The sequence below is a fragment of the Aegilops tauschii genome, chromosome 7, assembly GCF_002575655.3.
Source record: "Aegilops tauschii subsp. strangulata cultivar AL8/78 chromosome 7, Aet v6.0, whole genome shotgun sequence".
In the NCBI taxonomy this organism is placed as follows: domain Eukaryota; kingdom Viridiplantae; phylum Streptophyta; class Magnoliopsida; order Poales; family Poaceae; genus Aegilops; species Aegilops tauschii.
The window spans coordinates 7,351,301-7,423,389 of record NC_053041.3 but is presented as its reverse complement, the minus strand read 5'-3'; the positions used below and the strand labels follow the sequence as shown (position 1 = coordinate 7,423,389).

The window sequence follows — 72,089 nt, the reverse complement described above, 5'->3', positions numbered from 1 at the left end:
GATCTTGTGATCATCGACGACATCCGCAACATGCGACTCCAATATCATCTTCTCCTCCTCAATTTTTTTATTTTTTCCTTCAAGTAATTGTTTTCTTCTTCAACTAAATTTAACCTCTCGACAATAGGGTCGGTTAGAATTTCCGGTTCAACCACCTCCTAGAGAAATAAAATCTATGTCACGTTAGTCGGTATATTTGTCATAAACAATAAATGAACCAAATAGTTATAAAAAGATAATATATACCACATCCGAATCATAGACAGGACGAGGGCCGACGGGGGCGGATACCAAAACCATCGCACTATGTAATAAGAAGGAATAATAAAAGTAACAAAATTAGACAAGTAACTATCTAAAGTAAGAATTTTTTCCTTTCAGAAAGAAGATAAGAACAAGAGGCTCACCACGGTGGTGTTGGCGACGAGATCGGCGCGGGCGATCGACGGCGGTGAAGACGGGGACGGGACGTGACGGACCGCTAAACCTAGACAAATCTCGGGGGAAATGGAGCTCGGAGGTCGAGTTTCGAGAGGAGAAAGATTAACTAGTGTGGCTCAGACATTTCATCGAACACCTCATGTGCATAGGAGGTGAGCTAGAGCACCCAAATGCGCTCCCCTCGCCGGCCAGAAAAAACAGAGCACTCTGGAGTGCTCTGCCGTGGCGATGGGGTATATATAGGGAACTCATTGGTCCCGGTTTGTGGCACCAACCGGGACTAAAGGCCTTTGGTCCCGGTTGGTACCACAAACCGGGACCAATGCACCCTTTAGTCCCGGTTGGTGGCACCAACCGGGACCAAAGGCCTTGTGCTGCCCCGCGTCAAAAGTTTAGTCCCACCTCGCTAGTTGAGAGAGCTCGAGAGTGGTTTATAAGCGCTGCTGCGCCCACCCTCTCGAACTCCTCTCAACTGCAGGCTTTTGGGCCTAACCGTTCTCTTTGCCTGTGGGGCCTACTGGGCCTTCTGCGGGCCTGAATCCTGGCCCATGGATGGGTTTCTAGTCGTATTCAGGCCGTGGTGGCCCAGTAGGTGGCATAATTTTTTTCCTCTATTTTTTTTTCTCTTTTGCTTTATTTGTTTTGTTTTGTTTCTACTTACAACAAAAAACTTATTTATTTTATTTCTAATTACTTATGTATTTTACTTTAATTATTTTATTTTTATTTATTTTACTGCTGCTATTTTTATTTATTTTACTGCTGCTACTTTTACTTAATTTATTAAGGTTTATTTATTTTAGTTACTATAGTTTATTTTATTTTATTTTATTAAGGTTTATTTATTTTATAAATATAAAAAATGAACATAGATGCGCTTATAGAGGAAATTCAACCTAAATTCATAATAAATTTCTATGAAATTTACTGTGAATTTAGGTCAAATTCCGTGTATAAGGGCATCTATTTCACTTTAAGAGGAGCTCAACAAGGCAGAGAGGGGCGGGCTTATAAACTGGTGTGAGCGCCCTTCGGTTGGCGATGTGGGACTAAACACTGGCCGCAACTAGGACCAGCCCTTTAGTCCCGGTTTGTGATAGGAACCGGGACTAAAGGGTGGTGGGCCAAGAGCGTGGCCCATTGGTCCCGGTTTGTCCCACCAACCGGGACCAAAGGGTCCGGACGAACCGGGACCAATGCCCCCACGAGGCCCGGCAGGCCCCTGGCCGCACGAACCGGGACCAATGCTCACATTAGTCCCAGTTCGTGATTGAACCGGGACTAATGTGAATATTGCCCTGTGACCAAAGCCCAGTTTTCTACTAGTGTTTCTCAAGAACCCAACCAGGCAAAAGATGATCGCGATCTACCTGGTACCGCAGAGAAACCCAATTGCAACAGGCGTCGTCTGGCGTTCAGTTCTCAGGAGACGCCTCCAGCTGCCGCCTTCACCGAGCCTCCGATAGCCGAGGTGCGAAATATTATCAGCCCCAACACACTCAAGAAGGCGGTCTCTGAGCAGAACTCGATCCCATTACAGCAGATGAAGAAGAAGGGACGGAAAAGAAAGAATAACAAGGGTGGTGCGAGCCAGCCCGCACTGAGTACGATCCGTGCTCAGGACAGGCCACCTTCACCTAAGGATATCTCGAGAAGGGTGCATGTGGCGGGTAGGCCGATGCTACCGACTAATCTGCTCAATGCTGCAACCGTTGCTATGCGGAGTCTGCATGACAGTGTTCTTTATTTGGAGAAGCGGCGTCTCTCCGAGAATGATGTGGCATACTCGGTTTTCGTGGACAAGGTGCCAGAGGGCAAGGGCTTTGTGGATAGCGCCATCCGGGGTATGATCGTCCTGCGGTTTGATGACATCTTCGCTATGTTTAACCTTCATCCGCTGCACTACACCTTCATTCGGCTATTTTCGCTGAGTATGGAGATGCGGATCATTAGAGACAAGACCCCGGACATCGTGATAGTCGACCCCTTCTACATGTGTGCCAAGATCATGGGCAGCGCTGGGGACCGGCAAGTCGCGAGTTCATACCTCGAAGGCGTCATTCTGGAAAACCCAGATAAGGATAACTTCCTCGTGCCTTACTTTCCCGAGTAAGTCATCCCCTCACCGCCCTGTAACATATGATTTCTTATATTTCGATCATTCTTTTTTTTCTAACATTCCGTGTTTTGTGCAATGACACACATTGCACACTCATCCTCTTAAGCCCGAAATATTCCATGGCCACGTATTTTGACTCGGACCATCAGTTGAAGATAGACTACACAAATATCAAGAAAGTTCTTGATGATGCTCTCCCCGGCTACGCCAGATCTGGAGGCACCTTCAAGAGGCCAATTCGTAGGTACGGCAAGCACGTGTTCACCCACAATACGACGTTCCCCTGCGTCAAGCAGCCGCCTGGCGGTCAGAAGGATGCCTACTATGCCCTCCATCACATGCGGGCGATCGTACGGGACCATAATCACCTTCTGCTACCAAATAATCTCAAAGATTGGGCCACACGCTTGTCAGCAATCCAGGACGCGGACATCAGACAAGAATTCTTTCACATCCAGTCGGAGTTTGCGAAATCATCCATCAAGATGTCCTTCGTACCTCGGGGCAGTTCTACCTCAGATATCAACCGTCCAACAGTGAGATAGAAACAACGCTACAAATGCAGGCTGACAATGCCCATGATTTCATGACCATCACGAAAGACGGCGGCTTCATCCACGCTCCGGTCCCTGAGTCGAGTCGAAAGTAGTGATGCTATGTAGTTTTGAAATGTCGATTGGCTCATGTTATAATATTAAACTTTAATGAACTTGTATGTCTCTTTGGTTTGGACAGTCGTTCAACTTATATGTAATCGATGCTATTTATTAGTAGGACCATGAATCGTGCTATTAATGTGTTGCTTTTCTCTTCCGATCCTTTTGTTGCATACTTATATATTGCTTATGTATTGTCTGTGAATTGCTACTAACGTTTTGTTTGGCTAGTGCATAGAGATGCCGTCATATGTCGTGTACAAGGGTAAGGTTCCCGGAGTCTACGACGACTGGGAGGAGTGTCAGATACAGGTTCACCGTTTCAGCGGTAACAGTTACAAAGGGTACACCACTAAGGCGGAGGCGGAAGCTAGATACGCGCGCTATCTAGCGGGAGAGAGGAGGGAGCGTTGGAGGAACCGGATGAAGACCAGTTTCATCGCGATGATGCTCATCGTGATGACCGCAGCTCTCTTCTATGTGATAGTAGTTTAGATGATCGATATCGACTTGTAATGTGAAGACAAACTCGCTAGTCGCGGTCTCGAGACTTGTAATGTTCTAACTTTGTTCGGTATTTTAAATTCGGAGACTAATATGATGAATTGTATTCGGAGACTAATCTTCTATTGTATTCGATAAATCTGCTGTTTATATGTTGTGTTGTCTATATTCTATGCACTAATATGTTTTGTAACCTGTGCAAATATCAGAAAATAAAATAAAAATTCCTAATATTCATACTAGTGGCACACCACTCTGCACTTCAGTGGCGCACTGCAATAAGCACACTAGTGGCGCGTTTCCCACCAGTGCGCCATTAGTAACCCAGAGCACAAGGTAAATATGGCCCCCTGGGAGGCATAGTAATGGCGCACCATTTGAAATACTAATGACGCACTCCCAGGTGCGCCACTATTGTCTGGTATACTAATGGCACACCAGGGGTGCGCCATTAGTATTAATTACTAGTAGCATGATGCTAGTGGCGCACCAGTAGTGCGCCATTAATGGCCAAAATAGGTGCGCCACTAGCAAGCCTTTTCCTAGTAGTGAATAGATAGCCAAGTACTATCGCTTCTTTGTATGCATAATCTAATTGACAAATGATGTTACACTCATATTTTAATTTACTTGTACTCAGGAATAAAATGATCGAACAATCAATCAGAGAGAGTTGCATAGAGATTGAAGATGGAGACTATTTTACCTTAAGCTCAATACATGCATGTGTTTCACCGAACCATGCATGTCACGTACACAGGGGCCAATGGATTTGGCCTTGGCACCATGGACCAAGGATGGGAAACGTGGGCCATGGGACTTGGGCTGTGCCAAGTGCTTCTCCACGTCAAGAGTGGACTTCTAGCCAGGCCATGCATGTTCGCTAGTTACCTGGAAACCAACAGCTACGGCAGCAGCCGTCCATAATAAATACACAACATCTTTTAGGGTTTAGATTGGGGTTTTGTTTAGAGAAGTTTAGTTATTGCTATTTTTATTTGTCTTCGCTCGTAGCGGCTAGTGCGACCGTCAAGACATCTAACGGAACCCCAACTTGTGAGATTTATTCATTTAGCATATCCGCAATTTCAGATTGCTTGTCTATTATTTTCTTGCATGTTCTTCGATTTGCTTGCAGAATCCTTCGTGGATAGGTCGATCGCGCCGTTGGCTCGGTCGATAACGCCGTGGAGTTGGTTCAGCGATTGCCGTGGATATCAGTCGTGTACGGTTCTCCCTGTACGGTCGGTAGCCGGATCGTGAGGGTCAAGTCCCACCCAAAATCGTAGTTATCTCCCTCTCCTCGAAAGATCGGGTCCCCAGTTCACATCAAGTGGTATCAGTTTTCAGGTTCATCGGTAAGAGATTTACAGTTCAATTAGATTAGATTGTTTTCAGTCCTACAACCCACAAAAAAGCCACACAAAAAATAGATTAGTTCATCCGCTGCACCTATCTTTTTTAGCCTTTAGCAATTTGCATCTAGTGTTTGCTTTGTTGAATTTTTGGTTGCATTCATCCTACCATTAGTGCTGGTTTAGATTTGTTCGAGAGGAAATTATCTACTAGATTGATCTTTCTTTTTGTCCCCTGTAATTTTGCATCCGAGCTTATCAAAAAAAAAAAACGAGATTGCATCTGTTCTTAGCCGCAAGACAATTGGTTTTCTGGACGCTACGCACAGACGGCTTAACTTCCGTATTTGTTCATATACATCCGAGATTCTCGCAGGTTATTGCAACCTGCAAATCTGAGTTCTGTTCACACGTCTTTCCACGCCATACCTCACCCATCGTGTTTCGAGCAACGCCAGACACCAGGCCTCTTTGTCTGCCATCCCGTGTTGCTGTTTTGTCTGCCACCCATCACCGCTGCGTCTCCTTGTGAGTTGCCTGTACTAGTGCATGTTTGAGTATCCTTTAATTTCTACTCTCGTACTAGTACTAGTACGTGACCTGATCGTTTCTAGTTGCATCTGATTTGGCAGCCTCTTTCTCTCCTGTTTTATCTTTGTGTGTATACTTGTTGGCCGGCCTGGTTAAAAAAGAGAGAGAGAGAAAAAAAAGAAAAAGAAAAAGAAAAAAAAGAGCGAGAAGAAAAAAAAGTGAAGACACAAAAAAATCAGAGAAGAAAAAGTAAGAAAAAAAAGATCAGGCTGCTTAGCATCTTTTGGAATATCTCTTACTATTCGGAACGTTTGCTTTGTTCATATTCGTGATATCTGCTGCACATTTTTCTGCTCTCGGCTGCCATACACTGCCATTTATACCTCACTTATATCTAGCTATTTAGAGCTATCATATTTTCATCTGTTTTCACTCATTTGTTTCAGTATCTAGGCTTAGATTGTTTTCTCTCTTACTAGTCAACTGCCAGCACTAGTTAGGAGTTTGAGCAATTATTCAACTTGCATTGCTTTTTGCTAAATTGTACCACTAATATTGTGAGTTGAGAAGCCTTTGCCAAGCTACACTTTTTCTACCAATAAGTACAGGTTCCGGCTCTATTGATTCATGTTTATCGCTCCATCCAATCTTCATCTGTAGTTTGAAGCCAACACCAACGCGCCGATCATCACCTCTTGCATTTGTAAGAACAAGTAAGAATTTGATACTAAGTTTGAGTGTGAGCGAATTTTGTCCACCACATCCTGTTAGTTGATAGGGATTATACATTGTGTTTTTTTCTCTTTCGCTAACAATGGCACAGGATCAACCCACACTTGAGGGCCTCACCGCGGATGTGAAAGTCACCAGCGAGCGTCTTGCCCAACTTGAGGGTGCTCAGATTGCGGCCGAAGAGAGGCTCAAGGCCATAGAGGATGCACAGGGTGTTGCGAACACACAGCTAAAGGACATCTTGTCACGTCTGGACGAGTTGCGAACTGCACCCCCCGTCAACAACAACGTTGATCCTCGCAACTCCATGGGTGGCGCCGCTATTTCGCGAGCTCGGCATGTGCCCATGGGTCATCCACAACACCCAGCTACTGCCACAGATGCCGCCACCATAAACCAGCACCAACGCATTCCTCCCCGTGTCAACGACGAATATGGGGATAACTACGAGGATTATTCCGGTGACACCGAGGACGACCAAGCGGTCGACCACCACAATGACCGTGCTCATCAACAACTGCGTTTCAACCGTCCAGGTATGGCACGAGGTCCACCCAGGTATGACGTTCGAGATTATGACCACTCTAGTGCTAAAATTAAATTTACTATGCCTGCTTTCAATGGTAAATATAATCCAAATGTTTATCTTGATTGGGAACTTTCAGTTGAACAAAAATTTGCATGTCATGATATTCCTGAGAACCAAAGAGTTAGGGCAGCCACTAGTGAATTTACAAACTTTGCTTCCATGTGGTGGAGTGAATATTGTCGTATTAATGCAAATAATATACCTACTACTTGGGATGCTTTCAAACGAGCTATGCGGCAGCGTTATGTTCCTTCATATTATGCTCGTGATAAACTAAATGAATTGCAACGTTTAAAACAAGGTAGCAGTTCTGTAGAGGATTATTTTCAAGAATTGCAAACTGGATTAGTGCGATGTGGATTAGTTGAAACCGACGATGCTATGATGGCTATATTTTTAGTTGGTTTGAATCGTGATATTCAGGATATTTTGGACTATAAGGAGTACAATTCTATTACTCATTTGTTTCATTTTGCTTGTAAAGCTGAAAGGAAAGTACATGGACGATACAACAAGGTACGAGGTAACTTTCCTGTAGGTCGTCATTCATCATGGACACACTCTCCCACTATCCCACCCACCACCGAGGCACCACCACATATCTCGAACAATGGTGCACTCCCAACAAGTTCAAAATCAGCTCCACAATCCTCTGCGGCGTCGAGAGCAATTTCTCAAGCACCAACCACTTCGTCTGGATGCACAAGGGACATGAAGTGTCATATATGCAAAGGTGGCGGGCACTTGATGAAGGACTGCCCAAATAAACGTACATTCATTGTGCGGGAAGATGGTGAGTACTCTTCTGCTAGTGATTTGGATGAAGATACACGTGCTATGCTTGCCACTAATAATGCAGATGACACTAAGGAGCATGACACGGAGGAGATACATGTTAATGCTGCAATGGCAGATCAATACCCAAGCCTAGTCACCATGCGAGTACTTAGTGCCCGGGTTGGGCATACTGAGATGCCTCAACGCCATAATCTTTTTCAAACTAAGTTTGTTGTCAAAGGGCATTCCGTTCGTGTGATCATTGATGGTGGAAGCTGCAATAATTTGGCGAGTATAGAGATGGTCGAGAAACTCTGCCTCACCACTACGAGACACCCCCATCCATATAACATCCAATGGTTCAAAAATTATGGTAAGTTGAAGGTAACACGTCGTGTGAGAGTACCTTTTACACTTGGTTCATATCATGATCACGTTGACTGTGATGTCGTACCTATGCAAGCGTGTTCTTTATTGTTAGGTTGACCTTGGCAATTTGATAATAGTGTTACTCATCATGGTAGAACCAATTCGTATACTCTCGTGTTTGAAGGAAAAACCATTACCTTGCTTCCTATGTCCCCTGATGAAATAATTAATGATAGAAAAGCTAAATCAACGGATCATACTATGCATAGTATGCTTGCTATCAATTCTGAAATTTTTTCGTTGAGTGTCTCATCTTCTGAACTAGACATACTACATGTTCAGGAAGTTCATTTGTGTCCCTATAATTCATATATAGACTCAATGTGGGAGAAAATTTATCATGATATTCATAGTGCTGCTATTACAAATTTCTCACACCCACATGGGCAGCGGCGAATCTAGAAAGAAAATGGAGGGTGGGCTCAAAGTTTACGGCAAGAAAATTGAACACTCTTTTGAAGAACAAAAATTGGTTTTCGACTAATCCTTTTGTGCAAATAAACTGAAATTGTCCCATATCACTACTGGAAACATGTAGTATTTACTAGATTTTTTTGGATTTTTTGAAAAATAACAAATTAAAAAAAATTGGATTTGTTTAGCGAGATAGCCATTATCTTCAAATCCACTCATCCAAATAAGCTCAAACTTTCCCAAATTACTCTGGAAACATGTAATATTTGCTAGAATTTTTCTGTATTTTTTTAAAAATATAAAATTTTGAACCAAATTTTGATCTGTTGACTATAATAGCCATTATCTTCAAATCTATTCGTCAAAATAAGCTGAAACTTTGAATCTGTTGTCTATAAATGGCAACTGAGCTGTAAGGTGATGGCTACTGAACTACTCCCTCCGTTTCTAAATATAAGTCTTTTATAGAGATTCTAAAATATGGACTACATACGGAGGAAAATGAGCAATTTTACAGTCTAAAATACGTCTATATTCATCCGTATATAGTTCATATTCAAAATCTGTAGAATGACTTATATTTAGGAACGGAGGGAGTAAGAAATTAGACAGAACCGCAGAAATTAGGCAGAGCTTTTTCTTTAGCTACGTAATAAAACAACCTGTGCCGGTCGACCGGACCGCCTGGTCCTGGCCTGCTGGTGGCGACCTGCTCATGGCCTCGTGAGCGGTTAGTCACCGAATTTCCTTGGATGGGCTGGCTGCGTCAGTTTTCCTGCTGGGCCTAACAAATATGCTGAAGCCTAGTAGTAAAAATAAATTTAGCAAATCTGGAGGGTAGGCTCGAGCCTATCGAAGCCTCCCTGGTGGATTCGCCACTGCACATGGGCTAACACATTTGAAAGCGAGTATATGTGCTGCACCTATTTTTGGTTTTTTCTGTGATGCGTTTCAGGTACATAAAAGTCGAGGACGACTTTGTTTTCACGGAAGGGAGGATGATGTGCGCATCTGTAACGTGGCTATACATGCAACACCTACACTTGGACCTATGACTAAAGCGCGTGTGCGATGAATAGATAGCCAGGTACTATCACTTCTTTGTACGCATGATCTAACTGACAAGAATATGATGTTACACTCATATTTTAATTTACTTGTACTCAGGAATAAAATGATCGAACAATCAATCAGAGAGAGTTGCATAGAGATTGAAGATGGAGACTATTTTACCTTAAGCTCAATACATGCATGTGTTTCACCGAACCATGCATGTCACGTACACAGGGGCCAATGGATTTGGCCTTGGCACCATGGACCAAGGATGGGAATCGTGGGCCATGGGACTTGGGCTGCGCCAAGTGCTTCTCCACGTCAAGAGTGGACTTCTAGCCAGGCCATGCATGTTCGCTTGTTACAGCCGGACGCTGGACGACGTAATCTACATGGAAACCAACAGCTACGGCGGCAGCCGTCCATCATAAATACACAACATCTTTTAAGGTTTGGACTGGGGTTTTGTTTAGAGAAGTTTAGCTATTGCTACTTTTATTTGTCTTCGCTCGTAGCGGCTAGTGCGACCGTCAAGACATCTATCGAAACCCCAGCTTGTGAGATTTATTCATCTAGCATATCCGCAATTTCAGATTGCTTGGCTATTATTTTCTTGCATGTTCTTCGATTTGCTTGCAGAATCTTTCGTGGATAGGTCGATCGCGCCGTTGGCTCGGTCGATAACGCCGTGGAGTTGGTTCAGCGATTGCCGTGGATATCAGTCGTGTACGGTTCTCCCTGTACGGTTGGTAGCCGGATCGTGAGGGTCAAGTCTCACCCAAAATCGTAGTTATCTCCATCTCATCGAAAGATCGGGTCCCCAGTTCACATCACAACGCCTCGCACACACGCGCGTACGTGTATGAGAGAAACGCGCATCGCTCGGCCCCCGACCACCCACCGTAACTGGGAACTTGCCGAAATTTTCCTCGCCCTCGCTTCTACCACGGTTTTTTCCGTCATGGACAGTCTAAAGAATGTCATGCAGCTGCGTCTCTGACCCGCCCGCCCAGGACAAAAGCCCATTTTCTATCATGATTTTTCGTCATAAAAGTAGGAGCCCACCACATCTATGATGATACCGGGTTTTGTCACAATTATCGTCATAGAAGTGTCATAAGTATGTCAGAAAAAAATTCGTTTGGCCCAAAATGTCACGGATGTGTCTTTTTTTTTGTAGTTCATCAACGTTTCAATATCTCTGTAAAAAACTTGGCAGGCTCCCTAGAGGGGCACCGCCGGGCCCAATGAGTGCCTTTTCCTGGAACTGTCGTGGAGCGGGTAAACCTGCGACAATTCGAGAAATTCGCGAGTTCGCGATGAAGTTTACCCCTACCGTGCTATGTATCGTTGAAACACAAATAAGTGGCGCACGTGTAGAAGCACTAGCAGGAACTTTAGGTTTCGACAATTCTTTTGCTATTAGTAGTCAAGGTAGAAGTGGCGGCCTTGGTATGTTTTGGAATAATAATTGCAATGTTGAAATTTTGGGAGACTCAGTATACCACATAGATGCAAAAGTTACAGAAGCAGGACAGGACCCTTGGCGCATCACCTACGTATATGGGGAGGCCCAAACACACATGAGGTGCCAAACTTGGGACGTTCTAAAAGGAATCAGCACCATGAGTGACTTACCATGGCTTTGTTTTGGAGATTTCAATGAAGTGTTACGCCCGGAGGAGCATCAGGGAGTAGCGGACAGGAGTAATGCGCAGATACAAGCCTTTCGAGATGCAGTTGATGTGTGCATGCTGATGGACCTGGGGTACCAGGGTCGACCCTGGACCTTTCAGAAGAGAATTACAGGGGGGGCTACTGCAGGGTACGGCTCGATAGGGCTTTGGCGTCTTCTAGTTGGACAGCTAGATTTCCACTAGCCACACTATATCATCTAGATGGAGCAACGTCAGACCACGGGCCAATTCTGCTGAATTTCGATGGCACACAGCAAGACACAAGGAAGGGGAAGGTTTTTAGATCTGAGACTATGTGGGAGTCACACGAAGCATGAAGAGAGAAGATCACGAACAGCTGGAGCACTTTGGCCCCTAGCCACGGAGTAGGAGACTTCCGTGATAAGCTACTCAGAATAAGCAAGGATCTGTCCATATGGGGGAGAGACACGTTTGGTAGTGTGCGTAAGGAGATGAAACAAATTAAATCCAAGCTAGAACAGTTACGGGTTGACCCAGCCCGTACTGGGCCGATGCATGCAAAGTTGAAGCTAAATGAAAGGCTGGTGGAGCTCCTTCATAGAGAAGAACTCATGTGGCGTCAGAGATCTCGTGTTGAGTGGCTGTCAGCAGGAGATAGAAACACTAAATTCTTCCATATGCGTGCCAGCATGAGGCGCAAGAAGAACATGATTCATGCACTATCAAATTCCCTGGGTGTTGTAACAGAAGACCCGATTGAGTTGAGGTCGCTGGTTCAGGAGTTTTACAAATCATTATATGCATCTGAGGGGGTGAGCGACATTGAGGAAGTGCTACAGCATGTACCCTGGAAGGTTACGCAGGAGATGAACGACATCTTATGTGCACCTTATACTAGTGACGAGGTTAAAGGGCGTTGTTTCAAATGTTCCCAACAAAAGCTCCGGGACCCGACGGTTTTCCTGCTCACTTTTACCAAAGGTACTGGGATTTATGTGGAGAAGAGGTGACATCGGTGGTGATGCGTATCATCAGAGGGGAGGAGAGCCCTGAGGGTATTAATGATACGGTGTTGGTATTGATACCTAAGGTAACTAGTCCGACCCTTTTATCTCAGTTCGGGCCAATAAGTCTTTGCACTGTGTTATACAAAATTGCCTCGAAGGTTGTTGCTAACAGACTGAAGCTAATCTTACCCGATATTATATCTGACGAACAGTCAGCCTTTGTGCCTGGTAGATTGATCACAGATAACATTATTTGTGATTATTTGTGCATACGGGTGTTTGCATTTTATAAAAAGGAACAAGTCAAAGAATAACAGTCTTTGTGCCCTGAAGCTTGACATGATGAAGGCTTATGACAGGGTTGAGTGGGCATACCTTCAGGCGATTATGCTCAAGTTAGGTTTTTCTCCATCTTGGACTGAAATTGTTATGGGAATGGTCAAATCAGTGTCCTTCTCAGTTCTTTTCAATGGAGAAAAGCTGGAACAATTTAAACCATCCAGAGGTATTCAGCAGGGAGATCCCATTTCCCATTACTTATTCTTATTGGCAGCAGAGGGCCATTCGTGCCTTTAAAAATCCAGTTCTCAGTCAGCGGTACTTGGCGGCGTGAGGGTGGCCCCCACAGCTCCTGTGGTGAACCATCTTCTTTTTGCGGATGACAGCCTGTTGCTTTTTAAGTCTAGTGTGGAGGGAGCAAATGCGGTTTCAAACCTACTTCGTACTTATTGTGATGCATTTGGCCAAAGAATCAACAATGATAAGTCATCAATCTTCTTCAGTAAAGGATGCCCAGAGGCTTTAAGGCATCAGGTAAAAAACATTCTTCAAGTACAGAATGAATCATTGAGCGAGAAATATTTGGGAATGCCCACAAAGGTTGGGCATTCAAAAAATGGCACATTCCGTTATTTGAGGGATAGAGTGTGGGAGAAAGTGAAGGGTTGGATGCAGAAACTACTCTCAGCTGCAGGAAAGGAGGTGTTGATAAAATCAGTTGCACAGGCTATACCTGTCTTCTCTATGTCATGTTTTAGACTCCCTAGGGGACTTTGTGGAAGTGTGACTTTACTTATAAGACAATTCTGGTGGGGATCCAAAAGAGGGAAGAGGAAGCCTGCTTGGGTATCTTGGGACGTGATGACAAAACCAAAAAACATGGGTGGCCTGGGTTTTAAGGACCTGGAAGTTTTTAACCTGGCTCTTCTCTCAAGACAGGCTTGGAGGTGCCTGAACGAACCTAATTCCTTGAGCTCACGTATCTTAAAGGCGGCTTATTACCCAAATAGCTCTATCCTTGAGGCAGAACTGGGATCAAACCCTTCGCAGATTTGGAGGGCAATAGTTGATGGAAGAGACATACTGAAACTTGGTGCTATCATGAGAATTGGGGATGGTAAGTCGACCCGCATCTGGCAACATAACTGGATCCCTAGGGCGGGCATGATGCTACCGATTTCGTCATTGGTTCAGGACCCGCCACAACTAGTGTCCGACTTAATTGATCCTTCATCGGCATCTTGGAGAGAGGAGCTGGTCAGACAAGTGTTTGTTCCAGTCGACGCCGAGGCTATCTTGAGAATTCCCCTCTGTACCAAGCAAGTGCATGACTTCTGGGCGTGGTCTGAGAACCCTAGAGGCAGTTTTTCTGTTCGAACATCATACAATATGATCTGTCGGATTAAGAATGGAAGAGAGGCCTGGTTAGAGGAGGAAGAACATACATCTAATCTTCAGGGACAGATGAAAAGCTGGTCGGCATTATGGAAGATGAAACTGCCATCGAAGTTGAAAGTTTTCACCTGGAGGCTTGCTCAGTACTCACTACCCATAGGAGATCTTTTGCAGCATAGAAACATGTCAACTACTAATGTCTGTGGAGTTTGCGGTGCGCAAGATAGCTGGCGTCATTCTTTACTGGACTGCGCTCTATCCAGAAGCACCTGGGCATTGTCGAAGGAGGAGATGGTGCAACATATGGCCATGAATCGAAATGATAATGCAAAGGAGTGGTTATTCTCCATGTTTGAATCATTGCCCAATGATGAGCTTGTAACTATGATTGTCACTCTCTGGGCAATCTGGTCTGCACGGCGGAAAGTTATACATGAAGGAATTTTCCGAACTCCATTTACAACAAATTGCTTCATCTCGAGTTACTTGACGGAGCTGCAGTTCCTGGAAAAGCCGGAGAAAGTAGAGAGGAGTGCACCGGCTCCTAGATCGCCGTTGTCGATTCCTCCTCTAGAATATCACGTGAAGGTGAATGTTGATGCGGCGGTGGCGAGACATGGTGGTTTTGGGACAGCAGCGGCGATATGCCGGGATGGCAACGGGGTGTTTCAAGGGGCGTCGGCTATTCTGTTCAAAAACATTGATGACCCAGAAGTTTTGGAGACTTCGGCAATACGTGAGGGTTTGGCCCTCGCTGATGATCTCTACCTTCACAGAATTTCAGCTGCGTCCGACTGCAAGGTGGCCGTCGAAGCGATCAAGAAGGGAACGTCTGCACAATATGGGGCTGTGGTTCATGAAATCATAGATCGATCTAGAGTTTTTTCTTCTTGTTTGATTAATCACGAGTATAGGACCGCGAATGTCGAGGCTCACAAACTTGCAAAGCACGTGTTATCCCTGGGATTTGGTCGCCATGTCTGGTTAGGCCATCCAGGAAATTTGGATTTCATCCCTGTAAACCTTGTGACGGGTGAATAAAGCTTTGTGAGTTTGTCTACAAAGAAGCTCTCCTCCACGCCGCATCTTGGTAGCTCCACCGCCGAACCACCGCCGCTCACCCCACCCACCCTCCCGGCGTGCGCTCTGGCGAGTAGGACGGCGGTTGCCCCAGGCGCGGCGCGCACAGCGGTGAGATGGGGGCGGATGAACGAGGTGAAGCTCCTCCAACAGTTGGTCCATTACATCGTTCTTGCTGTGGAGGATTTCGGAGATTCCGACCTCGACCTGCAGGGATTGCAGGTATGCCGATACATCGCGTGAGCAATCCATGTTATCATCCGCGGAATCTCATGTTCTTTCGTGGCTTGCTTCAGATTAACCAGCAGTGTCGTTTCATTTAAGCGATTTCGGTATTTATTTTTATTTATGGAGGAAAATAGAGCACAGTACAAGGCTGTGGTTACATGTTTTGGTTACCGGAAACACCGAGTCGTTCTAGTTCATGGTCTTTACGGATGTGCAGTATCAGACAGTGGCATCAGAATTCAGGCATACAAGCGTGAGCCCCAGCCATGGTCTTGAAAGCCTGTCCGAACTCTAACTTTTGCATACCTGAGATGATTGGCAAGTTGGCATCGGCAGTCTGCTGCTTGGCGTCAGTTAGTAGCAAACATTCACAACTCCCAACACATACGCACAGTCAGTCGATCAAAAGCTTAACACTAAGCAGTTACAAGAGATGAAGCACCAATATTTATTTATGCCCATATCCGTCGACATAATTAAGCTCCTCAGTTATAGTCAGGTTTCGAACCCTCTGCTGCCCACGGTGTGCATCTTCTCGTCTCCGTCAGCGCAGAGGACAGAGGGCAGAGGCAGGGGAAGTGGCTGGATTTGGTGAGCAGGGAGCCCACGGTGTGCATCTTCTCGTCTCCGTCGACATAACGTCATTGCCTCCTTCATGCCGTGGAGGTTTTCCGAGATTCAGACCTGCAGGTACGTTGAATTCATCGAGTTAGGATCGCATGTTATCACTGAATTTGATGTGAGAAACGTTAGACACAAGGGATATTCATTATTTACCAGGGCAGGCATGTTTTTGCCGTCATCAAAAAATTGAGATGATGGTATCCACTTATGTGTGATTGAGGAGACCAAGTGGAAATACCACCTTCTCTGCATCGTCTTTCCAACTCCGGGCAGTAATCTATGCTTAAGTATTCGAGGGTTAGCAACCGCTCCAGGAGACCATGCGGGAATTCCTCCATTGCTGGACAATGCCAAATCTTCAATTCCCTAAGAGAAGTGAGGTCACACATCCCATTAGGCAGCTCTTTCAGGCGCCTGCAGCCATCCACACGGAGACTCCTCAACTTGGCTAGATTTCCAAGGTTCAAAGGCAGTGACACCATTCTGGGGCAGTATTCAATCACGAATTCCTCCAGAGACAGTGGAAGGGTCTCCTCCTCAGACGATGTAGTGTTTCCCTCCAGGTTGTCACAATTCTCGATATGCAGAATGCGGAGGCGATCCAAGCAGCGGAGCTCCTCTGCTGGCCAATGGACAAGATCGTTGCATCTTCTAATTGTCAGATCCTCCACGAACAGAAAGCATTTCCATACCATAAGTTGTGTTCTGGACCATCCGGAGCTTGTGACCAAGCTGTTGGCCCCTTCAAGATACAAATTCTTAAGTTTTTCAATAGGTCTTTGACCTAGTCTTTCCTGGGCTTCTAGAGGTAACATCATGAACTTAGTATCATGAGACCAAAACAAGAACTCAGTGAACCAAGAGCCCAAATGGATTCTCCTAAAAACGGAACTGACTGTAGTATTGTGAAATCCAATTATTTGCAACTTTCTAACAATGGGGGTCACTGGAATATTTGGAATTTGGGGCAATTTTCATTTTTTAGCTCTTCAAGCATTGGGAACGCTACCAAACTATCACCACACTCCCCCACAATATTTTCTGCCCATATCTCCAGGCTTGGTAAGGTAATCAATTCCATCCTCTTCAACCCAGGGAAAATTTTCAGAGCGGTATTGTGTTCTCCACCTTCCACATCAAGATTCTTACATAATGTTGTCAAGTTAACCATATTCGTTAAGGACAAAATCTCTAGAGATTCCGAGAGCCATACTACAGGTATACTCTTGCATCTTGGGCAGTCGGAAATTTTGAGTTCTCTCAAGCAGTTAAACATTTGAGGCTTTCTCATCCATTGTGATATTTCTAGGCCACCATATCCACGCATCTCCAACTTTTGGATCTTACGATGAGGTTCTAAACTTTGGAGCACTTCTTCCACATCTGTAGGCACATCATGCATTCCTTTGTCCCAAGAAAACAAAAACTCACTTAGATTGTGCTTCTGACTGAGATTCACTTCTTTTGAATCCTCCCCACTCTTTATTTTGCTCAAATTTAACAGTTCCAACCTATTTCTAAGGTGTTGCAAGTCCTTGAGTTGCTCTATTCCAAGGCTATCTCCAGTATCCACGACAAATGTTGTTAATATGTGAAGGTTGTTCATCAGACCAAAGTTTGGAGACATACTTCCGAGACGTACACAACCAGAAAGGTAAAGATGGATGAGCTTTCTAAATCTTGCCATGTCTTCTGGTAACTGCTGCAACTCCTTGCAATCTATGAGCCTCAGTGTTTGCAGGTTATACAACATACATACTGAATTTGGCAACCTAACGATGTTTGACCCAGATAGATCAAGATACCGTAAATGTTTTGCATTTATGGCCATGCAAATGACAATTGGAGAAGAGGAGCAATGCAACGCTCTTAACGATGTCGATACCTGTAGCAGCTCTTTAAAATACTTGTGTGATTTACTCAAAATATATTCATCCATCCATGATTTTGAAGGAACTAACATAGTGCGGAGGTATGTTCTGCCTTTGCATAATAGGCTGGTTTGTTCCAATTCAGCCTTTGACATTTGCATGTGACAAACACCTTTAAACAATGCTTTCTGATGAGTCAGTTCTTCTATACTTGCACATTCATCGCTGACATCTTTTGCTAGATCATGCATTAAGTCGTGCATTTTACATACTATTGTCTCATATTTTGTGTTATCCCCAAAGAGAACAATGACAGCTGATTTAACTACCACTTTATTATCTTGGAGGAAGGACCTCCAAACTAGCTCATCGAAAATTAATTCTCCTTTCTGTGTTAAATCCATTGTTCCCTCTTCCTGGATAAAGCCATTTGCCATCCATAGTTGGATCAACCTATCCTTTTCCATCTCATAATCCTTGAGGGAAACTGCACAGAATGCAAAACATTGCTTCATTTCAGATGGCAGGTGTTTGTAGCTTAACTTCAGTATGGGCATTATCTCATATTTTCCTCCATCATTATCCCCAATGTTACTCTCTTCGATGGCCTTCCATTCTTGTACCTTTTGCTTCGAACTTAGCAATCCGCCCATTGTCTTGAGAGCAAGAGGCAACCCCCCACATTTATTGACTATACGCCTTCCGATGGTGACTAACTCTGCTTGCTTGTCTGTACCATTGCTAAATGCTCTATTCGAAAAAAAAATCCCAAGAATCTTCTCCACTCAGGAATACGAGCTCATGGGGCTCGATGGTGCACATTACAGAGGCCACTTGCTTGCTTCGACATGTGACCACTATAACACTTCCTGGTCCACCAATAGAACATAATAGTGGCTTTAGGACATCATCCCACATCCTCTTGTTTTCATTCCACACATCATCAAGCACGAGCATAAACCTTTTTTGGCCAATGACTTCCTCAAGTTGCTTTTGTAATAGCTCGACGGTATCAGGCATGCCACATCTTTTATTTACAGCCAACTCAATGATGGATTTCAAAAGAGCAATGGCATCAAAGTTGTCGGACACGTAGTGCCACATCTTCAACTGGAAATGCTGCTGGACCTCTTGGTCATTGTACACCACCTTAGCAATTGTTGTCTTGCCAAGACCTCCCATCCCAAAGATGGGAAGAACTTGCACCTTCCGTTGATCATGCTGGTCCAGCAGCAGCTTCACTACCACCTCCTTATCATCTTCCCTTCCAAAAGATTTTTGTGGACTCATCTAGTTTTGAGTGCGTCTGCCGCCAAGAATGTTGTTGCTCCCCCTTTGGACAGAATTCTCCAGGCCAAGCTTGTTCATCTCCTCAACCAACTTATTGATCTTCTCGAGGACAGTCTTGAGTTTCTTGCTCATTTCAAAACAGAAGAGCAGCGGGCTGCTGTGGGTGATGTAGCTGAGCACCTTACGGGTAGTGGACTTGCCAATTGTAGACTGTCGGCGCAACGCCTCATACTGGAAGTCGTCGAGCACGTCGTTGGCCTCGTAGGCGATGAACTTGAGCTCGTTCATCCAGCTCTTCACATAGTTATTTGTCTCGCTCCTCTCCTCGGCGTTAGCCAGCTTGCACTCGATTGCTAGCAGATGGCGCTCCAGCGTTTGGCGGTCGTCATCGAGACCACACATGCGGGTCATCGTCTCAATGAGTGCGTCTGCCGCCTTGCCGGCCACGCCGCGCACTAGAGGGAGAAGCAGCGTCTCACCCATGATCTTGCAGATTGGAGGAATAAGAAACTGCAGCTTCCAAGATAGCTTAGCTTATATAGCTCTCAGGAAAAAAATAGAACATGTAGAACAACCGAAGAGCAAAACAAGTCTAGAGCATGCACCTCCTCAACAACACCAAGAATTTATCTTGCCCAAATTGGTGATAGAGCAACAATACTGCTGGTCGTTCCGTCGCCCCCTGTGCAGTTCCATGCAAGGCTGCTATGGGATAGAGAGGATGGAATGGAGATAATATCAAGGTGTGGTTGCTGGAGAGAGGATGGAAACAAATGGAGGTAATATCAAGGGATCCAAGAGCTGAGCTGTATATTTAGCTATTTACTGATAATATCAAGGAATCCAAGAGCTGAGCTTTATTTGCAACTATACATCACTATTATTGAATGCATCTATAATTTTCTTCATTAAGTTTGAGTTTATCCTGCAACTGGCAGATACAAACAATTGTATGTACTGTCATCACAGATGACTCCAACCAAATAATGTTCAATCCCCAGGGCCTGCATCATTTTCTAACGTGCAGATAGGACAATAAGGAAGAACATCTGCTGTGAAGAGTGAAGACTGGTTCAGCAGAAATAGGCAAGACATTGTTATCGATCTGCCACTTGTTCTATGGGCGTACTAGCTAGGTGGGAGGCGCGGCACACGGACCCGCTGTATACTGACTGATTCACCAATAGTTAGATGTTTCTGTTTGTCTCTGCAGTGAGTCCAAACCCACACTTCCATTTGACGCTTTTTTATAGTGAACGCTAGCTTGTGACAGACACACATATCAGTCCTGCCTGCCTGATTAGAAGAAGTGTTCACTGGAATACTAGCTATCATTGATTCCATGGAAGAGTTAATTTGGTGATGATTAGTTGTGGGAAACAGCTGAATAAATCTGCTTAGACTGTAGAGTGTTGTAGACTAGTACTGGTGATACAATGCTCCAACTCAAGGAAGGAGAACACACGAGGTCAGATTATTACTGCCATTGTTATGCGCATTGTAGGAATAGAAACAATCTTGTCAGCTCTATGCTATTGCCGTTGTGCCAAAGAAAAATTCTTGGCTTTAAGTTTATCTACCTGAGAAAAGAAAACTTGTTGTTACAGCTCAGACGGATAGATAGAGAGAAGATTCAGTACACTGCTTCCTTCATGCCGTCCGTGGAGGCTTTCAGAAATCCCGACCTGCAGGCAGGTACATGGAGCCATCGCGTGAGCAATCCATGTTATCATCCGCGGATTCTGATGTGCCGATCCATTTCTTTCGTGGCTTGCTTCAGATTAACCAGCAGTGTCGTTTAAGTGATTTCACTATTTATTTTTATTTATGCAGGAAAAACAGAGTGCACATGAAGCTCAGTTGATTTGCCTCCAGCAAGTTGATTATAAGGGTGGTACATACTATGCAAGATGAAAGTCCGACTCATTCATGGTCTCTAATGGATCTGCAGCATGAGACGGTGGCATCAGAATTCAGGCATACATGTGTGTTCCTCTGCCTTTGGTCATGGTCTTGGAAGCCTGTCCGAATTCCAACTTTTGCAAACCTGAAATCATTGGCAAGTTGGCATCGGCAATCTGCTAGGAACCAAAATTGGATGTGCTTGGCGTCAGTTAGCACCAACTGTTCAGAACTCCCACTTTAGCAGTTACAGGAAGTACGTAGTAGAGATGAAGCAACAATATATATTTACGCCCCAGCCGTCGGCGTAATTAAGCACCTTAGTTATAGTCAGGCTTCGAACCTCTGTTGGCGTTTGGTTCAATGGGCCTCTGCTGCCCACGGTGTGCATCTTCTCGTCTCCGTCAGCGCAGAGGGCAGAGGAGCAGAGGCACCTCATCACACATGCGCAGGTTCGGCTCGGCAAGATGCTCGCCGACGCATACATAACCACGCTCTGATGATGATCCAGTACGCAATCTATGTGTGTGCCTGCCTGATTAGAAGAAGTGTTCACTGGAATACTAGCTATCTTTGATTCCATGGAAGAGTTAATTTAGTGATGATTAGTTGTCGACAACAGAACAGATGAATAAATCTGCTCTAGTCTGTCTGTAGTAGTGGTATCAGGATAGTTCATGTTAGGCTCCCAAAGGCTCCAACTCAAGCAAGGAGCAGACACGAGCTCAGATTATTACTGCCATTGTTATGCGCATTGTATGAATTGGAACAATCTCATCACCGGTCTGATATTGCCGTTGTGCGGAAGAAAAATTCTTCGCTCTGTTAAGTTTCAACTACCTGACAAGAAGACTTGTTGTTACAGCACATACTGAATATCTACACAGAAAAATACAATGGTGCACACATAGGTTGGAGTCAGTCCGATGCAGCTCACAAGAAACTCCGTGGAGAAACACAAAAATAAAGAGCTTATTTGGAATGAATCCTCATGCTTTCTCGCAAAAAAAGAAGAAGGAAGAAGCCTCATGTTTGTAACTCACCCGTCTGTGTCCAGAAAGAAAAAAGAAAAAAGGGAAACGAAGAAATGAAATGTTTCGAAATGCTTGCAAGATGCCTAGCAATACAAGGCTATGACTTGCAAACGCATTGATATTAGCAGAATGGCAGGGAAATTGAGTATGCGGTAGAACATAACTAATATTTCCAGGAATATCATCAAGCTAAGCCGCACAACATAACTTACATGTGGTAGAAATATATTAGAGGGACACCTGCTTCTTCTGCTGTGCAGATTTTTATTTTAGAGAAGCTGTAACAGATTAAAGCAACGAACTTAGATGTGTATGACAATACTACTTCCAGAGGGCTTTGAAGTTTGAACCCACCCTCCTCTGCTGCACACGGGGGTTCAGATCTCCATCTCCATCTCCTCTGATTCTTCCTCTCTCTCATCTCCGTCAGCACAGCCAATCTCGCCCCCTTTCCTCAACGTCTCCGCAGTCGAAGTCCTGCCCCAGGCATGCGCTCTGGCGATGAGGAGGGCGGCTGCCTCAGGCCGCGGCGCGCGCAGCACCAACCTTCCTCTTCCCCCTCTGCGCCCTGCTGAGGAGGACGGCGGTTGGCCCTCCAGGTCGCGGCGTGCACAGAGCCGGCTCTATGATTTCGAAGGCCGCGGTGCGAACCCGACCAGTGGGCCCAATAGAGAGAAAAATCCAATTTGATATATGAAAATATAAAATTGCTATAAAATCATAAAACTAATATATTTTTACTAGAATCAAGCATATGTTATTTTCCCTGTCCTTGTTCCAAACCAAGTATCATGGAAGTTACAACGCAGAAAAAACATATTGAAATAGCATGCTAACCTCCAGTGATCAAGTGAAACGAGACTTTCGTGCATTTTTTGACGCAAAATCATCAATGAGAGTGTCAAGATCAACACTATCCAGCATATTCTTCTCAATGCAGCACATGGCCAATCCATTCAATCTTTCTTGAGACATCGTTGACCTCAAATAATTTTTCAATAGTTTCAATTTTGAGAAACTCCTTTCAGCTGATGCAACAGTCACAGGTACGGTCAAAAGGATACGGTAAGCAATTGAGACATTTAGATAACAATCCGCATCTCTAACAAACTCAAATATCTGATCCGCTGACATGAATGTGTTTGGCAATGTCATCTGCAGTACTTTTAGTTCAGAAACGAAATCATCTAGATCGACATCTGCTGACTTACCATGAGTGAATTTGTTGACAAAATTAGTGCAACATCTTCTTAGATCATTATCACCCAAGGACTTCAACTCTTTCGAGTTGAACAAGAAACCAAATATGCTCCCAAATGTCTTCAGTTCCTCAAATCTAGTAGTTAGGGAAGCAATTGCAACATCAATCCTCACTTGCTTGCGTTTCTTCATTCTGGTTATTTTCGTCATTGCCACTAATTTCATCAAACTGTCTTTTTCTAGTAATACGTCTCTTGACAAGAAACAAAGGTTGTACACCCATGTCAATTGCAATAGATCTCGCAATATCCAGACTAGTTGCAAAGCCGTCATTTCTGTACTTCTTAAAATATGAGATGGCACCTTCAATCTGTTTAAGAGTAACATCAATGCACACAAACTTAGACTGCAACTTCTTACTCACCATGTTTATAGTGAACAAAATGTCATGCCAAATGACCATGCCAAGTAAAAATTCAAATTTCTCAAGTGCGCTAGCCAAAGATTTTGCGTCGCTCTTAGTCTTGGCGTCATCGGTAGAAGTTCTCTTCAATTCCAGTAATGCTTTTCTTAACTCGGGTGCTTGATATCTGATAGCCTGAACACTCTTTATTCGACTCTCCCATCGAGTGTTACACAAAGACTTAACTGTCATTTTTGGAACATGATCAAGCAATAGCTGCCATCTTTTAGTAGAGCTTGAAAACAATATATAAATTCTTTGCACAACACCAAAGAAGGTAACAGCTTTACCGCAAGATTTTGCCATATCACTAAGAGTAAGGTTCAGGCTATGACAAGCGCATGGCATGAATAATGCTCTTGGATTAGTTTCAAGTAGTCTGCTCTGTACCCCTTGGTGTTTTCCCTTCATGTTCGAACCATTGTCATACCCTTGTCCACGAACATCTTTAACATCCAAACCAACAGATTTAAGTGAATCTATTAACACATTATAAAGTCCAAGTCCGGATGTATCATCCACCTTCAAGAACTCCAGAAAAAACTCCTCTATTTTTGTAGTAGTACTTGACATGTTTACGCACCTCACAATTAGAGTCATTTGTTCTTGATGGCTCACGTCAGGTGTACAGTCCAAGATGACAGAGAAATACCTTGCATCCTTAATTATCCTCAACAGAGAATATTTAACAGTGCGACCAAGAAGGGAAATTAACTCATTCTGAATATTATGGCCAAGATAATGATGATCGATTTCACTATTCTTAATGCGCCGAAGATGCTCTTGCATTACAGGATCAAATTCTGCCATCATTTCAATTACTCCCAAAAAAATTCCGTTGTTATCTTGATATAATTTCTCATTCGATCCTCGAAAAGCCAGACTATGTTTAGCAAGAAATTTCACAGCAGCAACAATTCTAATTAAAACAAGTCTCCATCGCTCCTTCTCCCTTGCAATCTCTTGTTGCATGTCTTTATCAATTGTTTCCTTCTTACTTAGCCTCAGCCTTACCTCATTCCAAGTATTCATGTTAGTGATATGCTCAACACTATTCTCATGCAATTTGAGCTTCTCACTAAGATGTCTCCAATCCTTCAATCCCTCGGATGCTAGCAGACTTTTGCTTTTTCCAGATTTAAACAATTTGCAACAAAAACAGTAGACTTTATTCATGTGTTTAGAGTACACTAACCACCTCCGATCACTGAACTCGCCATTCCTTAACTTTCTTGTGTAGTAATCATATGAAACATGCCTGCCACTAATTTCATCTTCGGGAAACACAAGATTGTATTCCCTTATAGGTCCTTTTTCAATGAGAATATCTCTTGATTTATTGTCAAGAATATTCCAAGTTCTAGGATCATATATATCAAAAGAAGAACCCTGCTCATCTGCATTTCCAAGATTCTCATGGTCACTAAAATTTTCCGTGTGCTGATCGGCATCATTTTCCGCAGCATTATTTTTCTCGACATGATTTTCCTCACCGGCATTCTTAGTATCATCAGGTTTTTCTTCACCATTTGTGATATATAATTGCTCTGAATTTGTAGCAGCACCAGTCCTCAAGACAAACATATCCATAGCGCCTTCCTGAGATTTAATCAACGTGTCTACTCTTTTCTTGTTGTTTCTTTTCTCACAGCCAGATAGATGTTTTTTAGGTAACATGATTATGCTGCAAGTGAGAAACACGAATACAGTATCAGAGATTGAAGACGTTATGTTTTTAGATGAGAAGTTTCAGAATTGAGACCACCGGAAAATATTCGCCTATAGATTAGGATTTATGAATAGATTGATCTGAGAATTATGACCATCTGAATGATGATCTTGATCAGTTGATCTCTTCCCCGAATTCTTGCCGATTTAATCCCCAAACTCAGCTCCAGGTTCGGTGCGGTGCGCTGGTGTCGGCGTCAGGCGGCGTGCTGCTGTGTCGATGCGTCTCCGTGCTCCTGTGTCAGTGCGTCTCCCTGGATTCCAGGCGAACGACAGGGCAACGTGCGTTGCCTGGGCTTGGTTGGGCAGGCCCTAGTGGTGGTTGCGTGCTGCTTGCTGGGTGGGCTCAGAGCTACCTGGGCTGGACATTAGTCATTCTTTTTTTCCACTAATCCGTAATATATAATATATATACTGCATATATACTATGGGCCCCTTTTTAGTCTGGGCCCGGGCCGTCGCACCTCTCGCACTGGTCCAAAGCCGGCCCTGGGCGTGCACAAGGGCAAGATGGGAGCGGATCGACCATTGTTTCCTTCATGCCGTGGAGGCTTTCAGAGATTCTTTCCTGCAGGTACGTCGAATTCATCGCGTTAGCATCCCATGTTATCAACGGATTCGATGTGACAACATTTATTTAGACACAAGGGAGATTGGTTATTTACCAGGGCGCTCATGCTTTTGCTGATTTATTTTGCAGCTATTCTGGATTTTCATGACGCCGTCATCAAAAAATAAGATGATGATATCCACTTACGTGGGACAGAGGAGACCAATTGAAAATACTCCCCGCCTTCTCTGCATCGTCTTAGCAACTCCGGGCAGTCATATATGGTTAAGTCTTCAAGGCTGGGTAACCGCTCCAGAAGACCATGTGGGAATTCCTCCATACCTGGACAATCCCAAACCTTCAATTGCCTAAGAGAAGTGAGCCCACACATCCCATCAGGCAGCGCTTTCAGGCGTGTGCAGTGGAACACAGAGAGACTTCTCAGCTTGGCAAGTTTTGCAATGTTCGAAGGCAGCGCTACCACACCGTGACAGCCTAAAATCGTCAACTCCTCCAGGCACAGTGGAAGGGTTTCCTCCTCGGACGATGAAGTATCTCTCTCTAGGTGGTGACAATATCTGATACACAGAGAGCGGAGGCAATACAAGCACCGGAGCTCCTGTGTTGGCCAGTAGAAGAGATCCCAGCATCCGCTAATCGTCAGACTTTCCACGAATTGAAAGCATTTCCAAACTGTAAGTTGTGACCTGGACAATCCGTAGCTTCTCACCAAGCTGTTGCAGCCTTCCAGATACAAATACTTAAGTTTTTCAAGAGGTCATTCACCATGGCTTTGATGGGCGTCTAGAGGCAACATGGGCATGTCTTCTCCATACCCAAGAGCTAAACTGATGAGAAATGGCCAAGAGCCCAAACAGATGCTCATCAAAAATAAATTGACTGCAGTACTATGAACCCCAACTATTTGTAACTCGCTGACAACAGGGATCACTGGAATACTTGCAAGTGTGGGGCAATTTCTGATCGTTAGCTCTTGAAGCATAGGGAACATTACCAAGTTATCAGCAGGCTCTCCCACACAATTTTCTGCCCACATCTCCAGTTTTGGTAACTCAAGCAACAACAACTTCTTCAACCTTGGGAAAATTTGCGGGGTTGTAATGCGCCCTCCAGCTTCCACACTAAGGTTAGTGCATAATGTTGTCAGGTTATCCAACTTTTGTAAGAACAAAACCTCTAGAGATTCTGAAAGCCATACTACGGGTATACTCTTGCATCTTGGGTAGTTGGAAATTTTGAGTTCTCTCAAGCAGTCAAACATCTGTGGCTTTCTCATCCATTGTGATATTTCTAGGCCACCATATCCACTTATCTCCAACTTCTGGATATTACTATGAGGTTCTAAACACTGAAGAACTTCTTCCACATTACATGCCATATCTTTAGGCCCATCATCTATTTCTTGGTCCCACAAGAACAACAACTCACTTACATTTTGCTTCTGAGTGAGATTGGCTACTTTTGCATTCTCCCCACTCTTTATCTTGTTCAAATTCAATAGTTCCAACCTATTGCTAAGGTGTTGCAAGTCTTTTAGCTGCTCTATTCCAAGGCCTTCTCCAGTATCCACCACAAATGTTGTTAATATTTGAAGGTTGTTCAGTACACCAAAGTTTGGAGCCATAGTTCTGAGACTATCACAACCAAAGAGATAAAGATTGATGAGCTTTCTCAGTCTTGCCATGTTCTCTGGTAACTGATGCAACATATAACAACCTATGAGCCTCAGTGTTTGCAAGTTATGATCACAGCTCCCGGCCCGCTCCCCCGCTCCCTAGGGTTTCCCTGCCGCCGCCGCCGGCTCCCCCGCGCGGAGCCGCCGCCGCGGCGGCCGGAGCCCACCAGAGCCGCCAGCCCCCTCCTCCACGCCCCCGTACCCCCGCGCCGCCTCCCCGAGCGAGGCGGCCGGGGGCCCTTCCTCCGCGCGCCTCCAGCCCCTCCCCGCGCCCATCCCTCCTCCCGCCGCCGTCAGCCCGCGCCGCCGGTCCTCGGCCGCGTGATGCTGGCGGCGGTGGGCTTGCCCTTCCCCGCACGCGGTCCTCCCCTGCTCGGGCGGTGATGGCCGGCGACGGTGCGCCTCGGCCGGTGGCGGTCTGGTGTCCTGGTGTGGAGGCCGGCGGTGCTCGCCGTGGTGGTGCCGCCTCTTGGCGGCGGGGTGGTCCGGTGGTGCTGGCCGGCCGGGGGCTTGTCCCCGGCCTAGATCTAGGCCCGTAGGGTCCCTTCTGGGTCCTTGCGGGTCGGCTCCGGCGCAACCGCGACACTCTTTGTATGGGGAGGCAGGGGAGCGGCTTGGACTAGGACAGCGACGATGACGACGTACCAGCTGCTGCGCGGAGGCGGGAGCTGTCCGGGCCTTTGAATGCCCGGCCGGGCCTGTGGGGCCACGGGCCCGGTAGGCTCCTGCCATGGCGTCCGGTCGGCTACCGTCGTGGACGGTGGAGGTGGGGCCCTCTCGTATGCCGATGGTGCTGTTGCCCTAGCCCCGGCTCCTCCTCTCCGTTGTGCAGACCATCTTCGCGGTGTCGTGGTGAGACAGCGTGGGAAGCTTCGTGTCCGTGTTGGCGCAGGGTGGTGGTCGGTCTGGTGGCGAGCTCCGGAGTGCCTGAGGTAGAGGCTGGGATCGGGAGAAATCTCTGTTGGCTTGGCCGACACCGACGTGGTGGCGCCTGAGGGTGCCGCCGGACCTTCCTGGAGGGCGTCGGGGCTACCCTTCCTGTCTCCTCGCCGTGTACCGGGGGAAACCCTTGGCAGCAGCGTCCTCATCGTCGCGTCCCTTCTTGAAGGTGTTGTTGGGTACCGGCACTTCGGAGTCTCGGAACTTGGTGGGCGATCTCCGGTGGACGCAGCGGTCACGAGGCTTCGTCGTTTTTGTCGATCTGCCGTTATCGGCATTTGTTTCTTTTCTTTTTTCTCTTTCCTTTCTTTTGGGCGTGTTTGTGCTGCTTCCGCCCCAGCCCCTATCGTCGGTTGTATCGGTTGGTTGCTTTGTAATACAAAGCGGGGGGAAACCCTTTTTCTCAATGTTTGCAAGTTATACAACACACATATTGAATCTGGCAAACTAAGGATGCTAGACCCAGAGAGGTCAAGGAATCGTAAATGTTTTGCATTTATGGACTTGCAAAGTGCAATTGAATAAGGGCGGAAATGCAGCGCTCTTAGTGATGCCGATATGTGTAGCAGTTCTTTAAAATCCTTGTGTGAGTTTGATGGAGCTAACAAAGTGCGGAGGCATGTTCTGCCTTTGCATAACCAATTGATTTGTTTCAATTCAGCCTTTGATATGTGCATGTGACAAACATCTTTTAACACTGCTTTCTGCTGAGTTAGTTCTTCTATACTTGCACATTTATCCGTGACACATTTTGCTAGATCATGCATTAAATCATGCATTTTACAGGAAAAACCTTTTATATGAAAATTTGTGCTCTTTTGCTTATCTTGGAGGAAGGATCTCCAAACCAACTCATCCAAAATTAATTCGCCTTTCTGTTTCAAATCTAGTGTTGCTGTTTGAATAAAGCCATTTACCATCCATAATTGGATCAACATTTCCTTCTCCATCTCGTGATCCTTGGGAAAAACTGCACAAAATGCAAAACATTGCTTCATTTCAGATGACAGGTGTTTGTAGCTCAACTTTAGTATGGGCATGACTTCATATTTGCCTCTATCGATATCCGCAATGCTACATTCTTCGATCGCCTTCCATTTATGTACTTGTTGCTTTGAACTCAGCAACCCACCCATTGTTTTGAGAGCAAGAGGCAACCCCCCACATTTATTGACAATACGCCTTCCTATGGTGACAAACTCTACTTGCTCTTGTACACCATTGCTAAATGCTTTTTTCGAAAACAATTCCCACGAATCTTTTTCATGCAAAAATGCTAGCTCATGGGGCTTAGCGGTGCACATTATAGAGGCCACTTGCTTGCTTCGACATGTGACCACTATAACACTTCCTGGTCCACTAATAGAACACAATAGTGGCTTCATTTCATCCTCCCACATCCTCTTGTTCTCATTCCATACATCATCAAGAACAAGTAAAAAATCTCTTCCGGCCAATGACTTCCTCAAGTTGCTTTCGCAACAGCTCGATTGTGTCAGGCATATCACATCTTTTATTTACAGCCAACTCAATGATGGATTTCAAAATAGCAATGGCATCAAAGTTCTCAGACACACAGTGCCACATCTTCAACTGGAAATGTTGCTGGAGCCGTTGGTCATTATACACCATCTTAGCAAGAGTCGTCTTGCCAAGACCTCTCATTCCAAAGATGGGCAGCACGTGCACCTTCTGTTGATCTTGCTGGTCCAGTAGCAACTTCACCACCATCTTCTTATCATTCTCTCTTCCAGAGATTTCGGTAGACTCATCTAATTTTGAGTGCGTTTGCCGCCATAGATGTTGCCGCTCCTCCCTGTGGATAGGATCCTCCAGACCAAACTTTTTCATCTCCTCGACCAACTTATTGATCTTCTTGAGGACAGTCTTTAGTTTCTTGCTCATTTCAAAACGGAAGAGCAGTGGGTTGTGGTGCGTGATGTAGCTGAGTACCTTGCATGTAGTGGACTTTCCAATCTTAGACTGGCGGCGCAGCGCCTCGTACTGGAAGTCGTCCAGCACGTCGCCGGCCTCATATGCGACGGACTTGAGCTCCTTCCTCCAGCTCTTGATATAGGTGTTTGTCTTGCTCCTCTCCTCGGCCCTTGCCAGCTTGTACTCGACGGCTAGCAGCTGGCGCTCCAGCGCTCGGCGGTCATTGTCGAGGCCACACATGCGGGTCACCGCCTCGACAAGTGTGTTTGCAGCCTTGCCGGCCACGCTGCGCACCAGAGGAAGAAGCAGCGATTCTGCCATGATCTTGGAGATTGGAGGAATTAAGAAACTGCAGCATGAGAAATAAAAGAAGAGAGGTTAAGCATTGACAGAAGATGAAGAACAACTGAAGAAGAGCAAAATAAGTCAAGAGTATGCACCTCCTGAATAACAACAAGAATCAATGTTTATCCAAATTGGTGAAAGAGCGACGATACTGTGCAGGTCCCTCCCACGGCAAGGCTGCTACGGGGTGGACAGATGATGAAAGCAAATGGAGATAATATCAAGGAATTAAAGAGCTGAGCTGCATATTGACTGATAATATCATGGAATCCAAGAGCTGAGCTGTATACTGACTGATAATATCAAGGAATCCAAGAGCTGAGCTTTATTTGCAACTATAGATCACTATTGTTGAATACTTCTATAATTTTCTTAATTATAAGCTTGAGTTTATCCTGCAACTTGCATATGCAAACCATTGTTTGTACCATCATCCCAGATGACTCCAACCAAATAATGTTCACCCCCCAGGCCTGCATCATTTTCTAACATGCAGATAGGACAATAAGGGAGAGATAAGAATGACAAGCATGCATCTGGTGTGAAGACTGGTTCAGCAGGAATAAGCAAGACATTTGTTTTCTATCTGTCACTTGTTCTATGACGTACTAGATGGGAGGCGCGACACACGGACCTGGTAATTGATCGGTTTCATATTTTTGTTTTGCTATATAACTTTTTTTTATGCTGGGTACTGCTCCAGGTCAAATTAAAAACCAGAGATCGCATAGCTAGAAAGAATTTCCATGGGGACAAATTGTACTACCTATGTTATGCCAAGAAAATTCTGAGGTGCTGATGTATCAGTTCTTTTCATGACGCAGCGGACCAAATGAAAACTCAATTCTCCACCTGAGATTTTTTTTTAGCACACTCACTTCTACCTCTAGAGTTGAGAGTACCAAACAAATATCAGTTTTAACGACGGCTCCAGTACCTCACATAATTAAACTATTGCTATTTTTTAGAGATTGTCTCAGCTGACTTGAATTCATCCTGTGCAAATAGCATGCAATTGTTTGCTGAACTCCGTAACCTTCTTCAGGGTTGTATAGGCATTCCTCTGCAACTGCACAATGAGGTATGGTGTTGAACAAATTTATGGTCATTGGGAAAAACAAATATAGTACGAATAATGGTGAGAAAAATCAGCTGCTACTACAAGATGATAAAGCTTAATTAGGTCTTAAAATGCACTTGTCATCATCACCATCCCATGCTTGCAGCATGGAAAGAACGATTTTGTTCAGTCAGCTAGTAGCATCTTTCTTTTTATGAATGTTGTCCAATATAATAAGCAGCTATTCAAGCAAGATTAGTTAGGTGAGCAGGGAAATTTAGAGCATAACATAACGTCATAACTCCGGCCGTGTCATAAAATAACCTCCAGGGCGGCGGCTTATGGTTAATCAAGAATATTTGGTTAATCAAGGGCTGTTGCATATGCATACGTCTAGGCTTATGGTTAATCAAGGGCTGTTGCTTATACAAATCAAGAATACATTGTTACTTGCCGAAAAAAGCTTTCGCCCCACTTACGCCGGTGTATTTAGAGCATTTGTGTGCTAATGGTTAAGTATATTTAATTCTACACATGGTTGACTTCTATTTATGCATGCTAGCTAAGATGGATGCACCTTTGGTCGGAAAATACGCTGGCGTCGTCACCAATGTCTTCGTAATCATCAGAAACGAATTGGCGTTGCATGCGAGGGCCGGTGCACCTTGTCTCGGTGCGAGGTTATACTATTCAGAATTTAATCGCCGCTGCCACAAGAGAAACCACACGAGACGGAGAAAGAGATGAAGCAGAAGCCTGAATTCTTCTCCGGGTCTCTTTCGAAGAGGAAAACCACCGCCAAACCTCGTCATGATCACCATTGTGTTGCTCTCAGATGAGCCAACGGTAGAAATAATGCGCCGCTCCTTGACATGTCCAGTCGATAATATATCTTTGCTGTCTGCTTTTTTTTTTGAAATGAAAGGTAGATCACGTTCTACCTTATAATTTAAAAACAGGCCGGAGCCGAAGACGCTGTCTGCAATTTATTTTAATAATCTATTTACCTGCACTTTTATACATGTAGTTCCATCTACAGCTAGTGCATTATTTGCTGCATCCATGCAATACCACGGACTAGAAGCTTTGTCGACCTTGCTTACAAGAAAATACATACAAGTTTCATCCAAATACTACAACACTTAGGCGACACGGGTAGGTTAGGTTTTTAAGTTTTTTTTTATTATTATTCCAACTATACAACTACAAAATCGGGAGCGACCCGCAATAATACAAGTTTCGCTGAAATACTACAACAGTTGCGCGACACGGGTAGGTTAGGTTAAGTTTTTTATTTTTATTCCAACTACAACTACAAAATCGGGAGCGACCCCTAATAGTTGGCTTTAGCAAACGGATCTAGGCCCATCCCAACCGTCCTCCTAGATCTAACGGCTCACAAGTTTCATGGTTGTTGATTGACCGAAGCGTCGTCTTTGCTTGTCCACAACAATCTTGGACTGTGTCACAAAAATCCATGTGATGTTGATGTTCTCAATGGGGTAACAGCCCCAAATTGTTCTATGATTTTTATGTGCACCTGTTTGCCATTTCATTTCTTTTCCCCCATTTGCTTGCCGGATTTCCTGTATTCATGTTCATGGTGGTTATGGTCGGATCGACCCAATACCCCCATTTGTTGGGACGGTACTACACTATAGCAGTAACTAATTAATTGATGCAAATGCACTTTACTACAAACCTGAGACCCCTACAGCTAGCTGCAGTGAACTACTGGATTGAAAATGCCCCTTGAGAGTTGAGTAGAGACTACATGTAGTGTATCCACTACAGGAATAGCACCGAAAGCCGAGTACCCAGAGTATTTCACTAAGGCCCGAAAAATAGTGCGACTCGGGCAGCAGAAACTCATGGATGTGCAGAAACAAATGGACGACTCGCCTCAAGCTACATTGTATGAGAGGGACGTACCATTAACAGCGGTGGTGAGCATGGACTGGGAAGAAGAAGAAGAGTGATTTAAAACTAAAATAACCCGACGATGTTGTTTATTGCGCATAAGGATCCTTTTTTTTGGGGGGGGGGGGGGGGGGGGGGGGGAATCTTCCGATCTATTCATCAACTGTCAAAGTAGTAAATGAACACCAGAACTAAAAAGTACATCCAGGTCCGTAGACCACCTAACGACAACTACAAACACTAGAGCGAGCCGAAGGCGTGCCGCCATCATCAGCGCTCCCTCACTGGAGCCATGTAAATATTGTTGTAGTAAATAGTCGGGAAGTCGTCGTGCCAAGGGCCTATAGGACCAGCTCACCGGTACCAACCATCGTCGATGAAGAGAAAGATAGATCGGAATGATCCAACCTATAGACACACTATCACTGACGAAATAAGACCCGATCCACTGGATCCACCAAAGTCAAACGCCAACCGAATCCTATGAGATTCGGCGGAGACAAACCTCCACACACACACCCTCCAACGATGCTAGAAGCACCGCTAGAACGGGGGCTACACGAGGAGAACCTTATTCCATCTCACTACACCATGACAAAAATTAAGGGGTCGCCTTATCTGCCGGCAAAACTAGCTAGTGGAGGCAAAAAAATCTGCCGGTAATGCCTGTTGCCGGCAAATACGAACTGCCCTTGAAAGTCCTGTCGGGAAATATAATTCCCGGCAGTTACAAGAAACCCCGGCAGTTCCTCTGACCTACATTGCTAAAACTTTTGCCGGTAGTTAGAACTATTCCCGGCAAATAGAATTTTCCCGGCAAACTGACAATACAGGGCAGATAGAAGAATTCCTGGCAGTGAATGTGCCCTTAATTATGTACACTGCCAACGCACAAATTACCATGGAATTCAACCTATCATTTCTCTCCACCCGATTTTATACCATAATCTAGAATACAATGTATATACGGAAAATCACACATGTCGACTAATTAAAGTTGCATCATAATATATATCTCAAAAATACATCATGTCTGCATGCATACATACATATGTATACATTTGTAGGTTCACGAGTCTAGTACTGCATCACAACATACATACAGGTTGACAAGTCCAGTACTACATCACAGCCAAAAGGACAACAATCCATCGTGTATACATACATACATTTGTAGGTTCATGTCTCTAGTATAATATCACCAAATATAACATCTAGTTTCAGTTAGAAACTGATACTATCCTAGAGTGCTACTTCATCAGATAGATATTAAAATCCAAAAACCGAGTTAGATTCTACCAATAGGTCATTTTAGCTCACAAAACATACATCTATAAACTTGTGGGGTGCGAAAGCAGACCTGAAAAAAGAAGCAAAACCAATTACCACATATCAGAAGTATTTAATAAAGCATAACCTGCTCACTAGACTCCATAGCTTCAACCAGATAGTAGATTACAGAACAAATACCAGATTATAAACAAACAATGCTCTTAGCACTTTAAAATGTGGCTTTTACATTTAACATGCATTTAATTGTTTGCGTGAATCAGATATAAGGCCTAGTCATCTCAAATGTAATTGCTTAATATTTATTTACTGGAATGAGAACACACACACCCATTACTAAAAGATGGTCCACTTAGTTGCACTAATTTAAAGAAATGAGCATTAAGCAATGGAGATGGAGAAAAGTGACACAGATTACCTTCTATGCATCTGGGAAAATGGAAAATGTGGCGAGGAAGTGGATTCTATGCAGGCAAAGAAATGCAAGATCACTCTGGACTACAGAAGATCTCAAACCATGCCACAGAAGTACTCAAATGATTCATCTATTGTATATACACTGATTTTCCAAATAAAGAAGCTTTGCATTGTTGAGGGTCCAAACCATAGTTCACGCAAATGCTAAGGAAGCACTCTCTTGACGGTGACCCCCGATCACATCCGCTTCCGCTCCCTGCAAGCACAAGAAGTTTATTTCCATTCCGTTTTGCACCATATCTCAACCATCAATCACAATGCATCTGGACAGCTTCGGACCCACCAAGGTTTTCTCTACAAAGATCATAGTGCCAAGTATAAGTCTGTTAGGAGAAAATGTGAATCTATGGCACATAGTATTCTGGTCAATTTGTTCACCCACATGTAAATTTTATGAGAAAAGGCTAGCTACGCAATGAAAGAAGCAAGACGCCTCAGTATCTCACAAACACACCAGGGCACAAAACGTGTTATTAAGTATAACTAAAGAACTGCATTTGATAGCAAAATCATTATGCTAGTTGACTCAAACTCAATTGACACGATGTCATCTAGCCACATCGGCATTTGCCAGTAGCAGCTTCTAATCAGAGCAAATTACTTGAGCGATCAATTACTGCACAACCAAGAAAAGTAGACCCACAAAAGCACATGTTCTGTCACTTCTATTGGCTCCCTGTATATGCAGAATTGCAAACAAAATATCTGAAGAACAACTAGAATGATTATTGTTTTTAAGGCAATGACGCCAAAATCAAAAGGGCTTTTTGCACTGCAGAAATTGTAAACATGACATTTAATTTGATTGATTAAGATATGGCTGCGGTGGGGATTTGATTTTAAAGGGAATGAGAGACTAAAACAGAGCATATTCAGTACTCCCTCCGTAAACTAATATAAGAGCGTTTAGAATACTAAAGTAGTGATCTAAACACTCTTATATTAGTTTATGGAGGGAGTATATAGTTATAATGCAGAAAAACTCTCACAATAAACTTTATCCGGACCATACATACAGTTACTATTCGCAAGAAGCAGAACAGAGGAACGAAAAGGAGTAGAGGGAGTAGCGTACAGAGTACAGATGCCATGGTGTAGTGTTTTTCAAGTGCTCAAGTATGCTTACCCAATCTCCATACTCCAATGATATTTGGCTCCCAGATGCCATGCTCCCCAACAGCAAGCAACCAATCAACACAACACCTCAACAACGTCACAAGGACCAGCGGCTCAACAATCCTGGCGGTGTCCTATGACGACGAGGCATGCAGGTGGGCGGTGGATGCTGGTTGCGAGGACGGGGTGGCCGGATCTGACTCAAGTAGGAGGAGGAGGGCACGCCGCGGCGGCTTGTCGGAGACGAGTGGTTGTTGTTGGCTGTGGAGGAAAGGGGCGTCGCCGGCTGGGGAGAGGCCGGAGCTCATGAAGGTAGGCACAGCAGGAGGGAGGAGAGGTGGGGGGCGACGGGTAGAGAAGGTAGGGCGACAACCAGGCGCTCTCCCACCAAATCCAGATCGGAGGAGAGGAGGAGCGACAAGAGAGAGGGGGCGGCGCGGTACTGGACGGAGGGGATGGGGGCGATGGCACTGGGCGGTGGCGTGGGTGGGGGATCCAAGGCGACGGCACTTGGCGGCGGCGGTGCGCGGCGATGGGGATCGATGTTGACTTGGTGAGTGCGGCGCTAAGGGAAGAGGTGGGGACTGGATGTGGGGAAAGAAATCAGGGCTGCGTGCGGCCGTGCGCTTCCAGTGACTTCTATCTTTTCGCTTCTCCGCGGCTGCCTCGCGTGCTTTTTTGGTCCGAATTTTTTAATCCCCGCCAACGTGCATACCGGCAGTGCATCCGCCCTCGTTTACTTTTCAGGGCAGGTGGACTGACCCTAAAGACGCCGGCGGATAGACTGCCCTTGTAAGTTCATTATTCCCGGCACATAGCACACCCTATAATTTTTTTCCCGGCATCTAAAGCTTTGCCGGCAGTATAGGTGGCCCAACTTCTTAACTTTTTCCCGGCAGTTGATTGCCCTTAAAGTTTTTCGTGGTGTAGTGTCTCCAGAGAGCCGTCCAGTCTCGTCTCGGACACAAACCTTAACAAAACTCATAAAAACATCTAAAAACGAAGCCCTCCAGTCGGCAAAGGCTAGGATCCATCACACCTTCATGGCTAGGCAATAGAGGATGAGGCGGACCGGCGGCGCAGCCGACGAGAGGAACAGAAATAAGAAGCACCAGTGGCCGACTAGGTAAAGGAGACAGACAGGTTGGCTGCGAGGGTTGAGGAAACGTGATCTACTGCGATGCGCGTAAGGATCCTAACCACATATATTCAACATGATTGAAGTTGAACCATTAGAATACGTATTCCCCATTGCAAAGAATGGTCATTTACCTAGTAGATACCAAATAAGGTTTGAGGTTTAAAATACCAGTTTACGAGAAATTAAATAAAGGAATTATTTACCAGGTGTATGACATAAAAGGAATTGTTTAACAGGCATTTTTTTTGATAAACAATTGTTTAACAGGCATACTGACATAAAAGGAACTGTTTACCAGGCGTACATAAATGAAAACTCTTTGAGGTTATTGAAAATAAAAATTTGCAAAAAATACCGCACAGGTTGGGGTGGATGTGCTCACTTTTTGGCATGCCTCCTAAACAGCCTGGTGCGCTTATGAATTCGGGTGGTTACATTAAGCTAAGCCATGTGGGACTAAAGATTACTCCCTCTGTCCCATAATGTAAGACGTTTTTTGACACTACACATCTTACATTATGGGACGGAGGGAGTACTTCTCTGTCGCTTGTTCCTTCGGTTCACGTGCGTGGGCTTGCTCTCTCTTGAAAAGCCAGAAGCCTTACCATGACATAATGGCCCATACGTCAGTCAAGGCCCACACCTTGTTTTCAGCAGGGCACAACGGGAGCTCCTATACGGCGCTGCAGGAAAAAAAGCATTGCTCTCTTCAAGCTTCGAACTCACCACCTCCTGTGTTAGCGTGCAGGTGCAGCCAACCACACGAGAGCTACTTGTTGTTTATGTTTAGTAACAGCGGTAGACACATAAATAGTAAGCCACAGCGCTATTTTATTGAACAGAACCATTCATCTATTGTACCACCTTTTTTTTTTTGAATTATTTGAAAAAAGATCGTGATTTTGAACAAACTTCTTCATTTTGGAAGAAAACGTTTATTGTTATTTTAAAAGTTCATCGATTTTGCAAAAAAGTTCATCAAATTTGAATATTGTTCACAAATTCTTAAAAGAAAAAAATTGAATTTTAAAAACGTCCATCGAATTTGAGAAAGGGGTTCATCAATTTTGATAAAAAGTTTAACGAGTTTTTTAAACGTTCATCAAATTTGAAAAAAGTTAATCACTTTTCAAAAAAAGTTCATCGGAATTGAAAAATTTCATAAAATTTGAAAACTGTTCATCAAATTTATAAAAGTGTTCATCGAAAACATTGATGAAAAACGTTAATGTATGGAAAACATTGATGAAAAACGTGAATGTATGGAAAAAATATAAAAAATTGGATAGTTGAAGAACATGCAAAAAAAAGTTGGCCAATGTAAAAAAGGTTCATGTATTCAAATAAGTTCACAAATTCAAAAACAAAAGTTCATGAAATGGAAAAAAAGTGTACAAATTTAGTAAAAAAAAGTTCACAACAAATGAAAGCGACCATGAGTTTGAAAAAAGTTCACAGATTTGAAAAAAGTTCATCAAATTTTAAGAAAGTTCATCGGATTAGAAAATAGAGTTCATCGGATTTTAAAATTCTTCATCAAATTTAAAAAAAGTTCACCGGATTTGGAAAAACTTCATCGAATTTCAAAAAAGTTCATCAACTTATCAAAAAAGTTCATCGGATTTAAAAAAGAGTTCATCGAATTTTTAAATTCTTAATCAAATTTGCAAAAAGTTCATCGAATTTGAAAAAAAAGTTACAACGGGTTTGATAAAAGTTCATCGAATTTGAACAAAAATCATCATTTGTTAAAATAGTTCACTAAAAAATAGAAATAAGTTCATTGGTTTTGAAAACAAAAACACCATCGATTTGAAAAAGGTTCATGCATTTAAGAAAAGAGAAAAAACCGAAACAAATAGATGAGGGAATAAACCAAGAAGAAGAAGAAAGAAAAAACAGAAAAGGAAAATGAAAAAAAAAAAGGAAAACGAGAAAAAGGAAAAAGAGAGAGGCAAGGAATGAAAGAAGTAAAGAGTTGTAGTTTGCCATATCCCACTTGCTGGCGCGGTGGTTGTGCGAACAAATCTGTTCCAGCGAGGTCTATGGTTCGATTCTCAGTCAGCGCAACGAATCTGATGAAGCTGTGATCCATCCATTCATCCATTCATCTGCTTTCTGTAGTAGTCGTGGTGGTAGTATGCTTCATCATGTCATGCTCTCAAAGATTTCAACTCAAGGAAGGAGCAAACACAAGATCAGACTGTTGTTGCCACTAATTGTTATGCAGATTATATGAATTGGATCCATCTAATCACCGTACGAGGTTGCTGTTGTGCGGAAGAAAATTTCTTTTTTCTTTGTGGGGGAATAAAAATTCTTTGCTTTGGAAATAATAAAAATCCAGGCTGAAACGAAGATTTTATTAAACACCACTCTAAGTATCTACACACACAAAAGAAGGTACAATTATAAAGGCCATGGAATCCATGCTTTCAGGTCTAATTATTCCCATGTTATCCAGCCTTGAAACAACCCATGTCCTCGTAGGAGCCCCACAAGGTGCAAAAAGCATGCAAAGGCACACTCCAATATTTATTTTTATCATTTAAAACATATAAAATGATTAATGATGCATGAATTAGATATGCTAAGTACTAAAGTTTTCCTAGAGAGGTAGTGCTGGACTGTTTACTTATGTAGGAAAAACACGTCAATCAATTCTATTTCTAAATTTTAGTAACGAAAACATCGACATGATAAAAACATATTCCTAAACTGCGAATTCAGAACCTAGGGATGAAAAAAAGGATTGAGCATATGACACTTCCATATATGTTCACTTCTCAAGCCACGTCAATATAAGCTCTTTTGTCATGCAAATACATTACTTAGCGAGAGTGCATTATAAATTTTGGTAATGGATTTCACATTACATAGATTGATGGCATCATATTTCTATCTCGATATTTTTGAAAATAACTTAGCAATCACACAACATTCTGATTTTAGAGTGAATGATCGTTCGGATGCAACCCACGTTGTAGGCAAGAAATCTTGCACATGAAGTTCAAGTCAAAGAAAATGTTATGCTTTCACTCACAAAATCATTTGATTTTGTGTCATGTGTCGTGTGAAAAGTTTAGCCTTGTAAGACCATTGTTGTACACATACATTGGAATCAGGAGTAATTCATAAGAAACTATTTTCCCAGAGTGAGTTTTTCTTCACAGAGGTATAAGTATCCAGCTATATTCTAACAAATGAACTGCAGGTCATTTGAACTTCCACTTAAATCAGTATCTTAAATTCCGAATATTTGTTGTTGTCGTGGGCTCGTGGCCGAGAGAACATCTTTGCAGTTCAAACAAAATCCCATCGGAAAGCTGGCACATTGTTTACTTCAATTTCCCAAGAACACTATCAAGCTAATCCGCATAGAGCAGTGCTATACAGACGACATTTCTCGGACGAATTTTGCACGATGTAGCAGATCGAACAGTCGATGAGGTGGACTAAAAGCCCAGCGGCCGGTGGAAGTTGCATCGGGCGAATTTTCTACAAGGAATCATCGTGTGTGTTGTAGTTTCGATCTGCATAACTAGCTTACGTTGTATAGATTCAAGCAATGAACTTGTTGTATGTGATACTGCTTCTGGCTTTTGAAAAATGAAAAGCTATCAATGTTGACTGGAAAGTAAATATATCGAAGGACTGGAAGTGTTTCTTATATATATTATAGTTAAGACATGCAGATAGAGTAGTCCTTTAAAAATACTTTCAAAAAGTTATTTCTTGGGCACATATTGCTAAACACCTTTTCTTATATATATTATAGTTAAGACTTGCAGATAGAGTAGTCTTTTAAAGCTGCTTCCTTCCTTCATGCTGCGTAGGCTTTCAGAAATCCCGAGCTGCAGGTACATCGCGTGAGCAATCCATGTTATCATCCGCCGAATCTCATGTGCCCAAAACCATTTCTTTCGTCGCTTCAGATTAAGAATTCAGGCGTGTTCCTCTGGAGCCCCAGCCATGATGATGGTCTTGAAATCCTGAGATCAACACTAAGCAAGTTGGCATCGGCAATGTGCTGCGAACCAGAATTGGAAGTGTTTGGAGCAGCAAAGCAGATGTTCAGAACTCCCCACACATGCACACTCAAAAGTCTAGCACTAGGCAGTAACATGAAGTGCTAGCAGAGATGAAGCAACCATATTAACTTCCAGGATATTATCAGCGGGTCCTAGTGGTGCAACAGAGTTGTGGGACGGAAGATAAACATTGTTCAACCATATTTGATCAAGCAAGGACCTCAGTTATAGTCAGGCTTGAACCCTCTGCTGGTGATGGGTCCAATGTGCCTCTGCTGCCCACGGCGTGCATCCTCTCGCCTCCATCAGCGCAGAGGGCAGAGGCAGGGGATGTGTCTGGATGTGATGAGGAAGGAGCAGAGGGCGGTGCGGCTGCCGAAGCTCAAGTACGTGGACGCCATGGGGCTCCCCTACCGCCAAAGACATCAAGCATCTCACCACGCAGGCACAGGTCCGGCTCGGCAAGATGCTCGCCGACGCATACATATCCACGCTCTCAGTACGCAATCAGTCAGTGTGTTGTGTGTATGCCTGCCTGATTATTACAGTACTTAGCGTTCACTGGACCACACTATCATTGATCCGGTTAGTAATATTACATCACAGACTTTGTTATTATCTACACAGAAATTACAATGCTGTACACATAGTGCTGGAGTCACTCCTGCCTTGTGTATGAAATACTAGTACATATTGTTTTTAGAAAAATGAAATACTAGTTGCAGAGGGCCTCGGCAAAGAGAGGAGAAGTAATGACATCCTCCGCTGCTGGTTGATCTGTCGGCCCACAGCGTGCGTCCTCTGCTTCTTCCTCTAGTCTCCGTCGTCGTCGGTGCAGGCAAATCTCGCCCCCTCTTCTCCACGCCTCCGCCGTCGACACGCCGCCCCCAGCGTGCGCTATTCCTGGCGACGAGGACGGCGGTTGCCTCAGGCCGCGGCGCCAACCTTCCTCTCCCCCCTCTGCGCCCTGCATGCCGAGGAGGACGGCAGCAAGATGGGGGCAGATCTACCATTGCCTGCTTCAGAGATTCCCACCTGCAGGTAAGTCGATTCATCGCATGTTATCACTGGATTTAATGCGGGAAAAGTTATTTAGACAGCAGCAAGATTGATTATTTACCAGCGCACTCAGCCGTATACCGATGTACTTCGCAGCTTTTCTGGATTTCACGACGCCTCCTCAAAAATCAATGTATTTATGTGGGACAGAGGTGAGCAAGTGGAAATACTCCCCATCTTCTCTGCATCGTCTTCCCAACTCCGGGCATTCAAATATGCTTATGTTTTCGAGGGCTGGCAACCTCTCAAGGAGACCGTGTGGGAATTTCTCCACAGCTGGACAGCCATGAATCTCCAAATCCCTAAGAGAAATGAGGCCACACATCCCATCAGGCAGCGCTTTCAGGCGTATGCAGTGACTCAAACCGAGCCTCCTCAGCTTGGCCAGATTTCCAAGGTTCGGAGGCAGTGTCACCACACTATGGCAGTCGTTAATCAACAGCTCCTCCAGGGACAGTGGAAGGGTTTCCTCCTCACATGATGAAGTCTTTCCCTCCAGGTTGTCACATTTTTTTATCCATAGAAAGCGGAGGCGATCCAAGCACCGTAGCTCCTCTGTTGGCCAGCGGACAAGATTGCTGCATCTGTGAATCGTCAGCTGTTCCACCAACGAAAAGCACTTCCAAACCATAAGCTGTGATCTGGACAATCCGGAGCTTGTGACCAAGCTGTTGGGGCCTTCCAGATACAAACGCTCAAGTTTTTCAAGAGGCATTTGACTTTGACTTTGCTGGGCTTCTAGAGGCAACATGGGTATGTCTTCTAGAGACCCAAGAGTTAAGCTGGCGAGAAATGGCCAGGAGCCCAAATGGATGCCCATGAAAACTAAGCCGACTGCAGTACTGTGAACCCCAACTATGCTCAAGTCGTTGATGATGGGGATCACTGGAATACTTGCAAGCTTGGGGCAATTTTTGATCTCTAGCTCTTCAAGCACCGGGAATGTTACCAGGTTATCACTAAGCTCTCCCACACTATTTTCTGCCCATATTTCTAGGCTTGGTAACCTAATTAACCTCATCTTCTTCAACCTTGGAAAAATTTGAAGAGGGGTAATGCATCCTCCGGCTTTGACATCAAGGTTATTACATAATGTGGTCAGGTTATCCATCTTCTGCAAGGACAAAATTTTCAGAGAGACCGAGAACCATATGACAGGTATACTCCTGCATCTTGGGCAGTCGAACATTTCGAGTTCTTCCAAACTTTTAAACATCTGAGACTCTCCTACACTATTTTCTGCCCATATCTCCAGGTTTAGTAACTTTATCAAACACAGCTTCTTCAACCTTGGGAAAATTTGCAGAGGGGTAATGCGTCCTCCACCTTCCACATCAAGGTTATTACATAATGTTGTCAGGTTATCCATGTTATATAAGGACAAAATCTCTAGAGAGAATGAGAGCCATATTACAGGTATACTCTTGCACCTTGGACAGTTGGACATTGCGAGTTCTCTCAAGGAGTCAAACATCTGAGGCTTTCTCATCCATTGTGATATTTGTAGGCCACCATATCCACGTATCTCGAACTTTTGGATATTACTATGAGGTTCTAAACACTGGAGCACTTCTTCCACACCATTAGGCTTATCATACCTTTCTTGGTCCCAAGAGAACAACAACTCACTTATATTTTTCTTCTGACTAAGATTGGCTTCTTTTGCATTCTCACCACTCTTTATCTTGCTCAAATTCAACAGTTCCAACCTATTGCTAAGGTGTTGTAATTCTTTGAGCTGCTCTATGCCAAGGCCATCTCCGGTATCCACTACAAATGTCGTTAATATGTGAAGGTTGTTCAATAGACCAAAGTTTGGAGACATACTTCTAAGACTACCACAACCAGAAAGATAAAGATGGGTGAGCTTTCTCAATCTTGCCATGTTTTCTGCTAACTGCTGCAACTTCTGGCAATCTATCAGCCTCAGTGTTTGCAGGTTATACAACATACATATTGAATCTGGCAACCTAACGATGTCAGACCCAGAGAGGTCAAGATACCGTAAATGTTTTCCATTTATGGCCTTGCAAATGACAATTGGAGAAGGGGAGCAATTCAATGCCCTTAGTGATGCCAATACCTGTTGCAACTCCTTAATATCCTTGTGTGATTTGCTCGGAAAATTATATTTATAATCCTTCCATGATTCTGAAGGAGCTAACAAAGTGCGGAGTTTTCTGCCTTTGCATAACCCATTGATTCGTTCGAATTCAGCCTTTGATGTTTTCATGTGACAAACACCTTTTAACAATGCTTTCTGCTGAGACAATTCTTCTATACTTGCACACTCATCCGTGACATTTTTTGCTAGATCATGCATTAGGTCATGCATTTTACATACAAATGTCTTATATTGTGTGTCACCATGATAGATTGCAGATTTGATCGCCACTTTCTTATCTTGGAGGAAGGACCTCCAAACCAACTCATCAAAAATGAATTCTCCTTTCTGTACTAAATCCATTATTCCCTCTTCTTGAATAAAACCATTTGCCATCCATAGTTGGATCAACCTATCCTTCTCCATCTCATAATCCTTGGGAAAGACTGCACAGAATGCAAAACATTGCTTCATTTCAGATGATAGGTATTTGTAGCTTAACTTCAGTATGGGCATGACCTCATATTTTCCTCCATCATTATCCCCGATGTTACTTTCTTCGATGGCCTTCCACTCCTGTACTTTTTGCTTTGAACTCAGCAATCCGCCCATTGTCTTGAGAGCAAGAGGCAACCCCCCACATTTATTCACAATACGCCTTCCGATGGTGACTAACTCTGGTTGCTCATCTACACCATTGCTAAATGCTCTGTTTGAAAACAATTCCCATGAGCCTTCTTCACTCAAAAATGCTAGCTCGTGTGGCTTGACAGTGCACATTATAGAGGCCACTTGTTTACTTCGACATGTAACCACTATAACACTTCCTGGTCCACCAACAGAACACAATAGTGGCTTCAACTCATCCTCCCATATCCTCTTATCTTCATTCCATACATCATCAAGAACAAGTAAAAACCTTTTCTGGCCAATGACTTCATCAAGTTTCTTCTGCAATAGTTCGATGCTGCCAAGCATGGCAGAACTTCCATTTGTGGCCAATTCAGCTATGGCTTTCACAAGGTCAATAATATCAAAATTTACTGACACACAGTGCCACATCTTCAACTGAAAATGTTCGTGGACCTCTCGTTCATTGTACACCATCTTAGCAAGAGTCGTCTTGCCAAGACCACCCATCCCAAAGATGGGCAACACCTGCACCTTTTGCTGATCTTGCAGGCCCAGCAGTTGCTTCACCACCACCGTCTTATCATCATCTCTTCCAAATATTTTGGTACAGTCATCCAGTTTTGAGTGTGTCTGCCGGCAAGGATTTTGTCGCTTCCCCCTATGGACAGAATTCTCCAGTCCAAACTTGTTCATCTCCTCAACCAACTTATTGATCTTCTCGAGGACGTTCTTGAGTTTCCTGCTCATTTCAAAACGGAAGAGCAACGGGCTTTGGCGCGTGATGTAGCCAAGTACCTTGTGGGTAGTGGACTTGCCAATCTTAGACTGGCGGCGCAGCGCCTCATACTGGAAGTCGTCAAGCACGTCGTCGGCCTCGTAGGCGACAGACTTGAGCTCCTTCATCCAGCTCTTGACATATCCGTTTGTCTCACTCATCTCCTCAGCATTCGCCAGCTTGCACTCAACGGCTAGCAGATGGCGCTCCAGCGTTCGGCGGTCGTCGTCGAGGCCACACATGCGGGTCACGGTCTCAACAAGTGCGTCTGCAGCCTTGCCGGCCACACCACGCACTAGAGGGAGAAGCAGCGACTCTGCCATGATCTTGCAGATTGGAGGAATAGGAAACTGCAGCATGTGAAAGAATAGAAGAGCAATTAAGCATGGACAGAACACCGAACAACCTTGTTATCTTTTTATGGAGCCAGGAAACATTGTGCTCCTAGATTCAAAGCATGGCTTACCACCTTGTAATCCTCCTATTTACTTTATTTCTTAGTTCCACAATTACTTAGCTTGCATAGCTCTTGTTCATGCTTTTTGATATATATACACATAAAATTTTCATGTTCTGTACAGCTAAAGAAACAGAAGATGAACAACTGATTGAACAGCAAAACAAGGTAATTAAGGATTGAGGAGGGCATTCACCTCAACAACGCCCAATTTGATCTTTGGTGAAAGAGGAACTATACTGCTGCTCGTTCGTTGCCACCCCTATGCAGGTCTCTCACGCATTGAGGCTACTTGGTATGGGTGGGATTGTGCGGTTGTTGGAGAGTGGACAATGGCAAATGGAGACAAGATCAAGGAATCCAAGAGCTGTATATGACTGGTACGTGTACCGTGTTCAATATTTCTATAATTTTCTGCAACTTGCATGTATAAACAATTGTCTGTACCATCATGACAGACAATGCGCGAAGAGATAAGAATAACATGCATCCAACTGCTGCGAAGACTGGTTCAGCATGGATGGGCAAGACATTGTTTTCTATCTATCATTTGCTATATAACTTAATTTTGTTCACACTTAATTTTTCTTCTTTTATTGGCTACTGCTCCAGGACAAATTGAAAACCAGAAATCTCATAAGTAGGTAGAATTTCTGTGTGGAATGTATTACCTGCATCAATTCTTTCAGGCCCAAACAAAAACTCGGTTCTCTACCTGTGATTTTTGTTTAGCGCATCTTCTTCTTCTAGTGTTTACATCACCAAAAAAAATTGGTTCTAATAACGGTTGCTGGGGCACGTAAGTAAACTAAAATTATGAAGGGAAGCTGGAGTGTAAGATAAATCATCAGCAGGGCAAATATATCTACAGGAAACAAATATCAGTTTCCAACCAGATTTGTCCCATCCTCACTTTCAGATGCACAATGAGGTATGATATAGATCAAGTGAACTCTGTAAGGTTCTTTGTGGTTCTGTCGGCATTTCTCTCCAGCTGCACAATGAGGTATGGTATAGATCAATTTTACGGTCATCAGAGTTCTATATGTGTCTTCATAATGTGTCACATCTTCATAGGTGAGTCGGTCTGAACGTTAGGCCGTGGAGTCAAGATACACATGAAGGAGTTACATAAAATAGGCATATAGCACAAGAACAACTGGAAATTGCTCCGGAGTTGGGACTTTGTGAGAAAGGCGCAGGAAGCTTCCTAGAAACATTATGCCATTGTAATTTGGTTACATTTTCTACGATGATGGCGATGTATATTCTAAATCCAATCCCTTCCAACCTGCTACCTCGTCTCTTAGCTACACATCCTGCCAACTTTTCAATTAGATTTAACTGATCGATAAGCTCCCCTCATCAACCACCCTCTGCCGGCCTGCACGGAAGAAGACATACTTGCTTAGCACCGAGTCCTGCCATCTTCAGCTCGTCAACCTAATTGATGACCTAACTCTCATCAACCACTCCATTTTGTGTAGTTAAAGTAGGATGACGGGACCATTATGGGTCAGTATTAAGGATGGACACGATCAGGTCAGATCCGTTCCCTGACCGAGCTGTCCTTTAGGCCCTCCACTTAGTAGGCCAAAAGAGGTGCCAAATTCACTTTTTCGTAGTTTGGCACCGGATCCCTCCATTGCCCCGGCCGTTGCTCAGCCGGTGCCATAAATGTTTTGATGGGAGCCGGAGCAAGTAGCTTCTCCGATGCGCAGTCGGTGCCAAATGAAGAAAGCAGTAAACAATTAGCTCATGGCTCACTACAGAGAGCGAACCAGGCTAAAGAAACTCACGTGAACAGGGCATCTAGGTCCCGCTTTTTATCAGGTTACGAAGAAAATATTGTGAGATTGGTGCCAAATAAAATCCTCAGGGCATCGCTGCCCAGCCGGTTATATTTTAATGCATTTGGGCATCAACTTTATAGTGGTAGGCCTTAGACCGCCAGGAGCGAGCCGGCCTGGGACCGGACCAACGACTTTCCTAGCCCGGATTGGCTAGGCTCGGGTGAGGGAGTCCTGGACTAGGGGGTCCTTTGGTGTCCGGGCTATTTGACGTGGGCTGGACTGATGGGCCGTGAAGATACAAGGCGCAAGACCTTCCCCCGTGTCCGGGTAGGACTCTCCTATGCGTGGACGGCAAGATTGGTGTCCGGATATGTAATTTCCTTCCTCTACGAACCGACTATGTGCAACCCTAGACCCCTCCGGTGTGTATATAAACCGGAGGGTTTAGTCCGTAGAGGCTATCAGAATTCACATATGCTAGACAGCTAGGTTTAGCCATTACGATCTCGAGGTAGATCAACTCTTGTAACCCCTATACTCATCAAAGACAATCAAGTAGAAAGTAGGGTTCTACCTCCATTAAGAGGGCCCGAACCTGGGTAAACATCGTGTTTCCTCTGTCCCTTGTTGCCTTCGATCCTCAGACGCACAGTTCGGGACCCCCCTACCCGTGATCGGCCGGTTTTGACACCGACATTGGTGCTTTCATTGAGAGTTCAACTGTGTCGTCGGCCGAAGGCTCGATGGCTCGTTTGATCATCGACAATGATGCTGTGTCCGGGGAAACCTTCCTCCCTGGACAACTTTTCGTGTTTGGCGGCTTCGCTCTGCGTGCCAATTCAACTGGCCGCCTTGAACAGATAGACAGCTATGCTCATGGTCACCAGATCAGGTTCAGAAGCCTGAACAATATCGCTGATATCCGAGGAGACTTGATCTTCAACGGGTTCTCGGCCTCGACCGCCATTCCTCACCTACATGAAGGAGGCCTGTCGAATCCACCACCAGGCTCCGTTCAAAGATCAACTATCGTTCCTGCCCTGGCCTTAGAACCAGAGCGGACCACCCTGTCCGAAGACGGGAGTATGAACCATACCGGACCCTCTCCTACTACGGAGCCCCCTGCCGGAGACCCAGAGGCGACCATATTATCGGCGGGCCTGGAATAAAACAGGGTTCTCCCTATCGTTAGGAAGCCGAACTCACCTCTAGATGTTAACTCCGAACCCTGAGGTCTGCATCCATTGGGCACGGCCGCGCGGTGTTCACCAGGCCCAGCTCCGCAGATCCTCAACCACCCGTCCAGTTTTCACTTCTAAGCGAAGCGCTGGACTTAATGCGATCTCTCGCCATCACAGAAGCATCGCTTCCGAACTATGCCCCGCCTGAACTAGGAGCTGAGTGCGGGGAATTTTGCATCCCACCCACCATCCACTTGGTAGCCACTGTCGAAGACTTAACCGACATGCTAGACTACGCCTCCGAAGACATCGACGGTATGAACGACGATGCGGGAGCCGACCCAGGCCAAAACCTGCCTATCACCAATCGTTGGACGGCCACCTCTACATACGACGTGTATATGGTGGATACACCCAAAAAGGACGATGACGACGACATGCAAGACCCGATTAAGGACAAGCCCGTCGAAGCACCACCAAAGCGCCGACGTCAGCGGCGCCGCTCACGATCGCGTCGGAAAAAGGACAGTAATACCGGCACCGGAGACAATAACACCCCGGACAACACCGAAGACTCTGACCTCCCCGTTGAGCCTGCTGTCGAGCAGGATGAGTGGGAAGAAGGACAAGTCAACCCAGATGAACCTGTCGATCGCGAGGATTCGGAGGATAGTAACTATCTACCGGTCTCCGAGGAGGATGTTAGGCTCGGTAACGAGGATTTCATCGTACCAGAGGAACCCCTCGAACGAGAACGCTTCAAGCGGCAACTCATCACCACCGCGAGGAGCCTGAAAAATAAACAACAACAGCTTCAAGAACAGGATACGCTCAACTAGGCTAGGGTCGGCTCGGCTAGGCTCCGGCTCAGACTGGACCGAGCTGCTCGCTGGAGTTTGCCGCTACAATGCGCTGTTGCCATTGACGGGATACCTAGAGTGCTTCAGCGCGCACGCGGCAACTAGACGGCGGGATATCTAAATGTTTGCTCGCAAGTAGACAAATTCAAACACAAAATAAGAGTAACATCGCAATATTGTAAGAGGGTATACGGCATATTGTTTATAGGTAAAATATCTTACAAGAGATTCAGAAGGATGGGCAGAGGGTTCTGCACATGAAAAGAGAAATCCTTGCTCATCTCTGATTTGGCGTTTTCGCAATCACAAAGATACTATTGTATCATATTTCTTCAAAGAATCTATGTTTCCTTGAATTTCACCATGTTGTGAATCTTCGTTGCGTAGAATGAGAAATGAAAGTAATGTTATTCAATACACGAAGCACAGTAGAATGATTTCCCTAGACGTCCATATAATCATGATATGGCCACTTGGTAACTACTCCCTCCATCCCATAATATAACAGCGTTTTTGACACAGTGTCAAAAGCGTTGTTATATTATGGGACGGAGGGAGTGTTTCACAGGATAAAGGAACATAAAACCATTGGATATATCTTCAGTCTTGGAGATGGAATGATAGCCACTTGGTAACACATGTGGTAAGCAATCTAAAAAATAAAATAAAATAACACATTGTCCAAATATTATTGTAATTCTAGTGTACACCATATATCTTGGAGATGGACTGATAATCACAACCAACATTTTTTAAACTCTCATTGTTCAACAATTTTTTTATGAAAATCACAAACAAATTTTCATTTTGTTAATATTTTCAAAAATTACAAACATTTTTAAAATTTGTGAACTTTTTGAAATTCATAAATATTTTTAAATTTAATTTTTTTACTTTGTCGAATTTTCTGAAATTCTTGAAAAAATTCAAATTCGTTGAATTTTTTGAATTGACAAAAAGTTTTTCAACTATTTGAGAACAATTTTTAAAATTCACGAACATTTGTTTAAAATTACTTTATCAAATTTCTGTTTTTTTAATTGCAATACTTTTGGAAATCTGGAACAATTTTTAAACTCCTGAATATTTTCTAAAGTTGAAACTTTCTTTGATATCTAAAGACATTTTTTAATTTTCTGAAGAGTTTATAAAAGTCAGAGAAATTTTCAAAATCATAAAAAAAACTGATGTCCAAAAATTTAATTAAAGAAGAAAAAATAAAAATGGAGAAGAAAAAAAGAGACACAGCAAAGAAAAAAGATAGAGAAAAACCAAAAAAGGGGCATCCCGCCAAAGCACATGGGCTGGCCGAAGAGCACGCACTTGGGGAGCGGGCGGTGCACGTTTCCGCGACGCACGTGGCACCACATGCTAAATAGGAGGGCCCCATGTTTTTGCTATGGGAGCCAAACATGGTTTAAGTTTGTTACACTGTTATATAAATTGATGGAAAACTGGTTTTGCTAGAACAACGCAACCAAATAATCCCTTAGATTGTAGATTGACAGTTGAGATGGTTTGGATGTACCTCATCTAGTTCTTTTTATTTGGTAGTCTCTGTTACTTACAAAGAATCTAAAGTTTCATCTTTCAATTTTCCCTCGCCAATCCTTCGTCCAACCTTCCACATACGACCATCACTCTTCCATTGAATTTTTTTCCGGGCATTCGCTATCCCACTGATCTAATTAAATTGTTTTTTAGCCCACCGTTCTAAATAAACTGATTTTTATCTATCAAACTAAATCAATTTTGTTATATTTCTTAACGCCTTTATGAAAATGAATCAATCACGGCCAATCTCTAAATCTATTTTTTAGGGGATAAAGATCAAATATTTGGTAACACCACACATATTTTTCCTTTCATTCATCCATCCATCCATCCAACTTTAATTCTGCTATATACGATTCATACGTGCTCAATATATCTTACAACATGTTGACAAAATTAGACATGTCAAATTATTTGCAAGCTGACGACATATCACACGTCCTCACTTTTTTTTTTTGGTTCCAATGTCAAAATTTTCAATCCGATGCATATTTTGGTGCAGTAATCAATATGTTGGTTTGGTGCTTGTCTATTCTTGCTGCAATCGCTGCAACATACGTTGGATTTGCGGGAGTGTTGGGGATTAACAGCTGTGGTGAGCATGGATTGAGAAGAAGAAGAAGACAGAAGAAGAGTGTTTTAAAGATAAACAAGGCCACAATGTTATTTGACGAGCATAAGGATCCTAAGCATATATTTTCAACATGATTGACGTTGAATAACAAGAATATATAGTGGTAGAGAATAACAAGAATATATTTTCAACATGATCCTAAGCATCCATTCAACGAGTGATTGGATTCTGCTTAGTCTGCACTCTGTAGTAGACAGTAGTAGTGGTAGGATGCTTCATCATGTCATGCTCTCAAATATTCCAACTCAAGGAAGGAGCAGACACAAGATCAGACTGTTGTTGCCACTAATTGTTATGCAGATTGTACGAACTGGAGCCATCCAATCACTCGTACGATGTTGCTGTTGTATGGAAGAAAAATTCTTTGCTTTGGTAAGTTTATTATTATCTACTCCCTCTATTCCTAAATATAAGAAAAAATAATAATTATGAAAAAGTGAAAAAATATATAACTTTCTTTGGATAAACTTGACATTTTTTGGCACTAGTATATAAATTTTCGCGAAGGAAAAACTTCTGTTGACTTCTGAGCAAAAAGAATATTGCTATATACAAGTTACTTTTCACACCTAGTTGACCTTAAATTTTAACTTTTTGCCCTGAAGTCAACATGGGTTTCTTCTTTGTGGATTGTTTTTTACAAGTACAATAGAAGGTCAATTTTATTTATTTTTCAAAAATCATATTTTTTTAAATATTTTTTATTATATTTGTCTTGCATACAGGGTCACCCAAGAACCGAACATTCACATCCGTAAACCAAATGGAAACACAATAGTTTTTTTTTTCTGAAAAAATGGGTAAACACTAGAGTAATGACCCAGCCCAGCCCTCTGCTGGTGTCCATTGGGCCTCTGCCCACGGCGTCCATCCATCCATCCAGATCCCCACTTCTCCTCCACGCCGCATCTTGCTAGCTCCACCGTCGAACCACAGCCGCCCTCCCGGCGTGCGCTCTGGCGGGTAGGACGGTTGCGGCGCGCACAGCGGCGAGATGGGGCGGACGAGAGAGAAACGAAGCTTCCTCGTACATCTCGTCCACTACCGCTGCTTCCTTCCTTGATGCCGTCCGTGGAGGCTTTCAGAAACCCCAGGCTACAGGTACATGAAGCCATCGCGTGAGCAATCCATGTTATCATCCGCCGAACCATTTCTTTCGTGGCTTGCTTCAGATTAAGTAGCACTGTCGTTTAATAAGTGATTTCAGTATACATTTTTATTTATGCAGGAAAACAGAGCACACTATGCAAGAGGAAAGTCCAAGTTTGGGGTCAGAATTTTTACCTGAAACAGCGAGTCATTCATGGTCTCTAATGGATCTGCAGTATGAGACGGTGGCATCAGAGTTCAGGCATACATGTGTGTTCCTCTGCCTCTGGAAAGTCATGGTCTTGAAAGCCTGTCCCAATTCCAACTTTTGCAAACCTGAAATCATTGGCAAGTTGGCATCGGCAATCTGCTAGGAACCAAAATTGGATGTGCTTGGCGTCAGTTAGTACGAATTGTTCAGAACTCCCACTTAGCAGCTACAGGAAGTAGTAGAGATGAAGCAACAACATTTACTTCGTGGATATTATCAGCGGATCCTAGTAATGCAAAAGAGTTGTGGAATCCATATTTGAAAAAAGGAAGAGACTTGGATGGGGTATGATTAAGCCTCTGCTGCCCACGACGTGCATCTCTGCTCCTTTCGTCTCGTCAGCGCAGAGGGCAGAGGCGGAGGCAGGGGAAGTGGCTGGATGTGGTGAGGAAGGAGCAGAGGGTTCTCCGGCTCGGCAAGATGCTCGTCGACTCACATACATCACCACGCTTTGGTTGCCTGATTACAAGTGTTCACTGGAATACTAGCTATCCTTGATTCCATGGAAGAATTAATTTGGTGATGATTAGTTGTGGACAACAGATGCATAAATCTGCTCTAGTCTACTATGTAGTAGTAGTAACAGATTGTTCATGTCAGGCTCCCAAAGGCTCCAACTCAAGGAAGGCGCAGACACGAGGTAAGATTATTACTGCTATTCTTATGTGTATTGTAGGAAATTGGACAATCTCATCACCAGTATGATATCGCCGTTGTGCAGAAGAAAAATTCTTCGCTTTGTTGTTATAGCACAGACTGGTTATAGCACAGACTGGTTATCTACACACAAAAACAATGTTGTACACATAGGTTGGAATCAGAAGCAGTTCATAAGAAACTCCCTGAAGAAAGGCAAAACTAAATTCTTCGCAATCAAATGCAAACAAAGAGAAAAGAACATGTGTCCAAAAAGCAAAACAAATGCAAACAAAGAACAGAATTGTTATACTCTCAAAGAAAGAAAAAAATACTACTATTTGCAATCACCTTAACACTGGCAGGGTATAGTATTGGAGTCACACATGCTATGCTGTACTAGTGCATGAACTACGTAGTACTACCTCTGGGCCTCAAAGAAAAGTAATGGCCATTGGGCCTGCTGACCTCAGAGGGCTTGGAAGTTCACGGCTCTTCCTCTGCTCCTTCCTCTTGTCCCTCTACTCCACGCCTCCGCCGTGTAAGCGGCGCCTCCGGCATGCGCTCTGGCCAGGAGGACGCCGGCTGCCTCAGGCCATGCCGCGCACCGCATCCCCGTCGGTGCAGGCAAACCTTCATCTGACAGTCCTTCCCTCTCTGCGCCCCGCCGATGAGGACGACAGTTGGCCCCCCACCCCACCCCATCCCAGGTCGTGGCGTGCACAGAGGCGAGATGGGGCCGAACGAGGGACTGCGGACCTCTCTTGCAGTTACATCATTCCTTGCTTCCTCCCCCGGCGCCCTGCGGCAATATAGGAGCGGACGAGAGAGACAAGGCAAGGCTTCCTTCCTCTTACAGTTCGCCCACTGCTTCCTTCATGTTGCGGAGGATTTGAGAGTTCCCGAGCTGCTGCAGGTACATTGATTCATCGCATTAGTATGGCATGGTATCACGGACCCAATTTGATGTGAGAAACATTTATATTAGACAAAAGGGAGATTGATTATTAATTTATTATTTACCGATTTACTTCGCAGCTTCAATTTTCATGACGCCTCATCAATGATGAATCTCCTTAAGTGGGACAGGGGAGACCAAGTGGAAATACTCCCCACCTTCTCTGCATCGTCTTTCCAAATCCGGGCAGTCAATTATGCTTACGCGTTTGAGGGCTGACAACCGCTCCAGGAGACCCTGCGGTAATTTCTTCAGAGTTGGACAACCCCAAATCTGTGATTCCCTAAGAGAAGTGAGGCCACACAATCCATCAGGCAGCGCTTTCAGGGCATTGCACCAACTCACATTGAGACCCTTCAGCTTGGTAAGATTTCCAAGGTTAGAAGGCAGTGCTACCACACTGCAGCAGCTTGAAATCGTCAATGCCTCCAGGGATAGTGGAAGGGTTTCCTCCTTAGCTGATGAAGTCTTCCCCTCTAGATTGTTGCAATTCATGATATACAGCAAGCGGAGGCTATCCAAACACCTGAGCTCCTCTGTTGGCCAGCAGACAAGATTGCTGCATTCACTAATTGTCAGCCCCTTCACGGACGAAAAGCATTTCCAAACCATAAGATGTGAGCTGGACAATCCGGAGCTTGTGACCAAGCTGTTGGGGCCTTCCAAATACAAATGCTTCAGTTTGTCAAGAGGTCTTTGACTTTGACTTTGCTGGGCGTCTAGATGCAACATGGGTATGTCTTCCTGCAACCCAAGAGCTAATCTGACGAGAAATGGCCAGGAGCCCAAACAGATGCCTATAAAAACTAAACCGACTGCACTACTATGAACTCCAATGATTCTCAAGTTGATGATGATGGGGATCACCGGAATACTTGCAAGCTTGGGGCACTTTTTGATCGTTAGCTCTCCAAGCATCGGGAACATTATCAAGATATCACTAGGTTCTCCCACACTATTTTCTGCCCACATCTCCAGGATTGGCAACTCAATCAACTCCATCCTCTTCAACCCAGGGAAAATTGTAGAGGGGTAATGTGTCCATCAGCTTCCACATCAAGGTTACTGCATAATGTGGTCAGGTTATCCATCTTCTGTAAGACCAAAATCTCTAGAGAGACCGAGAGCCATACGACAGGGATACTCTTGCATTTTGGGCAACCAGACATTTTGAGTTCTCTCAGGCAATCAAACATCTGAGGCTTTCTCATCCATTGTGATATTTCTAGGCCATTGTATCCACGTATCTCTAGTTTTTGGATATTACTATGAGGTTCTAAACACTGAAACACTTCTTCCACATATCTAGGCTCACCATCCATTTCTTGGTCCCATGAGAACAACAACTCACTTAGATTTTGCTTCTGACCAAGATTAGCTTCTTTTGCATTCGCCCCACTCTTTATCTTGCTCAAATTGAACAGTTCCAACCTATTGCTAAGGTGTTGCAAGTCTTTGAGCTGCTCTATCCCAAGGCCATCTCCAGCACCGACAAAAATGTTGTTAATGTGTGAAGGTTTTTCAGTAGACCAAGGTTTGGAAAAATACATTTGAGACTAACACAACCAAAAAGATAAAGATGGATGAGCATTTTCAGTCTTGCCATGTCTTCTGGTAACTGCTGCAGCATACTGCAATTCATGAGCCTCAGTGTTTGCAAGTTATACAACATGCATATTGAATCTGGCAACCTAACGATGTTAGACCCAGAGATGTCAAGATATCTTAAATGTTTTGCATTTATGGCCTTGCAAATGTTACTTGAATAAGGGGGGTATTGCAATGCTCTTAGTGATGCTGATGCATGTAGCAACTCTTTAAAATCCTTGAGCGGCCTGCTCAGAAAATTAGAACAATATACCTTCCATAAATCCGAAGGAGCTAACAAAGTTCGGAGGTATGTTCCGCCTTTGCATAACATACTGATTTGTTCCAATTTTGTCTCTGCCATTTGCATGTGACGGGCGGCTTTTAACAATGCTTTCTGCTGAGTCAGTTCGTCTATACTTTCACATTCATCTGTGACTTCTTTTGCTAGATCATGCATTAAGTCATGCATTTTACATACTACTGTCTCATATTCTGTGACACTAGCATAGACAATAGATTTGAGTACCACTTTCTTATCTTGGAGAAAGGACCTCCAAACAAACTCATCAAAAATGAATTCTCCTTTTTGTATTAAATCTGTTGTTCCCTCTTCTTGAATAAATCCATTTGCCATCCATAGTTGGATCAACCTATCCTTCTCCATCTCGTAATCCTTGGGGAAAACTGCACAAAATGCAAAACATTGCTTCATCTCAGATGACAGTTCTTTGTAGCTTAACTTCAGTATGGGCATGACCTCATATTTGCCTCCAACATTATCCCCAATGCTACTTTGTTCGATGGCCTTCCATTCCTGTACTTTTTGCTTTGAACTCAGCAGTCCACCCATTGGCTTGAGAGCAAGAGGCAAGCCCCCGCATTTATCGACAATACGCCTTCCGATGGTGACTAAATCTGCTTGCTCCTCTATGCCATTGCCAAATGCTTTGTTCGAGAACAATTCCCATGAATCCTCTTCACACAGAAATACTAGCTCATGGGGCTTAACGGTGCTCATTATAGAGGCCACTTGCTTGTTTCGACACGTGACCACTATAACACTTCCTGGTCCACCAACAGAACACAATAGTGACTTCAATTCATCCTCCCAAATTCTCTTATCTTCATTCCATACATCATCGAGAACAAGTAAAAATCTCTGCTGACCAATGACTTCATCAAGTTTCTTCTGCAATAGTTCAATGCTCCCAGGCATGGCTGAACTTCCATTTGTGGCCAATTCAATTATTGATTTCACAAGAGCAATAACATCAAAATTGTCTGACACGCAGTGCCACATCTTCAACTGGAAATGGTCTTGGATCGCTTTGTCGTTGTACACCATCTTAGCAAGAGTCGTCTTGCCAATACCTCCCATCCCAAATATGGGCAGCACCTGCACCTTCCACTGATGTTGCTGGTCCAGCAGCAACTTCACAACCATCTTCTTATCACCATCTCTTCCAAATATTTCCTTAGAGTCATCCAGTTTTGAGTGCGTCTGCCGCCAAGGATGCTGCTGCTCCTCCCCACGGGCAGAACTCTCCAAGCCAAACGTGTTCATCTCCTTAACCAACTTATTAATCTTCTTGAGGACATTCTTGAGTTTCCTGCTCATTTCAAAACGGAAGAGCAGCGGGCTGTGGCGCGTGATGTAGCTGAGTACCTTGCGGGTAGTGGACTTGCCAATCTTAGACTGGCGGCGCAGCGCCTCGTACTGGAAGTCATCGAGCACGTCATCGGCCTCGTAGGCGACAGACTTGAGCTCCTTCATCCAGCTCTTGACATAGTCGTTTGTCTCGCTCCTGTCCTCCGCGTTGGCCAGCTTGCACTGTACGGCTAGCAGATGGCGCTCCAGCATTCGACGGTCATCGTCGAGGCCACACATGCGTGTCATGGTCTCGACGAGTGCGTCTGCCGCCTTGCGGGCCACGCCGCGCACTAGAGGGAGAAGCAACGACTCTGCCATGATCTTGCAGATTAGAGGAATATGGAACTGCAGCATATAAAGGAACATAAAAGCAATTAAGCGCTGACAGAACACCGAACAACCTTGTTCTCTTCCTATGGAGCCAGGAAACATTGTGCTCCCAGATTCAAAGTATGGCTTACCACCTTGTAATCCTTCTTCTATTTTACTTTATTTCTTATAGTTCCACAATAGCTTCGATTGTATAGCTCTCGTACATACTTTTTGATATACACACATAAAAAATTCATGGTCCGTACAGCTAAAAAGTAGAAGATGAACAATCGATGAAGAGCAAAACAAGGTAGGGATTGAGGAGAGCATTCACCTCAACGAAGCCCAAATTTGATCTTTGGTGAAAGAGCAACGATAGTGCTGCTCGTTCGTCGCCGGCCCTATGCAGATCTCGCGCGTCAAGGCTGCTTGGTTTGGGATTGTGCGGTTGTTGGGCAAATGGAGATAAGATCCAGGAATCCAAGAGCTGAGTTGTATATTGCCTCGTACTTACCAGTGGCCCTTACTTTATATATGGAGATAATCAAGCTGTGTGTTCCCCTGTTTGGTTGTTGGAGAGAAGGAATCCAAGAGCTACTGATATGTGTACCTACCGGTGGCCTCTCATTATTTATCTACAATTGTACGCCAGTACTACTTCAGTATCATATTTTGGTTAATTTGCTTTGTAACTTGTTTTTGTGTGTTGGCCACTGCTCCAGGACGAACTGAAAACCAGAAATCTCATAAGGAGGAAAGAAATTCTGTGTGAAAGGTATTATCTATCTTATCGCAAGAAAATTCTGAAGATGCAGTCTTGCTGCATCAATTCTTTTCATGACGCAGCGGCCCAAGTGAGAACTCGATTCTCTACCTCTAGAGCTTACATCATCGAATAAATTTCAGTTTAAGGATGGCTGTAGGAGCACATAAGTAAACTATATTGTAAAGGGCACCTGGAGTAAGATTAATTATCTCCAGCGTAAAAATATTATCTGGTGGAACAGATATCAGTTTCCAAACCAGAAGTGAGAAGTCCCGTCCTCAGTTTCAGTCTATCGCTAGAGACTCTGCTACTTACTACCGTCAGCTGACCAGAATCCTTCCTGTGCAGACAGCATTCACTTGTTTGCTGGACAGACTCAGGGTTTTGTAGGCATTCCTCTGCAACTGCACAATGAGGCATGATGGTATAGATCAGATTTACGGTCATCAGGACAATCAAATATGGTACAAATTTCGTTTTATGCATGTTGTCTGATAAGCAGCTATTCAAGCATGATTTGTTAGATGAGCAGGGGAGTTCAAAAACATAACATGCTATCCGTCCATCCGTGGCAGATCTGACGTTCATGAAGATAACGCTGGTGTTTGACGCGGGGAGTTGCCAGCGATGGAGATCACCAATAGCAATAGGTAGCCATTTGTTTGTCCGGCTTGCCTTTTGGCTCCTCCGACAGACACTAGTAGTACTAGTCTTTTGCTGTTTGAGTTCACCAAACTCACACATCTCATTTCCCTAAAAAAAACTCTCATTTGTTTCGAGTGAAGCACGGTGCTCGTGACAGACACACATGTCAGCCCCTCTCCTCTCAGACAAGAACGCCTGCTTCGAGGTTATTTTTTTCACTGGTTTCTTCAGTTTGTCGTTTTGTTTCTCGGTTTTTACCGGCCTTTTTCTTTTCTTTGTTTTTTGGTTTATTTCTTTGTTTTCTTCAGTTTTTCTTGTTTCCCTTTTATTTTTGGTTTTCTTGGTTTCAGTACACATTCAAGATTTTCTGTATACATCAGAAATATTTTATATGCACACGTTTAACATTTTTAAATACAATATTAACATTTTTTGAAATCTTATTTTTAATGTCTACTTTTTTCCGTACACATTGTATATTTTTTGTATATATCTAACTTTTTTTAAAATAATTGGTTAACATTTTTAACATACATGGTCAACATTTTTTTATAACACAAATATATACTTTTTCCGTAAATTTTGACATGTATTTATTTATGATGGAGAGCAGAGCTCGTTGTGTGCTCAGTTGATATAAGCACTGTTGGGGGTAATAAATTCAGCAGAGTCAGACACCCAACATACCTTCCGAAGAATGGAACAATTGCTTTCTTCAAGGTCTTGGAAGAAATATAGAAGAGGATTAGTGAGTCATGGATATCCTGCGTAACAAGGTTGCCAGTTAAGTAATCAGATTGATTATGAGGGGTGGTGGTATGGTATATGCTATGCAAGACGAAAGTACAAAGTTGTGGTCACAATTTTCTACCTGAAACACCTCGGTCATTCATGGTCTCTATGGACCTGCAGTTTCAGATTGTGACATCAGAATCCAGGCATACATGCTTGTTCGTCTACCTTTGGTCATGCTCCCTTCAGAGTCTGTCTGAACTCCAAGTTTTGCAAACCTGAAATCATTGGCAAGTTGGCATCGGCAATCTGCTGCGAACCACTATGGGATGTGCTGGGCGTCATTTAGTTGCAAATGTTCAGAATTCCACACACGTGCAATGTAACAAGCTTAACACTAAGCAGCTACAGGAAGTACTCCCTCCGTAACGAAATATACAGAGGGAGTATTAGAGATGAAGCAACCATATTTACTTCCGGGATATTATCAGCGGATCCTGGCAATGCAAAAGAGTTTTGGAATCCAAGCAAAAAGACAGTTCAACCAGTTATATTTGAACAAGTAAGAGACTTGAATGGGGGTTTAATTAAGCAATTCAGTTATGGTCAGGAAGAGACTTGGTTGGATGTGGTGAGGAAGGAGCAGAGGGCGATGCATCCACCGAACCCCAAGTACGTGGACGCCATGGGGTTCCCCACCGCCAACGACAACATGCACCTCATCACCCAGGCCCAGGTCCGGCTTAGCAAGATGCTCGCCGACGCATACATCGCCACACTATGATGATCCAGTGCGTAATCAGTGTGATTAGAAGTGTTCGCTGGTACTAGCTATCATTGATTCCATGGAAGAGTTAATTTGGTGATGAGTAGTTGTGGACAACAGCTGAATAAATCTGCTTAGTCTGATGTAGCAGCAGGATGCTCCATGTGAGGCTCCCAAAGGTTCCAAATCAGGGAAGGAGCAGACGCAAGGTCAGGTTATTACTGCCATTGTTATGAGCATAAAGCTCATCAGCACTACGATATTAATGTTGTGCGGAAGAAAAATTCTTCGTTTTGTCAAGTTTATTATCTACCTGAAACGAAGACTTGTTTTTACAGTACAACTCTGATTATCTACACACACAAGAAATACAATTTTGTACACATAGATTGGAATCAGACACGATTCATCAGAAACTCTATGGAGAAAGGCAAAACTAAATTCTTTGCAAGGAAGCCTCATGCTTTATCACAAAAAGAAGAAGAAGCCTCGTGTTTGTACTAACTCAGTCTGTGGCCAAGAAAAAAAAATGGGAACGAAGAACTGGAATGTTACAAAATGTTTGCAAGATGCTTAACAATACAAGGCTATGACAAAATGTTGGCAGGGAAATTGGGTATGTGGTGGAACATGAGCTACTACTTTCCAGTAACAGCGTCAAGCCAAGCCGCACAATTAACTTGGGATTAACTTACATTGGTAGAAAATACAGTATTGGAGTCACACCTGCTTGTGCTTTTACAGATTAAAGCAACGACCTCCTGTATGAAATATTGCCACTGATGGCCTCCGCAAAGAGAAGTAATGACCATTGGGCCCGCTAATTAATCACAGAGGTTTTGATGAACCCACCCTCCTATCTGTTGCTGGTTAACTCTCTCAAAAAAAAAATCTGCTGCTGGTTAGTCCATGGGGCCTCCTCTGCCCACGGCGCACATCCTCTGCTCCATCAGCGCAGCCAAATCTCGTCCCCGCACCATCTGGCGAGTAGGACGGCGGTTGCCTGAGGCCGCGGGGCGCGCAGCGAAGGAGGCCCCGTCTGCGCCCTGCCGAGGAGGACGGCAGCTGCTCCTCAGGTCATGGCGCGCGCAGCGACAAGATGGAGGCGGATCGACCATTGCTTCCTTCGTGCTGTGGTGGCTTTCAGAGATTCCCACCTGCAGGTACATCAATTCATTGCGTTAGCATCGCATGTTATCACTGAATTTGATGTGAGAAACATTAGACAGAAGGGAGATTGATTATTTACCAGGGCACTAATGCTTATGCCGATTTACTTCGCAGCTTAGATTTTCTGGACTCCTCATCTAAATAACCAAACGTCTTATGTGGGACAGCGGACAGCAAGTGGAAATACTCCCCACCTTCTCTGCATCGTCTTTGCAACGCCGGGCAGACATCTATGTGTATGAACTCGAGGGCGGGCAACCGCTCCAGGAGACCATGCGGCAATTCCTCCAAATCTGGACATTCGCAAATCAACAATTTCCTAAGAGACGCTAGGCCACACATCCCATCAGGCAGCTGTTTCAGGCACAATAATCTGCTCACTTCGAGCCTCCTCAGCTTGGCCAGATTTCCAAGGCTTGGAGGCAACTTGGCCACACTTCTACAGTCTGAAATGTCCATTTCCTCTAGGGACAGAGGAAGGGTCGCCTCCTCAGAAGATGAAGTATTCCCCTCCAGGTTCTGACAATCTCTGATACGCAGAACACGGAGGCGATCCATGCACCGGAGTTCCTCTGTTGGCCAGCGGACAAGACTGTCGCAGTTGCAAATCGTCAGCTCTTCCAGAAACGGAAAGCATTTCCAAACCATAAGTTCTGATATGGACAATCCTGAGCTTCTGACCAAGCTGGTGGGGCCTCTCAGAGTCAAATCCTTAAGTTTTTCAAGACATCTTTGACTTTGGCTTTGCTGGGCGTCTAGAGGCAGCATGACTATGTCCTCCTGCCACCCAAGAGTTAACGAGGCAAGAAACGGCCAAGAACCCAAACAGATGCTCCTAAAAACGAAACCGGCTGCAATACTGTGAACTTGAAGTATGGTCATCCTTCTGACAACGGGGATCACTAGAATGCTTGCAAGCTTGGGGCAACTTTCGATATATAGCACTTCAAGCTCTGGGAATGTTACCATGTGGTAGAAACTAGGGTTCTACCCGGTTTAGGGCGTAGCCTGTAAGGGAAGGAGGGAGGAGGTCGGAGGAGATTGCGCGGCGGCCGGCGGCTGGGCGCCGTCCTTGCGGCTGGTGCGACGGCGGCGGACGCAAGAGGCGGTTAGGGTATAGGTCTCCCGGTTCCCTAAGGGAAGCCGAGCAAATATTGATTGCTTCTTGCTTGATTAGATTGATACATCTCCTCTCCTTATATAAAGAGGTTTACTTGACTCCTAAGCAAACGATCCTAATACGATAAGATAATTGGGCTAAGCCCCTAATTAAGATACTTGGGCCATAACACACTGGGCTAAGCCCCTATGCTGGTCATAACACTTCTCCCCGCCTGCACAAACAGCTCGTCCTCGAGCTGTAAGGTGGGGAAGCGCTTGCTGAACTCCTCGAGGTGATCAACCAGCGTCAAACACCTTCGCAACAGCTGGGGCGGCAAGGTCGGCGGCGACGGCGTCCTCCGGAATGTAGTCCGCAACCTCCAGGTGGAAGAGTCGCGGGCAGGCGTGGCCGGGCGTGTAGGGCTCGTCGCAGTTGAAGCACAACCCTTGGCGGCGACGCTCGAGTAGCTCGGCCGAGGTGAGCCGGTGGAACGGGCGCGCCGCGGTCGCGGCGAGGGGTGCCGCGGAAGCCTGAACAGGCCGACACGGAGCGGGATCTGGCCAGGGTAGCGACCCAGTGGCCCAGGACGGTGACTCCTGCTGGACGGCCACCGCGCGGCGCTCGAACGCGCGGGCGTAGTACATGGCCGTCTGGATATCCTGGGGTCCCTGAAGCTCCACGTCCATGCGGATGTGATCCGGAAGTCCACCGACAAAGAGGTCGGCCCGTTGCTGCGCCGTCATGCCCGACGCGTGGCATGCCAGGGCCTGGAAACGGTCGGCGAAGTCCTGAACCGTGGAGGTGAAGGGAAGGCGGCCTAGCTCCGCCAGGCGGCTCCCGCGGATCGGGGGCCCAAAACGAAGGAGGCAGAGCTCGCGGAAGCGTTCCCAAGGGGGCATGCTGCCCTTGTCCTGCTCGAGGGCGTAGTACCAGGTCTGGGCTGCACCGCGGAGGTGGTAGGATGCCAGCCAAGTGCGCTCCGACGCGAGCGTGCGCTGTCCACGGAAAAACTGCTCACACTGGTTGAGCCAGTTAAGCGGGTCCTCCGTGCCGTCATAAGTGGCGAAGTCGATCTTGGCGAACCGTGGCAGCGTCTGGGTCGGCGCGCCATGGCCGACCGGCTCGGCGGTGCGGAGCAGTGATGATGACGGCGCCCGGTCACGGTGGGGAGACCGTCATAGGCCCCCGCGGAGCCGGACGAGGCCCCAGACTGCAGCGTGGGTACCGGTGGGTTCCCGGCCTCCGTGTAAACTGGCGGTGGCGACGTCCCGGTTAGCCAGGCCGGGATCTGGGACGGTGACGGCGAAAACCGGACCTGCTGGATCGGGAGGTCTCCCGGTATGGACTGGCCCAGTCCGGAGCTGGGCGGCGGCGGTGGGATCTGGACCGGCGCGGGCAGCGCGGCTGGGGCTGGCGCGGGCCAGTGCGGTCACTGCGGCGCTGGGGCGGGCGCGGAAGGCGCGGATGGCGCCGCGAGAACCGGCACGGGCCACTGCGGCCAGGACGGCACTGGGGCGGGCGGCGGCTGGAACGACGGATGGGCCTCGACGATCGCCGCGGGTACCGAGGACCAGGGCAGGTGCAGCAGCGGCGGAGGCCCACCAAAAGTCACGAATCATCTTCTCATACTTCTCGCACAGAAGCCCTTGGACAAGAGGAACACACCCATAGTGCAGCACTGGCCGAGTTAATATGCGCATTGATGTTTCACCATTTCCTGAAGTTATATAACTCTTGCGGTTTCCTTCAGGTTAATGTGGTTACTCTATTAAGTGAGGGTTAGCTGTTGCTCCTTGATCAAGGCTATTAATTATAGATGTGTTTTCGAGTATACTCATAGTAGTTCAGTGACGAGTATAAGTTGAAGCATGAGGCTATTACATTAAAAAACATTTTCATTTGAAAGTAGCCATCAGATAGAAATAACCATCAAGAGTGTGGGCACGGTACTTGCACTAAGTGTAGATGAGACAAGGGTGACGTCCATAGAATTATGAGTCCACATAAATACAAATCGGTGCAAGAAGGGACTCGTGAATGCAGTGTCCTAGAGTGGCAAAGCTCACCGCCTTGGCATTGACTACGTCTACCGTGAGTATGTGGACAACATGACTGTTTCTCCTGTTGCAACATACATACATGTTTGCTAGTCATAATAATGATGTAATACTATGTCATACAAAATGATATTTGAAGTTACTTAAAATACCAATTTATGAGAAATGAAATAAGAGACTTTTGTTGCGGGGAATGAAATAAAAGACTTATTTACCAGGTGAACGAGATAAAAGGAATTATTTACCAGGCCTACATGTCAGTCATACAAAACAACGTACGAGGCAATTTAAAATATCATACAAAATAATGTTTGAGATTTTATAAATAAAATTTTAAGAAATAAAATAAAATAACTATTTGCCAGGCGTACATAGCATACGCTCATTGACGAAACCCATTGTGAATAGGTGGAGGACATGACTGTTTCTTTTCTTGAACACAGTACAGATGCAATTGCTCATACGTACGTGCATACATTCACCTCTATGAACGCACACAAGCACATGCTACACCTATGAGCACCTTCGAGAGACTGAGTCGGCATATCATGTTGAGGTTTACGAAGTCACCTGAGCACCTCGTCGTCGACGAAAACGTCTTGTCCCCTTGAAAGCTCATCGCCGAAAATCCTGAAATAAATCCAGAAATAATGACATGCAAAACAATGTTTGAAGTTAATAAAAATACCAATTACAAGAATGAAATAAAACGATTATTTATCGGGCATACGACATAAAAGGAATTACTTACCATGTGTGCATGCCAGTCATATAAAACAATGTTTGAGGCTATTTAAAATATGAATTTATGAAACATAAGAAAAGAAATCATTTAGCAGGATACACAATAATGTTTGATATCATTTTAGATAATAGATAAAAATTTAAAGGAGAAATGATATAAAAGGAATTATATACCGGGCATACGACATAAAAGGAATTATATACCAGGCGTACATGTCAGTGATACAAAGCAATGTTTGAGGCTATTTAAAATACTTATTGATGGAACATAAGAAAATAAATTATTTAACAGGCTACTCAATAATGTTTTGAGAAAATTTACGAAAAATAAAAAAGGAAATATTGACCAGGCATACGTGTCATACGCTACAAGGATTCAATTTCAATATCCAGTTGGGGTTGCTGGATGTGCAGACCGCACAGGTTGGGGTGGATGTGCTCTTTTTAGGCACGCCCCATAAACAGCCTGGCGCGCTTATGAATTGGAGTGCTTATGCTAGGCTAAGCCATGTGGGACTAAAAATTGCTTCTCTAGTCGTTTGTTCGTTCGGTTCAGCCAAAGTGTCGATCGACTCCCACGCTCGTTTCCAGCGCGGCGTTTGTGCTTGGGCTTTGTCCTCTCTAAAAAAAGCCGAAAGCCTACGTGCGATCGTGGGCTGGATAGGCAGGCCGAAGTATTGGCCCGTACGTCACTCAAGGCCTTGTTCACACAGGCGTAGCTCAAGAGCGGGCTATAGCTCTGGGCCTCTGGCCTCTTGAGGGGGAAAAAGAAGAAGAAAAAACTCTGCGTAGGCTGCTGACCCGAAACATGGATCGGGATCGCAGACCCTCTCCCTCGTCATGAACATCACCAGCAACCTGATCCTGGACGGCCACTACGCCAGCCGACCCCGGCGATCCGTGGCCGGACCTTCGGCTTCGTCTGATTAGCAAGAGGCCTCTCTCCCTCTGGAATTTCAATACGTGCGTTGCGTTGTGTTGCGTGTGTACTACGTGGTCTGATGTCTTCTTCCTTGACGGATGATTGGAGGCCGACGCAGTCACACTCGCCGCATTACCGTGAGCGTTCTTTGTCGCTGTCAAAGGCAGGGCGCTCATCTTCTCGCGGTACTCTTGCGATTAATGGCATCCGATCCGACCACCGGTTGATTCTCAGCCAATCCTTCCTACGTACGTACGTGTTTATCAGTACGCGCGTGTGTATATTGCAGCGGATACTAGCTAGCTAGCTAATTACGTACTAGCTAGCTAGAAAAAATGGCGCGCCCCGCTGCAACAAGATGCACTATTGGCAGTGCCTTGGCCGTCACGCTGCTAGCTTGGCTACTTGTCCTCCAGCTTCTCCTCCTGGCGCCGGCGCCGGCGGCCGCGAGGAGGGCGACGACCGTCAACCAGGCGCCCAACTCTCTGTCCACAAAGCCGCCTAGGTCGAGCACCAACGCCCTGGTCAAAAGGGCGCGCCGTCGGAACCGTAACACGGACCAGCTGGGCAGCGCGGCGGCGGACGACGCCGGCTACATTGTCCTCTACAACGTCTCCATCGGGGCCACGCAGAACGACGTCTCCGGCGTCGTCGACCTCCTCAACGATTTCGTCTGGACAACGCAGTGCGTGGCCGCGCCGGTCAGGGTCCCGTGCGCCAGCCAGACGTGCCGGAGCCTCCTGGCCAATGACACCACCGACGCCTGCGGCGGCAACCCTCCCAACGGCGACGATAGCTGCAGGTACGTCTACGTGTACGGTCCGGGGATCAACACCACCGGCTTCGTCGCCAACGAGTCGGTCGCCGTGGCCGTGGGGGACATCGCGGGCAGCGCGGTGTTGGGGTGCAGCGCCGCCAACAGCACGGTGCCCCTCGAAGGCGAGCCGGGCAGCTTCGGCTTCAACAGGGGCCCACTATCCTTCGTGTCGCAGCTCAGCGTCAACAAGTTCTCCTACTACCTGGCCGCCGACGAGGCCGGCAGCTCTGACTCCGAGAGCGTCGTGCTCCTCGGCGACGCCGCCGTGCCGCAGACCAACCGCGGCGGCCGCTCGACGCCGCTGCTTAGGGGCACCGCGTTCCCCGACGTTTACTACGTCAACCTCACCTCCATTCAGGTTGACGGCCAGGCCCTGAGCGGCATCCCCGCTGGGGCGTTCGACCTTGCCGCCGACGGCAGCTCCGGTGGCGTGGTCATGAGCACGCTCACCTCCGTCACCCGCCTCCAAGAGGACGCCTACAAGGCCGTGAGGCAGGCGGTAGCCAGCAAGATCACGGCGCAGGAGGTGAGCGGCTCAGCGTTCGCCGGCGGCATCTTCGACCTGTGCTACAACGCGCAGGCCGTGGCGGCGCTGACCTTCCCCAAGCTAACGCTGGTGTTCGACGGCGGGGAAGCACCTGCCACGCTGGAGCTCACGACGGTGCACTACTTCTTCAAGGACGACGTCACCGGGCTGCAGTGCCTCACCATGCTGCCGACGCCCGTGGGCACGCCGTTCGGCTCTGTTCTGGGAACAATGGTGCAGGCGGGCACCAACATGATCTACGACGTCGGCGGCGAGACCCTGACGCTCGAGGAGGGCGCAGCGGCTCCGGCCCCCTCACAGGTGGTGTCGCTCATGGCCATAGCCTCTCTGCTCCTTGCTTGGGTGCTACTCTTCTAGCTAGATGATCATCTCGATCGTGTGCAGTGTTTCATCTTCTTGCATGGTTTTGCCAAACGAAATATTTCAGCATTGTGGTGTATTCAATATGTCATGTAGCCGTATCTTTAATTAAGATGCTTGTACCCAGATTAAATATGAATAAATTATTTATAATCCCTTTTTAAAACGTTCCTGAACTGAAAAATGATCTAAAATTTCAAAAAATGTTCTCAAATTAATAAATGTTCATGAATTTATAAAATTATTCCCTCAATTTTGAAATAATGATTACGGTTTTCTATTAGTTTTAAAATGTTTGCTCATTTAAGAAAATGCTCCTAAATTTTTTATGGATTTAAAAAAATGATCATGAGTTGTAAATATCAAAAAATGCCCCGACTACAAAATCTGTTCATGAATTCAAAAAATTACATGAGTTCTAAAAATTTAAAGTAAGTAAAAAACAGCAAATAAAAGACTGGCAAAACAGAAAAAACACGCAAAATTAAAAGGTCTGGAAAAAGGTTCTAGAACCTTCGCAAAACAGGTGGGAAAAAGAGACAAAAAAAAAAGCCGGCACATGTGAAGCACTCGGTGGTGCGTGTTTGGTCTTTCCTTCGCTGGGGCATATCCAATAGTTGTAAGATAGTTGTTATTAGAGTTTGATACCTAGAATTCCTGACGAAGTGACATAAAATGAGGAGAAAGAGCAATTTTGTACGTTCATCAACCATACTGTACACGTAGCAAGGTGGATATAAATTACTCCCTCTATCTCACAATAAGTGTCATGGTTTATTGTGGACAAACGGAGTAGATGGCACCTCGACTAGTAGATTATCGAACAAACAGCTCTAAGCGAGCTTGCACCCAGTCTCATGCTGAGGCCATGCTGGCTTTGCAAACTGGTTGCGTAAAATTATCGCTTGTCAAAATTACCTCGTCGCACAAAACAGAGAAAGATCTTAATGTTTAGATGCATTTTAAGCATTCGCGGCCTTTTTATTATCTCTCTGAACATCATTGGATGAGCACGAGTTTGCAAATAGATTCCAGTTGTGATGTAACTTCCATTATTGAAACTCACATGACCATGGCAACGAAACGTGGCATGCAGCTAAACGAGGTCCAACTGAGTCCATTCGGAATAACCATAAAGAAGGTTGCGGACCGTAAGTAGCACACTAACAAAAATCTAACTCAGTGCCCGGCCTCATCTACTCCTGAGCTACAGTAAATTTAAAAAAAACAGAAAATTTGAAAAAAATGTGAACTTTTTTCTATCGAAGATGTTCGCGTGCGTTATGTCCATGCAAAATTTCACCCCGTTTGGACATCTGAGGAGCTCGTGGCAAAAAACAGAAGACCGATCCAAACAGTGTGTGAACAGTAACCTTACTCACAAAGCAAAAAATTGTCTTCTTTGTCGCGCGCTCATCGGATGTATAAACTCCACCAACTTTTACACGAACATCACACACATGAGCATCTTGCTTCCAAAAAATCGGGATTTTTGATTTTTTTTTCTATTTTTAATGATTTTTTGATTTCGCTCGGGCTCTGAGCTCGGGAGCAGAAACGCCGCTCTCACTCTCTAGCATGTTTTTTTTTCACTGGTTGCATTGTCTGCTCTACCTTGGCGCATTTACAATTTCCATAATGCATCTGAAGTTTCCTCCTGCTACATTTTTGTGCTCCAGACGATTTATCTTACTCTAGAGGTAGAAGTTAGTGTGCTAAAACAAATCGCAAGTTGAGAACTGACTTTTCATTTTGGCCGGTGCGTCATTTGATGCAGGAGCGCTTCTTCAGAATTTTCTTTGTCGTAACATAGGTAATACATTCCGCACAGAAATTTCGAACAAATCTCAAGTAAATCTCTGGTTTTCAATTTGTCCTAGAGCAGTAGCCAACAGAAGAAGAAAAATTAAGTATGATAGAATTTCAGTTATATAGCAAAACAAAAATATGATACGGGTTACCAGGTCCCATCTAGTACGCCATAGAATAATTGACTGCTCGAAAACAATGTCTTGAGTTCTTGAATCTTGACTATTCCTGCTGAA

The 72,089-nt window shown here is 44.8% G+C and overlaps 2 protein-coding genes, 1 long non-coding RNA gene and 3 pseudogenes across 4 annotated transcripts; 2 read left to right on the top strand and 4 right to left on the bottom strand.

The window, feature by feature from the left end:
* Positions 1–15,981: 15,981 nt before the first annotated feature.
* On the bottom strand, positions 15,982–19,515 carry LOC109765134 (disease resistance protein RGA2-like; annotated as a pseudogene).
* A 3,816-nt stretch (positions 19,516–23,331) lies between these two features.
* Positions 23,332–30,800, bottom strand: LOC109765132 (disease resistance protein RGA2-like; annotated as a pseudogene).
* Positions 30,801–42,378: 11,578 nt separating this feature from the next.
* LOC109765122 (disease resistance protein RGA2) lies at positions 42,379–47,201 on the bottom strand. 2 transcript variants are annotated; one of them, XM_020323902.4, is made up of 3 exons: positions 47,084–47,201; positions 42,980–46,780; positions 42,379–42,894 (listed from the first exon to the last, which is right to left on the bottom strand). In XM_020323902.4, the coding sequence occupies exon 2, from the start codon at positions 46,751–46,753 to the stop codon at positions 43,040–43,042; it is 3,714 nt and encodes a 1,237-aa protein (XP_020179491.1). In that variant the 5' UTR covers positions 46,754–46,780; positions 47,084–47,201; the 3' UTR covers positions 42,379–42,894; positions 42,980–43,039. The 2 variants fall into 2 exon arrangements, with proteins under 2 accessions (XP_020179491.1, XP_073359067.1); XM_073502966.1 differs by lacking the exon at positions 47,084–47,201 and having other exon boundaries at positions 42,980–46,789.
* LOC109765126 (uncharacterized) lies at positions 43,867–48,089 on the top strand. Its single transcript, XR_006666802.2, has 5 exons — positions 43,867–44,076; positions 44,174–44,334; positions 44,426–44,780; positions 47,012–47,267; positions 47,346–48,089. It is a non-coding gene; the product is annotated as an uncharacterized lncRNA (long non-coding RNA).
* Positions 48,090–55,178: 7,089 nt separating this feature from the next.
* On the bottom strand, positions 55,179–63,545 carry LOC120961860 (disease resistance protein RGA2-like; annotated as a pseudogene).
* Positions 63,546–68,504: 4,959 nt separating this feature from the next.
* On the top strand, positions 68,505–70,210 carry LOC109765121 (aspartic proteinase nepenthesin-1). The gene has a single exon (XM_020323901.4). It carries the CDS (start codon positions 68,656–68,658, stop codon positions 70,039–70,041), a length of 1,386 nt encoding a protein of 461 aa, XP_020179490.1. The 5' UTR covers positions 68,505–68,655; the 3' UTR covers positions 70,042–70,210.
* Positions 70,211–72,089: the final 1,879 nt, after the last annotated feature.

Bases quoted from the DNA above. Each gene is read 5' to 3' on its own strand.
- LOC109765122 (XM_073502966.1), bottom strand. From the start codon at position 46,789: ATGCTGCAGTTTCCTATTCCTCCAATCTGCAAGATCATGGCAGAGTCG.
- LOC109765121 (XM_020323901.4), top strand. From the start codon at position 68,656: ATGGCGCGCCCCGCTGCAACAAGATGCACTATTGGCAGTGCCTTGGCC.